The following is a 60,758-nucleotide window of genomic DNA, read 5'->3' as shown; positions in this document are numbered from 1 at the left end:
TCTCTCTTTTGTTCATAGTCTTTGAAGGGAGACTTCCTTCTGCACATGCACAGGACTGCAGTACTATTATTTTTTAATCTTTTAAGCACTTACATTATCACAGTGTAGTGATAACAGCTAGTACTACAAGAATGGCTGCAGAGATAAAGCCGGGAACAAAGCACTTTCTGATTTTATTTTACCACTGAAGAGAATAAATATGGTTCCCAGCATAACCTGCATTGAACCCGATAGCGCTTAATAAAAAAAAAGTTGTTTGATTTCCTCCATCCATTTGGAAGAGGGAAGTGGAAAAATGTAATGTAAAGTATAAAACACTGCTGGCCCCAATTCTGCCATGTGTCAACCATGTAAACTTCATTCCCATAAAAAATAAGAAGAATGGAATTGTGGATGTTCAGCCCCAGGCAACAGGTGTATCTCTCAGGCTGTTATTGCTGGTACTGCTATGAGTGTTAATTCTTGGAAATACTATCCTGTATGTGCCAGTGGTCACATTGCATCCAGGCTCCTCTCACTGCCAGGACAGGAACATAGAATTGTAGAGTCATAGAATGGCCTGGGTTGAAAAGGACCTCAGAGGTCATCGAGTTTCAACCCCCCTGCCATGGACAGGGTTGCCAAACACTAGGCCAGGCTGACCAGAGCCACATCCAGCTTTGCTTTGAATGCCTCCAGGGATGGGGCATCCACAACCTCTCTGTGTAACCTGTTCCACTATGTCATCACCCTCTGAGTGAAAAAACTTCCTCCTAACATCTAATCTATATCTCTCTGCCTTAGTTTAAAACCATACCCCTTATCCTATCACTATCAACCCATGTAAACTGTCATTCACTCTCCTCCTTATATGCTCCCTTCAAGTACCGAAGGCCACAATGCGGTCCTCCTGGAGCCCTCTCTTCTCCAAGCTAAACAAGCTCAACCTTTCTTCATTGGTGAGGTGCTTCAGCCCTCTGATCATCTTAGTGGCTCTCCTTGACCCATTCCAAGAGCTCTTTGTCTTATGCTGGGGGCCCAGGCCTGGACACAGTGCTCCACATGGGGCCTCACAAGAGTTCAGTAGAGAACAGTGAGCTCAGGGTCTTTCGTTGAGAAAATATCTAATGTGGACACCAGCTTGGAGATAAACCAAGAGACATATCTGGAGATGCACTACATGCTATGTAGCATTGTGGCACAGGACTGTAAGCCCCCGTGGAAATGCTTATCCCCAGTTATGGGTAAAAGTAGTTGGAAATTTTTGACTACCTTCTTCTGTTTGTGCTGCCGACACAAATGCTGCACACAGATACTTGTTGGGGCAGCATTCAGAGGAGGAAAAGCTGAACGCTGAGCTCAGCGCCTTAGCCTTAGCCAGACTTTTCAGACAGCTCAAACAAGTTGATCGCAAGCAGGATGAGGTTTACTACATCTCATCTCCTAGAAAAGAGGGCTCTTCTTTGAGTAGGACAGCTTTGAATCTCGTCTCCACCCTGCAAAAGAGCTTAAACTTGTGCACGCTTTAGCTCGTGTGCTAATAATCACTGTGTGAGATTTTTTTTTCTTTTTTTTTTTTCCAGGTATTTCCTGGCTGGGTTGAGGTTAACAGTGCATTTCACTGTGTTGCTTTTGTTGCTGTATTTCAAATGTATGTATAATATCTTCTCACAAGGTGCTGGCAGATAGAATGTGTGCTTGTAAGTCCTCTGTCTCGTCACCTTTGTGCTGGTATGCTGGTCTTCTGCCAAGAGGGTCTGAAAATGATTAAAATGTTTGACCTGTTTGCTTTTTTTTTTTAATGAATTACTTTCCTCCCAATATCAGCGTTACTAAAAAAATGTTAACAAGCTCCATTCAGTGTCCCAACCCTAGCTGATGAGTTTGGTCAACCCAGAACACATAAGCTCTTTACAAACCAAATAAAAACTTCATGATTCTATTCCTTCTTTTTTTTTTGTTTAAGTTACAGATAAAATATATTTTAACTCCAATCTCAAATCCTAGAACACCCATCAAACCTGTTATTCCTGGACCTGAGAGACTGTGGTAGCAGAAAAGGTGCTGATTTTGGCTACTTACATGGCCTATTGGAGTAGAAATGTGTGAATCAGTATAGCTGCTGATAGGCTCCCAATGCAGAGAACAAAGAAGCAGGAAAGTCTGCAGATCCCATCTGCTCTTCTCTGATAATAAGCCTGTTGCTTTATTCCGTAATAGCTGCAGGCTGGACCTGCCTTTCAGGCAAGCCAGTAAAGAATTAATTGCAGTAATCCAGTCTGAGCTACACAAAGGATGTATTACAATAAGGTCAGAGCACGGATGGTAACCTCCATGTCTGGTGAGGTTTTAAAGAGCAGTTCCAGTTCGAAAAATGTCTGTGAAAGTCACTTTACAGAAATTTAGCCCCTAACACAGCAGCAGCAGTCCATCTAACCAGTGACCAGTAACAAAGGCAGAGAGTAGCTGCTTAGGAAAGGTATATGAGAAACAAGAAAAATATTGAGAGGCTCTGTCCAGCTCTCTGTAGTCAGTGGACTGGGACATCTGGACCATTTCTTTTTTATAGCCACCAGTGTGTAATAATGTTACGTTTTGCTGAGACCCATTTTAAAACCATTTATATGTTAGGAACACCCCGTGGCAATTAGCACTGCAATTTAATTACGTATTGTAAGAAAAGCTACTTCCTATTATCTGCTTTAAATCTGCTGCCTAGTAATATAATTGGGTGCCTCTTAGTTCTGTTTTTCTAAGACAGAATGATTAATCACTCTCTATTCAGGTTTTCTTTATCATTCATGACTTATAAAACTCGGTCACTTCTCTTCCAAGCTGACAAGCCCTCATTTATAGAGCCTTGCCCCCACAGAAGCCAGGCTGTGCCTCCCGTTCTTTCCCTCCATAATGAAAACCGAATTTTCCAACCCATTGTTTCCTTTTTATTAGTAGTCCTTGTTTTCGTATATCGTCATAGCTTAGGGAAAGACTGAAAATTTTCTTATACATCCAAATATATTCAGTTAAAAAAAAACAAAAACAAACAAAAAAAACCCACCTTACCCAAAAACATATTATTGCCTTTAGAAACATTCATATATTCATGATCACACCTTGTCTTCAAAAAGCTGTATAGAATCTCCTCCAGTATATCATACCAGATGCTTGTGTATTCCATTATGTATTGTAATTGGTACAAATTGCCTTGATAGAAAAGTCAGATTAACTGAAATATGGTTCCACAGAGCAGCTTTCATATTTATTCAGGTCCAGTGTCACAGCTGATGTTTCCAATTCACTTGGCACCAGGCATGCTCTGAGTGGTAGGTTAAATGCCTGTGAGAAGTTCAACGTTGGTACACTTGAGCTTCAGTCTATTCCTAGAAATTTATTATTGTTAGATTTACAGATTTGCTCAAATGCACCGGAGTAGATAAACGTTTTCCTGGAATTATGGTGTGGATTCTTCTCAATCAATGTCTCTTGCAAACATTTTGCCTTTGTAGTTGTTACTTTCAATTTTCTGTTAATTGACTTTATAATTTTTATAAATTTTCTCTTTTTAAACTACTGTAATTCTTCTTGACACTGTTTTTTTTTTCCCCTATTAAATTAATATTAAGCTTAGCTACATTGAAATCACTGTTAGCATATATTTTCCATGGAATTAAGTCCAAAACTGCATCACTTTCTGTGAAACCCAGTTGCTCCAGAAAATCAGTAGTTATGGTATCTAAAATATTGTCTGTGTATCAAACATAGAGATAGTACTAGTTTATAGGTCCATCTGAATGGAACAAGATACTTGCAGTTTGAGTACTATTTTGTTTTGACTCATCAGTTCCATATGAAATCACTGTGGCTTGCAAATCCGTTAACCCTTCCCTTACCTTATCAGCCATATTCAAAAAGCATTGACCTGAGTCAGCACAGATTGTTTCTTTCTTACGAGTTTTCATCAAGAATGACAGAAATACAGCCAATCTCTAGGTGGATAAAAAAACGTGGCACACATTTTGCTAGATGAGGGAATTGAGTGTACCCTCAGTAAGTTTGCAGATGACACCAAGTTGGGAGGATGTGTCAATCTGCCTGAGGGTAGGGAGGCCCTTCAGAGGGATTTGGATAGGCTGAACAGCTGGGCTGAGCTCAATGGGATGAGGTTCAATAAGGCCAAGTGCCGGGTCCTGCACTTTGGACACAATAACCCCATGCAATGCTATAGGCTTGGGGCAGAATGGCTTGAAGAATGTAGAGAGGAAAAGGACCTGGGGGTGTTGGTTGATGCTCAGCTTAACATGAGCCGGCAGTGTGCCCAGGTGGCCAAGAAGGCCAACAGCATCCTGGCCTGTATTAGAAATAGTGTAGCCAGCAGGAGCAGGGAGGTGATCATCCCCCTGTACTCAGCTCTGGTACGGCCACACCTCGAGTACTGTGTTCAGTTTTGGGCCCCTCACTACAAGAAGGACATTGAGGCCCTGGAGCGTGTTCAGAGAAGGGCAACAAAACTGGTGAGGGGTCTGGAGCACAAGTCTTATGAGGAGCGGCTGAGGGAGCTGGGATTGTTCAGTCTGGAGAAGAGGAGGCTCAGAGGAGACCTTATTGCACTCTACCACTTCCTGAAGGGGGTTTGCTTTGAGGAGGGGGTGGGCCTCTTCTCCCTGATAAATAACGACAGGACGAGAGGGAATGGCCACAAGTTGCGCCGGGGAAGATTTAGATTAGACCTGAGGAAACATTTTTTCTCTGAAAGAGTGGTCAGGCACTGGAATGGCCTGCCTAGGGAGGTGGTTGAGGCACCATCCCTAGCGCTGTTCAAGAAGCGTTTAGATGAGGTGCTAAGGGATTTGATTTAGTAGTTGGGTAGGGATGGTGATAGGAGGATGGTTGGACTAGATGATCTTGTAGGTCCTTTCCAACCTTATGAACCTATGAACCTAACAATTCAGTTTTCAATTTGATATTTCTTCACGGAACAGCGAATGTTGGCAGAAGAAAAATGCCTTCACGATGAGACAGCCAGATAATCATGGCATTCAGAAATTATTGTTCTTTTATTTATTTTTTAATCTTTTCAGAGTATGAAGTTTTAAAATGTTTGCTGCCATTGCTTTGACCATAAAATGTTTGCTTCCATTGCTTTGACCATAACAGCTGTCTGAGAGTACTAAGCTGATACCTGATGACTACACAGCGATGCAAAGGCTGAGACAAGAGCTTTTGTCCTGGTTATACACAGATATTGATTCTAATGGGCCAACACCAAGTCTTGGCACAGGTTATATGATACTGTAGCTGTCAATTTATAACTCACATAAGGTAAGAAAGCTCTGAAAACTGGTGAATTATAGGTTGCTTGCTTGGAAAGGGAAGTGAAATCTGTTTTCCTTGACCCACATCCAGAGATGCAGCAGTACCACCCACAGGCCACTGCTATGCTGGGCACTGCATGGACAGAGGAAATTAGTTCCTGTATAGCAGAGTTCAGAGGCAAAGAATAGGAAAGATTATATGAAGGTTTAAAAGAGATCATCCTCTGAAGGCATTTCTAGTACTCTCAAATGAAACTCCCAACCTCTCATTACATCACTATCCTGTTCCAGCCAAAGCTGAGTGCAGGCAGCTCCTCTAATGATGCTAGAGAGGAGCACGACATTAACAGAGATAAGCAGAGAATCATTAAGGCTGCTTTTAATTATGAATTAGACCACTTGACTCAAAGAAATTCCAGAATGTTCTCTTTGCTTCTGGGACTTTTTCCATATTTTCTACTTAATGGCAATTCCTGAGGAGTCATTAGGCATACAGATAGCAAGTGTGCAGGCTGTCCAAATAACCTGTGGTCCATAGCCTGTATGAATTCAGCCCACACAGGTCATGGAACATGTCAAAAACATGAATGGAAACATATTTTATTTCACGCACCAGAGTCTTAAACAACCTGGTTAAAACATAGGTAATGCTGGGGAGAAATTTATCTTGTCTCTCCTACTTTCTTGGCAGTGCCCTTTTGAAAGAGAACACTCCAATATCCATGTTTTTAAAAGATGAGAGTTTTGAGGGTGTCCAATATTAGCAAATCTGCAGATTCTTCTTCCAGAATGCATGGAGTGTTTCTTAAGTCTTCATTTTACTGATGTGTGAGAGAAGAATTGAGTTGCTTAGGCCACAGCACTTTGAAGACTTTGAAGGCAAAGAAGGAAATATTAAATGGCCTTAAGACCTCTGAGATTATTCATCAGATATACAATTAAACAGAACATTTCTAGTCAACAGTTTCAGGCTTTGGCACATCAAACCTATCTAGGTGTTAAGTGTCTTTATCCACTGTCTTTATGGAGTGAAGTGTGTCTCTTCTGTTAAGCTGGGGTGAAGAAAAATTAGGTGATCTAGTGCAGAAGAAGGGAGAAAAGAAAGCTACACTTCTCCCCCGTAGTCTGATACTTGTTTGACTAGAAGCTATAACTGTCTCCTAGGGTAACAGAGGAGTTGCTATGAACAACAAATACCCATGATCTAAAAGGAAAAACAACCAGTAAAACTGGTTGTTTTCATCCTAAATAAAAGGATTATGTTAAAATACCAAGAGAGGAAAGTGTGTAACATTCTGAGGAGATACACACTGAACGTGTGAATCTTCCAACACAACATGCATTTCTGTACCAAGGAGAAATGCACAGAGCTGACCTACTGAAGAAAAGCAATGACTCTTTGCAGGTGACCACGTTTTCACAAGCTAAGAGGCTCTATGTAGTAAGAGAGACCATGTCTTGTCAAACTCATAGTGACATTTATTAAAAGAGAAAAAAGACTAGAAGACAATATTAATGTGTTTGTCACTTTGCTTCAAGCAAAGACTGAGTATTCTGTAAGAAACCATATAGGATACAGCAGAATACAGTACAATGGTGTAACAGTTCTTGTGATGCTCCTTCTACTTGTAAACATCAGTAATTTTGATGCTATCTACATTTATATGCATGAACAATCTTTTTCCCCTGTAGAGCTATACCCAAGATTTGCAAAAGAAAGTATCCATTACACGTGGAGAAAATGGGCCTGATGAATCACAAAATCCCACATAATTTAGTACATCACCTCTCAATACAGCTTTTCGGTCTAATTTGATGCATTATTGAAGATAACGCATTCATTAAAACAGCTGCCAGCAAACTGCTCATTTGGATAGTTTCATGGAAGTACCAGTCAAAGAGAAATAAAACACCACATGCTAATGATATGCAAAAAAAGGACAAAAAACAATTACGTCTTGATACATCACTATTGAGATGTTAATGTGATTTTCTTTAATGAATACTGTTATCTATGCTTTTATACAGTAAATATCAAACATCACAAAAACAGTGTTTCTTTTCAGGAAAATTACAACATGCAATAATTTTAATAAAAATAATCCACACTGCAAAATAGCCAGGGCTGTTCAGCAAGGATGAATTAATGGGCACAGAACTATTATTTATTATTTCTGCATTGCTACTTCTCTGTCAGTGAGCACTTAAGTAGCAGATACTTGGCTCCAGAGTTTTGTCCTGGTTTCTCAAACACGGGGATGTACTGGATTTTAATGTGCTCAGGTGAATATCCAACAACTTCCATTGTAATTTAGCCTTAGAAATAGCTGTTGGTCTCCAAACAGGACCACATTTGTCACCCAATATTAAAACTCCTCTATGGATTTTCTCCACAGGTTGTGTAAGTCTCATTACCCTGGTAAAGCACAAGGTTATATCAAGAATAGTTTAACAAGAGCATGTCATCAGCAATGGACACACAATAGAAAAATATTTATAATAATAAATTTTCTAAGGGCACTGCCATTAATTCATAATCATTTCTCTTACAAATAATCACCTACTCTTACATGATTCCTTTTCACATAAGAGCATGTACATGCTTTAAGCTGGCTGCATCATTATTCATTTGAGGGCCTGATGGTTTAGATCACACAGAAATTCTTACCTCCTGTCTCTACTAGAGCAGCTGCAAACAAGAAGAGGAAATCTGGCTGTGACAGACATTCAACAGTCTAACATTAATCTATGGATTTGACACTTTGCAGTTTTCTAAGCTCTGCTAAGGTCCAGGATCCTCCAAGCACTCAACACTGTCACAGTCATACCTAAGAAGTCCTTTCAGCTGTGAGGTAATGGAGGAAAATCAGTTCTCAATACTGCGGTCTAAAACACCTCAAATTATAGAATAGCAGTAGATGCTTTTGTTTTGTGCAGTAAGCCACTGAAATAATTATACTAGGTAATTAAGACAAGTAACAATTAAGTGTTGCAGAGGCATAACAGAGAATGAACTCTTCTTTCAGTTTCTGTACTTCAATAGATATACACTGTCCAAAAAAAATAAAAAATAAAGCTTTCAATGTAGGCTCAAGAGAAGGAGTTCATTTGCCCTGATGCAGATGTCCAGAAATAGGAACAATTTACCCCAGATTCCTTTGTAAACAGTGAAAAGTAAAACATCTGTTCATAACATGGTTAACCTCATAATGAAATAGATGCTTTCAATCTTACCAATCACTTCCTCAAAGTATCTACTTCCACACTTTAGATGTTTAAATTTAGAAGAGATGAATCCATCCCAGATATTTAGACAGGCAGCTTAATAGAGTAGGAAAGATAAATACATCTTAATGTCAGGCAAAGGATGTATTCTGAGATTTCTTGGCAACTATGAAGAGTGCTCTTCTTAAAAAAAAATACAACTGGTAATACAATAGTTATCAGGACTAAAGACGTGGAGTGGGATACTACTGAGATAACTCACCTAATAGTTTTTTGTTTCTAACACCTCTGTCATTAATAAAAAGAGATGTAATTTCCAGAGATATTTGTACCATCTTAAAATTTAAATTATTTGGGAAGAATCTTTCTCTTGAAATTCATGTCTGTCTCCAAAGGATGAAGAAGAACCCACCTCATTCTATATGAAACCAGTATTTTAAATTGCACAAACGACTTTGAGATGGTTAATCATAGATGAGATAAATTCCTTTTGTGCTTCACAAAGATAAGAGTTTCTCATTTCTAAGGAGATATGGTTGCAATAAAAAGAATAAACAGCCTTCAGAACTGATGTGTAAGAATGTCCTACTATTCAGAATATTTCAATAAATTATCATTAGTTTTACATACAGTTTATCAATTTCACAGATCTGATGAATATACTGAATGACCTCTAGTCTTGCCTTCTAGAATGTCTGTATGAAAAGGCATCTAAATTCTCATGGTATTCATCCCTTTGTGAACCATGCACTAGAGTATTTATTTCTAGAAATAAAAATTGTTCGTGTTCCTCAGCAGTTTGAAGTAACAGGCCAATACACTTAACTAAACACTAGTGGAACTTCTTTGCCGCACTTTCTGTATGTCAAAATTAGTAGATCCATTTTTCTGCAAGAGAAAAAAAAATGATTAGAGATGCCAAATACATAAGCATTCTCTAAATGTCACACAATTAAAATTTTCATCCTTTTTTTTTTTTCTTAGAAAAACTAATTTTTTTTTCTTAGAAAACTGATTGGAGTCTGGCTATCACATCTTATCATTTGCTGAAATATGACATATAAATTTATAACACACTATGCATACTTTTGGTATTTCTTTCTACAGTTTTGTAACAGTCACAATGCCTTAATTTTAAAGTATGATTAAATATGATTAATTGTAAAATTCACTCTTCCCATCAAGTTTTGCACTGTCTTAATAACTTAGTTCTTTAACAACACAAATTGATTAATTTCAGATTACATAATCTTTTAAAACAAACAAATTTAAAAAAGGCCCATAGGGCGACAGTATCTTATTATAACATTTCATCTAGGTTTAAGTTTCTCTTTATTTTTACAGAAGTACTAATTTATAATATTATGAATTAATAACTGCCATGAACAAAGAAGACTTAAAGTCTAACACCTTCTAGAGAAGTTAATGAAATAAAGGCTTAATTCGTTACCACTTTGCATATTTGTTAACTCACTATACTCCTCACAAGGTAAAGAATGTCAGTCACAGTGTAATATTTTCATTATAGTTTAATAGATTTTGTAATTTCTCTTTTTCTTTGCCATACTTTGAAAAGGTTTGCTTACACAGGTATAAGCAAACGCAACCATCTTGTTTTAATATACTGAAGTTATCTGAATGTTTCTTACATTTTTTGCCTCTGTTCCATATGATACATCTTACCCTTAATTTTGGAGTAGCAGAGCTCACAATGGACAGTTTGTCTGTAAATCCAAACACTGTCTCCTGCTTTCAGATCTTCCAGTGGTCTTTTGCATACTTCACACTTCAAAGCACAAGTGAAAGTAAAAATAATTAAAATAAAGCCCTTCACTACTATTCATTTCCAGCATACTCTTCCATAAAGCAGATATACTCAGTCCAGAACAGCACTTATGAGTAACATAGCATCATGAAATCCAGACTCTAAAAAAGAACTGTCATGAAATAAACTATATCTAAAAATACAACTTTTAGAACTCTAAAAGTCACATATCTGAGCCTCAGCTGGTTCCCTAGGTTCTATTTATCATCACTAACCACATCTCCCTCAGACATTTCCAGAGGGTAATTTCTATCTTAACTTAGAATTTAATTCTAAAATAAGATGATTCACAATCTCAAGATCCCTCTTTGTTTTCACTGAGTAAAGGAAGCATGATTAAACATCCAACTCAGAGTAGTTCTCAAGGACTCTAAACTTTCTTATTTTAAAAGGATTTATAATACATTATCTTAACCAGTGTATATTTCCCATTTTTGTAGAATCCAGAAATTTCTTTAACAAATATATGAAAAAGCTAATTTTGGGGATACAGACATATTTTCCTTGCTTCACACACATATGAAACTGCACAGATAAAAAAGACTGACATCCCAAGGTCACAAGGAGAGCCTACAGTGTATGAAGAAGCACTGTCATCCTACCAACAGAATAGAATTTTGACCCCCAGATCAGTTTATTTATTTATTTATTTATTTGTTTATTTATTTATTTATTGCAATTGAATAAAAGGATGGAAAATTCTGATTTCTTTGGATATCTTATCTGCTGATAAGTGAAAATGAGAGTTATTTTCACAGCTCATTTCGAGTAACTAGATTGTTAGCTGCCCCAGAAGGGCTTTCTATAATTTTCACGATGGCTGTCTGTTCAGATAAATTTCATTTAAAAATCATTATTAAAATAAAAATATAACAGTCCTATTCATAACATCTGTTTGCATCTAAATGAAGAAAGAAACTGTGTATGTTCAAGACTATGAACATAAAGACAAAGCAATCTATCAGATCCAGAATCCAGACAAAATGGAATTACCTTACTTCTCACATGCTCATTAGAGCTAAAGTGGAATTGAAACTGAGTACTAAGTATTGACCAGTGTAATGTGTTAGACCACAAAAGATCACTTTGCTCTTTTCTTTTTCTTTTTTTTTTTCCTCTTCTGCAGAACTATGTCTTTCTATATTTTTCTTATAAAATCTACTCGTATCAAGGTACTATAAAAACTTATCGGTCTCTCATTTTACATTTCCTTGTATAAATAACCAAGATAGATGATGAGAATACCTTCAAAACTTGAATAATCAAAATCAACTAGCATTTCTATACAGACGAAGCGGTCTAGAACTTGTATTATTTGCTCACAAACTTTTGGTGCATACATTTACAAAGGAAGAAAGACCTGTAAATGTCTTTCAAATGCAAATATCTAATGTACTTAGTATTTATAAGAAGATAAATGAACATTAATGATGAGGCATCGCACTACATATCTAAGTATACAACTGTAAGCATGAATTTTCTGCCAATACTTTCATAAATGTTTAGTTGAAGATATCTTAAGCTGACTTTCGCTGGCCAAACGTTGCCATTTGGGAATATGCAGCAAAAAGAATATCATCTAATCAGTAAGCTTAAATATTTTAAAAATAATTCAGTTGATAACAACAGGAGATGTTATCACTCCAAACTGCAGTAAAATATAATTCCTCTTTATGTGGGTTCATCCATCTAGAAAGAATGGAAGCAAACCACAATTTGTAATAACAACTCTGAGGAAGTATTACATAAGTGAGTGCCAGAGAAGAAATTGCATTGCTAGAGCTCACTATTGTGGTTTGGGTGACTTTTTTTGCAATAGCTGTGGAAAAGAATAGCTCTGAGAAACTATGGAAGACTGGGCAGAATGTCATCTATGCTAATGAGGTGATTTTCGTGAGTATTTTTTGTTACAACAACAAATCATAAATGGAGATGCAAGCAGAATTAAGATTATTTTATCCTACAGCAGGAACTCACCATAGCAACAAAATTTTAACTGATACTTTGATCCTGATGGGAAAGTGATTTCACCTCTGTTACTTATGTAAATTCTTCCAATTAGTGCCTTTGATATGGCTTTAACCAAGAAAATCCACAAAACTTCAAAAAAAAAAAAAAGAAGAAAAAGATTTTACAGTATGATTAAACTGTAAATAGGGTATAATTCATTTGATTGGTCTGGAAGTGTGTATAACTGAAGGCTTATTAATATGAGTAACATTCAGTATATGTTCTGCTGCGTCCTTTATCCTCATGGGTGCAAGAGAAAGAAAGGAGAGGCAAGGATAGGGAGAGGTAAAGGACTGAGGAGGAAAGAGAGAGACTAGAGGCGAGTAATTCCTAGATTAATCTTCTCCTTCAGTGTGCAAGTCTTCCTCTTCTCCCAGACCTAGGACCTAAATATTTGCTTATTTTATGTGTAACATAATGTAGGTATTACATTTAAATTTTCTTTCATAGTAGTAGGTGAAATCTTCTTACCTTGAAGCAAGTTGAATGACAGCAAATTTGCAAGGCATCTAAGATCATTTTGGCATCTATGCCCAAGGGCTTCCTGCAGTATGTACATATATCTTTTCCAATTATACTCCTGTGTATATAATATAAAATCAGCTGTCAGAAAAAGAGCTACCAAGAAATCTCAAGGAGAAAATTGATAAGCTTAGCTAATTGTGTGGGAAAGTCTGTACAGTGACCATAAATGGAAAAAAAGTCAAGTGCACATTTATCCTATTCTAGTTGGCATTAGTAATACACATGCTCTTGTGATGAGCAAATTGATGAGCATAATTACCAAATAGCAAAAATACTTAGACAGAAATAATGGTCTTCTTTGATAACTGAATGATTTCAAACAGTAAGGAGACATCAGTAAGCTGCTGAATGTCTAGGAGCACATACACTTAGTGGGGATGAAGTAGAAGGTAACAAATAGAATATTTTAACTGAAAAAGTAAATTTGTAGTCAAATTTAAATTGAGGTGCCTGGAAACATTTTTATTTACAGCACTGCAGACAAAATCTGACTTTTCAAGGCAGCTATATAGGACATATAGCATTTATAACAAAATTAATGTTTTAAAATATTTTCTCTGTTCTTTTTGCATCCTTGTAAGTCATCAGTCTATATATTATCTGCATACAACTGTTGGTGCCGCTTCTGTATTATAAAATTAACTGATCCTGCTCCTTTCCAGTCTGTCATAAAACACTGTATTCATTTCTTAATCGTCCCCAGAGTTTCTTGTACTTACATTGGAAAGGATACAAGTTTTTATGATTCTATATATTTCCAAGTACTGGAAATATCCAAATTATCTGAACTAAAATCAGTGAGCACATTTAATTTTTTTTTTCTGCCCAAGAGATAAGATATTACTGATTTGAGCAAATATTCTTCTATATTTGGGAAAACATTTACTGGTGTGAAAACATGAAATTTTTAATCAGCATTATCATGTGAACCTATTCTCTCACATCTGGGCTTAAACTTGGTCACATAGACACTATTTTCACAAAGGAATGAGAGTAAGTAGCTGGCAGAGTTGGAAATCTACAGAATCACAAATCCAACTCTACCACGTAAGTCCCTGGCTATTGTTTCTAGATGTTTTATATGCCAGCTCTAACAAGCCTACTTAATATTAGGCTGCCAAACCATGGTAATGATTTGATGACAAGATCCCATTGAAAGGGAGCTCTGTATGAAAAGCTGTCTGACTAGCGTAATGATGACTTCCACTGCTCTCTTTTGTCTGAACACCTGAAAAGCTAATGTAAAACATCTGTGTCCTTTGATACTGCATAACGTTATTAATGTGTACTTACTGATCAGAAGTAGAGTAAACAGTTTTGATAGTATTTCCAGTTATATTTTCTTCATAGGCACGAAGTGATGAATTTCTGCAAGGCAGTAAGTACATAAAAATTACTAAACGGTACTTTTTAAAGGCTTCACTACACTGATCATATGGAAATTAAACAACTGTAACATCCTTGTAAAAAATTCAACACGTTTAATGATGAGATCTTTTTTCTTTTTTTTTCTTTTCCTTTTTCTTTTCCTTTTTCTTTTCCCTTTTCTTTTTCTTTTTCTTTTTCTTTTTCTTTTTCTTTTTCTTTTTCTTTTTCTTTTTCTTTTTCTTTTTCTTTTTCTTTTTCTTTTTCTTTCTTTTTCTTTTTCTTTTTCTTTTTCTTTTTCTTTTTCTTTTTCTTTTTCTTTTTCTTTTTCTTTTTCTTTTTCTTTTTCTTTTTCTTTTTTTCTTTTTCTTTTTCTTTTTCTTTTTCTTTTTCTTTTTCCTTTTCCTTTCTCTTTCTCTTTTTCCTTTTCCTTTTTCTTTCTCTTTCTCTTTTTCTTTCTCTTTTTTCTTTTTTTTTTTTCAAAAATATACCAAATAAGAAAGTGTAACTTGGACATAAAGTGTCCCTATGCTATGTTCACTTGCTGTATGACTCTTTAGTATTTCAAAATGAAATTCACAGGACTGAGTGAAATCTACACTATGATATCAGTTTTACCTCTGCTCATACCTCAGACAAAATTATACTTATTATGAGATGGTGACATGCTGTATTTTCGCAATTTTTGCCTTCTTTCACTAGTCCTCAAATAACTGTCAAACAGCAAAAAAAAAAATACAGTATGTCTCTAGAAGTAGAATGAGAGTCTTTAAAATGCAGGATGTTTAATGTATGATTTGCATTCCTTACAATAATTGCGCTGTTCCTTATAGTCAGATTAGGAAAGAGTAGACTGAATTTAGCTGCCAGATCAGTTAATTCTTCCTTTTTTTTTTTTTTTCTTTTCTGGTTACTTAACTGTCAGTTTTGTTTGGAATGGGGACGAGCCAGTATATGACAGCTGAACAAGCCACCTTGTCATACATGTTTTGAACATTTCTGAACTGATTTAATTACCCTATTCTTTCAGAAATTCATAAGGTATATGGTAATTCATAGAATTATAGAATCACCAAGGTTGGAAAAGACCTCTAAGATCATCCAGTCCAACTGTCCACCAATCACCAATATTTCCCACTAAACCATGTCCCTCAGTACAACATCTAAATGTTTCATGAACACCTCCAGGGACAGCGACTCCAACACCTCCTTGGACAGCCCATTCCAGTGCCTGACCATTCCTTCAGAGAAGTTTCTCCTAACACCAATCTGAACCTACCCAGGTGCAACTTACCTGACTTTTTAGCATACTTTTGTTGTATTTCATTCTATGCAACACCAGAAATGCATTAAAATTACATAGCTAGTGAGAAACATGTTACAATTATTTTCTGTTTTACAGAACGTAATAATATTCTTGCCAATTAATAATAATGCAAGTCTAGTCCTGCCCACTCTATGCACTGAAGGTTTGCTTTGTGGGCTTCTATTCATTCAAGAGAAATTTGAAAGAGGCCTGGCATGATATCAGAGTCCATTGTGAGGTTTTCAAATATTCTGAAATTTCTTGCATGAAGATGGCATCTCATTATACACACACACACACACACACACACACACACATATATATATATACTTTGTTTGTTTGTTTGTTTGTTTTGCAAGAAATAACACTTTAAATGTAATGTTTCTCAATTCATTGTCCACTTTACCTGCTTTTTCTTTTGCTGTCACCGTGGCAGGTTACTTCTGGGACATTATTTGGAGCACTTGGAGGATTTTCATGTATTTGCTTAGTTATTCTAAAAAAAATAAATCAAAGTAAACAGTCTTCATAAACATCCTTTTCAACTACACAGTTTTCAGTTACACTTACAGCCATAAAATGAGAAGCTTATGTAAGTAACAACAGTTAAAGAAATCTACTGTTGTTAAACTGTTTCTTGTGGAAAACAACAGAATCACAGATCTGTAATTTATTTCTGTAATTTGCCCTCAGTTTATGCTAGTAGATAAATTTAAATCAGAAACTTCCCCTAACTTAAATGAACCCTAATTTCCTCTAAGTGCCTAGTGAGGTTTTCAGCTGTAAAAGAGTTTCAGTGGTTGATAATATTCTGCATGTTCTTAGCAATATTCCATGAGACCTTATTCTTTCTTTTACTGCATTTTAGTTCCAGATCATAAACTGAATATTTTATGTGGGTTTATATATACATATATATGTACATACATACATATATATACTAATGTTTCCATTAGTAATCATGAGCTAAACAGATATATAGACTCTTATTTCAACAAGCATGATTATTATTCAAGCAGAATAAACCTTGTCTTCTGCAATTTTAGATTCAGTAAAGATTATATGCTACCAAGAGGAATAAACCTTGTCAGATAAATTACAGGATTTAAGTAATAAGTGCTGATAATTTTCTTGACAATTTTACAAAGCAGCTCAGACAAAGGCTACTCTTGTTTGGTTCTGTCAAATGTTACATTCTGGAACAATTTGATGATTATAAGCCTTAACTCTGGATGTTTGGTCTGCATTTTGATTTATTTCAGTGAACTTGCCAAGGACTAAAGCTTTGCTAAATGAACCTCGCTCAGTGTTGGTCGTGGTTTTGTATGCACAGCATGCTGCATGAAGCAGCACCCTCTATTGTGCTCTAGTACTAATCTGGCAGGCTTCTTTTCAGAACCAGAAGAGAAACTCATTCACTTTACATATTCAGTGTTATGTTCCTCTGGTCTGTCAAGTGGAACAGCTAGGATAAAAATACTTCGATTAAAAAAAAAGCAGAAATACTTGTGTGTTCAAGTAGCTAAGATTTTCCTCATTATTTATATATACAACTAAATGGAAGACAACAAAAAAACACATGAATGGTACCTGATGACATAATACTGCCTTCACATTAGTTGACATGCTATCATCAGTGATTTTTTTTAAGCTATGAACACATTTACTTATGCTGCTTTCTTAATACGTGCAGTTATATTGCTATATATAATTAATCCAGCACATCTTATAAATAATATACATATCTTGTGTACATATCTTACACAAGTTATGAAAATTCAATTTATGTGCATTAGGAATCAGTATTTTCAGATACCACACTAAGCAACAACCACAGCTTTTGCTATGTGGTCTTTAAATTTTAGAGAGAACTATGAATTGAGTCTTACCCCTTTTTACTTTGATCATCAGTAGGCTTCACTTCTGTGTGATCACCAAGGTCCTCGTCTCTGTGAAAGTTAGAAACAACTCAGAATAAACGAGGTTATTTGATTCAATACTAATTCATATCATAATTCAATAGTTCATTCATAATTCATAATTCAATTCATACTAAATGCATTGAATTTTGTTTGTTAAAGAAGGGAAAAAAGTGCATGCATTTAACAAGGAAGGCTCCTGACTTACTGAGTGTATATGACACACAATTCCTACAAATGTTTGGTAGTGATGTAAGGGTTATCAGTTCAAACCTCAGCATTTTTCTCTTCCTCTCCACTGTGTCACTACAGAGGTATGACATGCTACTCAAAAAATCATACACAGAATCACAGAAGGGCTGAAGCTGGCAGGGACAACTAGAGGCAATCTGTTCCAACTCCCTACTCAAGCAGGGCCTCCCAGAGCAGGCAGGGAAATCTCTTGTGTCCCAGTTAGTGTCCTCTGCATCTTGTCATTGCACCACAGAAAAGAGCCTGGCTCTGCCTTCTCTGTATCCTCCTCTCAGGTATTTATAGTAGTTGATATAGTCTCCTAAGACTCCTTTTCCCCAGGTTGAGCACTCCCTGCTCTGTCAGCCTCACTTGAGGATTAATGCTCCAATCCCTGGATCATCTTGATAATCATTTGCTGGATTCTTCCCAGTGTGTCCGTGTCTCTCCCACATCATAGGAGTGTATGATAAGTCTGGTTGAAACGGTCCTCGGGCAGTCTCTAAATCTTTGAGGTCTGACCAGGTTGCTCAGGACATTTTGTAATTGACCCCTGAAAACCTCCAAGGACAGAGGTAGCACAGCTTCTTCAGCCAACCTGATCCACTGCTGGTCTGTCCTGCTTGTATCATGTCTGAATCTCTCATTTCAATTTGTGACCCTTGCATGTCATCATCATGCCATGCTACAGCTGAAGAGTCTATTTACATCTTCCAAGTGGACTAAAATTATGTCATTTTAACTTGGTAATATGATTTCATTTAGTACAGGCACCAGCACCATGGTTGCCAAAACGTGTTATTTGCTTTGTATTTATATCCAGCACCGTTTTGTCTTACTATTGTTTAGGTCTGCATATATTCTCTAGGATCATATGACCACATCTATACTACTAACTAGTAACTCACTGGCTGTGAAACAGCTGATTTGATAACCATGTTTCATATTAAATGGTCTGTAATTAAAAAACATGGCCATGCATTGACTGTTTAGGTTCAAATAAGATAAAATCAAGTACTAAGTTTCCTCCATACTGAATTATTTATATTTTCTATTCTGTATTTAATAAGGAATTTTAAGTATCTTGCTCAAATTCAAGTATTAATTTTGGCTTCCCTAATTACCTTCACAGGAAAAGGACTATTAGTATCAATATCTAACTAGAGAATTTTTAACAGCATGTAAGGAAAGGATGACAGTCTTGCCTCTTATTTTTCTGAGAAGCAGCATTTATTTCAGTAAAATCCTCAAGGTCTTTCACTCTGAAACAACAAACAAATACAATTGTTACAATATTCCCCTCAGCTAGAAAGAGGAGAAGTGTAATTAAAGAAAAAATATATAAGAAATAAAGAAGTGTGATTAAACTAGGTGTCACATTTTCCTCTCAATTTTTGTATTTTTATTATTATTATTATTATTATTATTTTAATTGACTTCATATTAGTTCACTTAACTCGAGGAAGTGATGACCTATGAAAGGCACTCTAACTCATGTAATAAATGCTAATCCTTTTAGGTAGAGGAAGAGAGCAAAAGCAAAAGGTAAGTTAGCTGTTTAAAGCTGGTTACTGAGTTGGACACTTATTGGACTTATTGATCTTAGAACTCTTCCAAAATTAAACAGTGCTTCAAAGTCTTGGACTCTGTCCTAATACATTTTCTGTAAATTATTATTATTATCTTAATTTTTAAAAAAAAAGGTCATGTTCAACTTGCACTTTAGTACTAAACTGTATACAAATTTCCATGTGTTTATATGTACAGGTAAGATTGTCTATTGTAAAACAGATAACCACATCTTGGCAACATTTATGCACTGCTTCTTGAAGTTATCTGTACAATTCTAGTGTTAGATGTGAAAAATGCTGCACAGCTCTTACTAGCACAGTACAACATAATATAGCTCTTACTAGCACTTCATGGGGCAGTTTCCTTTCTGTATGCTGAAGGACTGATTACCGACCACAATAAATTTGGCCTGAAACAAAGTGAACTGACATGCTGTTCAAAACTGAAAGTTCAAGCTGCTCTTCGTGACTCACTTCCCTTGGCTGACTGAAATCCTTTGTCACACACTGTTGGGGTGTTTATCATCCGTGATTTATGCAATATTTTGTTCAATGCACCTTCTCTAACTATATTAATACATTTCTGTAATAGTTTTATTGAGAAAGCATTTTGGGTTTGTATGGAAGCTTGCCACAGATAACATTTGTTCAGCTGATGGTGCACACACTAATTAATTCATCTGCATTTTAATATTCATGTTAATACCATTCTGTATAAAGAATGCTACTTATAAATCTAGAAACATTCTAGAGATTTGCAACATTACCTTTTCTACATTCACATTATTAAAAATAAGTCACTGCCTTAGAAAATCAGGGCCTGAAAAGCTTTGAATACTTACTCTTTGTTGCTTGTGAAAGACTGTGGATTCACTTTGTCAAGCTCATCAAGATCTTGATTGCTTTACAGACAGAACAAAAAAACAAAACAAAACAAAAAAATATATCAAATCAAAATATCCAGCTACCAATTAGCCAGTATAAGTTACTAAAAAGTAAACTGTAATTCACACATTCTTAATGAAAGTTGAAATTAAACTGATTAAAAGTTCAAAGTATACATCACTTTTGTAATTCAAATACATTCCTAGACTCAACCATATATGAGTACACACTCCTGCTAGAATAAAATCTCCGAATTAGGTTTCAGAAAGAAGTTATACCTTCATTTGTCTCAAAACGAATAATTTCTTTTTAGCACATCACAGGCAACTTCAAAATAAATAAATAAATAAATAAATAAAAAGGCATAGCAAATATCTTTACCAGAAATAAAATCGACCATATATTCCTGACATCTGCATGAATAATTTCTTACCTAAAGAAATAATTATGGACTAATTCTTTTTGGCCAAATCAATCAATGTGCACATTTAATAGTATCAAATACAAAAATGGGGGGTTGCTTGAATACTTTTACCTCTTTTCAGAGGATTTAACCAGCATCGGCATGCTTCTGCAAAATATCTTTCCATGAAAAATGCATTTTCAAACTGAAAACTCATCCACTGTAAAGCTTACAGCAACTTTACCAAGAAATTGCCATCTAGTAAACTCATGACAACAATGAATAATTCACTGAAAAAAAATGAAAAAAGATTGTCAAAAGTAGATTTACAAACCTGCAATAAATTAAGAATTATTACTTCAGAATCACAATCACAGGGGTTGGAAGGGACCTCAAGAGACCATTGAGTCCAACACCTCTGCTAAAGCAGGTTCCCTACAGTAAGTTGCACATGTAAGCATCCAGACAGGTCTTGAATATCCTGAGAAGGAGACTCCATAACCTCTCTAAGCAACCTGTTCCTGTGTTCAACTTTTAGGCAATTACTCCTATCACTACACACCACCAAGAAGAACCTGGCCTTACACATTTGCCTTCCACCTCTCTTTAGATATTTATAAACATTTATTATATTTCCCCTCAGTCTTCTTTTCTGCAGGCTGAACAGACCCAGGTTACTCAGCCTTCTTTCACATGGGAAATGCTCCAGGGCCTTTATCATCTTTGTGGTCCTCTGCTGGACTACTTCTAGGAGATATTTGTCTTTTTTGAACTGGGGACCCCAGAACCTGTCACACTATTCTGAATGTGGCCTCATCAGGGCAGAGTAGAGGGGGAAGACCACCTCCCTTTACTTGCTGGGTATGCTCTTTTTAAAGCACCACAGGATACCATTGGGGTAGAAATGGGTCTATTGTCCATATTAAACCCTAATGCTGAGTTTGTTCCATTCTGTAGACTTCAAACCATCATGACATGGCAGATGGCAGCATTTTTTACATCTTCATACATTATTTTCAATACTTTGTGTATTAGAATGCACTGACTGAATTGTGAGGAAGATTTGCTATCCAAAGGGATTATAACAAAAGTAATAAGTCTAGGCTATATGCATACACCCTGGTAAAAAGCAACCTGTTTTACAGAAGGGTAACACTGAACAGTCCTAGAAAGGGGATGGAGACAGTTGTAGCTGCAGCTTTCAGCATAAAAACACAAGCTGACTGACCTGTTCAGCTACAGTTTATGGCTCCTGTGGAACAGAAAATGTATAGAATGTGATCCTCAGAAGATACAAATGTATTGCACTGGTAAGACTCCACTAACTTTCATCTTCATGAAACATGTGTTTGACAGGACTGCAGAAAGTAATCAGGGCTGACATCTTGCAAATTCCTTGCTTTATGGTAGCTAGGAAGTGCAAAGGAGAAGTCACAGGAGAGTATCACTTCAGGCTGCTGGTTCCAGCGCAGCTCAGGTTACTAGCTACTGCAGTTAAAGAGTTATTATTTATAAAAGGATAAAATGTAGAATAGGGCAAACTACAGGATTTAATGGGTCAATCAGAATTTAACTGATTAAGTGCTGGGTAGTGTTTTCTTAATTTCTCTTGTCCTTAGCAAAATTACATTTCCTTTTATTATAGAACACTGGCAGATAAAACCACATAACCCAATGTCACATTTACTCATATTTCTAAAAGAGATGTCATGTATTATGGTGGGGAAGAGAGTAACGTATAAACTCATTTATTAAATAAGCTCCATTAATATCAGAAAATTTCATACAGTGAAAAGCCATTGTGAAGTATTTCCCATTTCAGGTACAAGTGTTATTAGAAAAATGAATTAGAGTCCAAATATGGGTGAATGTAATTCATTCTTCTTAAATTTGTCAGCAGTTTTTAAGATATAGATGACAATGGAAAATCACAGGATAAATTTTCAAAGGATTACATGCAGCAATTTAGACGAACTTGGAGCAATGTCTTTCAAATATGGTAGGTGGCTTGTGATAGATGCTGACATTTTTCATAGGTCATTCTGAAAAATGCCACCTCCAAACAGAGTATTTTCAGAGACAGCCATTACACCACTGTAAACATTTTGCCTGGGGTGAGTATTTTTAGAAATGGATGGGAAGGAAGCAGGTTAGACAGCTTGCCAGGAAAAGAATATATTGTTTGTTCATAAATTCAAGAAGATGAATACATTAATACAACCCCAGGACATGACTGGAATGTTTTTGGAGCTCAGGATAACAAATACTTTTTTTTTTTTTTTTTTTGTATTCTGAATTTAAAAAAATGATAATCATACTTGGATCAGTAGTACAGAAAGTATTGTTATCATATGTTATATAAAAGTATCTGTTCAAATCAAGTATTGACAAAATTAATAAATTTCTTAAGCTGTAGATGTGCTTGTAATCAACACAGAAGTATGGATTGCATTTCTATTGATTCATTTACTTTTCCATTATTAAGTGACCACATCCAGGAGAAAAAAGAAATCATTAAAAAAAGTCTTTTTGCTCTTAACATCTACTTAGAGAAAATCACATAAACTAGCAATTTGAGTCTACGAAAAAGCTCCATTCTGAAAGGCAGAAAAACCCATGTCCAACTGGGCAGCTGTGGGCCTCATGCTATAAACTTTTTAACCATGAATTTTGCAGGTGCTGTCTGTTTTCTTACTTCTACATCCTTGTGCAAAATAGTATTAAAAATGCGATAACTAATGAAGAGAATCCAGCAGAAAAAAAAGGCCAGTAAAGTACATTTAAAAAAGAGCTGCCAAGACAGGCTGCATGCAAAAATTATCACTTATTTAACCAGATACTTCTCTTTTTGCCATATCTTCAACATCTTCGTCTGTGTTTCTCAGACACAAATTGAAAGGGAAATTTTTCAGATATAAAGCTTTCCAGAAATTAGCTAATATTCAAAAGCATGACATATCTGTAATCAGTATCAGCAAAATCTTCTTCATTTACAGAAAAAAACTATTTATTTTGGTCTATTTAATTTTGCTAATGATAGCTATTGAATGTCTTTATTGATTTCATGCATAAAAGGCCTACAGACATAGTGGTTGAGTAAACTTTGAAGGTATTTAAATTGATATAAAATTTGACCACAAATTACAATCTTTTCTTTTAAGCTCTATATCACAAATTCAGAAATTGGGTTGCCTACATTTTGCTTTGACTTTCGCCCTGCATGTGAGTTTTAACTCAGTTCACATGAGATAAAGCTCTAATATTTTCCAGTCTTTCTGCTTTGTTAGATATGTATATGAATCTCACTTATTTCAGTGGGTAATAGTTCTGTAATTCTAGTTTGACCGGTGACAAGTCATACCATCATCAAAAAAGAAAAAGGAAAATGAATCCTATCAACAAATTCAAGCACAGCTAATAGTTTAGGTTTATTGGATTTTGTTTGTTTGTTTCTTGTTTGTCTTGAAAGCATTCAGATAAAAATCCAAATGACGCAGAAAAAGGAAATATATAAACCATGCCTACAAAAAGAGCTTTAGCATGTAATTGAGTGATAAAAGCGATGAAAACATTTATAACGTTTGCACTTGCAAATTTGGAAGGCAATGGAGGAAACAATAATCTAAAAATAGATCTAAAAATATATCTTAAAATGTTTGACTACAATACTGTGTCATTATGCTAAGGCCAAACTTAAGTTGATCCTGGATGCAAGTGGGAGAGTGGGAAGAGAAACTGTAAACAGACACTGGCCATACTCTTGAACTATGCATCCTGAGTAGAAAGAAGAAAAGTATGTGATAGCAACTCCCTACTCATTCGGTGAATGTATACTTAACCTATAAAAGTCTTGATAAGTCCTTTTCTAGTTTCAGATGTTCCCTAATTTCTGAAAGACTTCTTGCCTCATTACTTAGAGTAGTTCTTTGCTGATGCACAAACAGCTCACACAGTATGCAAGTCTTCAACACTGTAGGTGGTGTTTTAAGGACAAGACAGTAGATTACCACACAAATTTCGGAAGACTTGCTGATTGTTGGATATGGTGGAGCTGCCCATGAAACTTAGTCAAATGCCATTCAAACTGTTGGCTCCTTTGGTGAATTGCTACAGGTCATGGTGAGTCGTACTATGCAAGAAGTAAAGTCCTTTGATCTGGATAGCCGTTGCCAAAAAATAAGGATTCTGTTGATAACCATCAAGTAGCTGCCTTCTCTATACTCAGCACTGACTTTTCCAGATGCAATACAAAACAAGTATTACGTTATTCTTTCTCCAGTGATATTTCCCAGTTGGCCTACAAAGCATCTAATCCACAGTTTTTTCCTCTATCAGAACTGAATATGTAAAGGCCATGCTAATAAACTGGCTAAAAGATTAAGGGAATTTCTGACCTAGTAATTTCAGCACAGCAGACAGTATAACAAATAGTTGCCAAATGGATCTTCCAAATGTGAACTAAGAGAGTTGGTCTAGAATATATTAAGTATCTCAGGCACCTCACTGAATAAAGCTTAACACTGTGGGCCTGTCTGAATTTTTATCTGCCATGCACGGCTGCTTTACTATCCTTACATCAGACTTCTTCATGTATAAATAAGAAAGAATAAAGAAGTTCTTTGAGAAGAGAGTGACATCTATTCTGAGGCTGGCTGCATTTCCTTCCACATTACTATGCTTACTAACCAGTGCCAGGAGTCCTCATTCAGACCAGGGGCTGAGGATGATTGAACAGAAGAGTTCTGCAGTCAACTGTGAAGGCCAATTTAAACAGTGCCAAAATCAGTGTAATGCTTAACTTAAGAAGAATTCAGAGTTAAATACAAAGGAAGAAGCTGTTGATCAGAATGTTTTGTAGAAGGTAGACTGGGAAAGACCACTGAAGGAAGGACACCAGCTTATTCAGTTTTGCTTGGAGAATATGTATGACACTGCGAACACTGTATTATCTTCTCAGTTAGGAATAAAGGGCTTGGATCTCTACACTGAAGCTCTGCAACAGCAAATCACTTATATATACAGCAGAAAAGACTAATCAGCACAGAGCCAAATCTGCCAGAAAGGAGGAGCAGAAGGTCCTCATCACTGGAAAGTGAATTAATCATTTTGCCTTCTACTGAAATGCAAAAGTATATCATATAAGTAAGTGTATTTATGTACCATCAAAAACAGTTTTGAAAGTTTTAAGACATTTATCCTAACTATAAGGAATAAATTGCCATTATAGTCAAAGCCAGATAATGCTGTCTGGCTGCAGTCATGACTACTAAATTATGGCTATACTTATGTGATTCCTGTCATACTATCTTTGCTTCCAACACTTTTTGAACAACAGAGGTCTGCTGAAGCATTGTATAGACTATAAAAAGAGTGAAAATAAATAAATAATCTACTGCAATGATAAAGCCACGCAGGACAGGAATACTTGGTGTGAGATTCAGGCCTTCCTCTTTTGGTCATCCAGAAACTATTCCAACCAGTGATAATTTTCCATTGTGTTTCTGGTGGCTGTTAGAAGCTACCTTCCTTTATCCACAAAACAGATTTCTCTTTTCACGTAATAGGATGACATAATTGTTAAATGTCTTGAAATGTACTTAAATGTTCTCTTAGTTTTGTACTCATTGCATTTGTATAATAATAGAAGTCCTATCACTAAATGTTCATTTAGGTGACCTGACAGGATGGTCTTAAATCCATTGGTTTGTAAAATTCCAAACTGATACCAATTTATTTAAAATTTAAAACAGTGAAATATGAGAGAAAATCTGCATGTTACTTTTTCCTTCAAAGCTACCGTATGTAGATGGACATAGGAAAATTTGTCCTTACTACACGAGATGGTTTAAGCACAAGAACTTAATGTATTGTGCTTTCATGATAACAAAATCTTGTAACATACCTCAGGTCAAAGAGGAACACCAGCGAAGAGGAGCATAATAAAATGTATTTACAGAGCCATTAAATTTGCAGCTAAGAGGGATAATTACAGTGAATTACCTTGTACAGAACAGAAAAACCTAGTACAGTACTTTATAGAAAATATAATGCTAAAGTATCAGAAAAATATCCTAGATCCTCCCTAGGAACTACCTCTTTCACCCATATACATACAAATACACAGATAAGATATCTGTTTCAACCTATATTCACTGTAAATGGTATGTCAAAAAAGACAAACGTATGTAAAAGCTCCTATAATATGTGCTTCCACAGACTAATAGTCATTCACTGTTAGCAGTGAATATTACTTCAGATGCTTCAAGAGTTGAGATCTCTCTCTTAGCTCTTATTTAGCTCCTGCTACTACTACCAAAAGCTTCTCAGGTATCTGATATAAATATGAAAATACAATATTTCCATAGTACTACAACTAATTTCTTCTACAATTTATGAACTACTAGGCATTTGATGACACAATAGAAGGAATGAATGTCATCCAGAGGGACATGGATAGGCTTGAAAATTGTGCACTTGTGAACCTAATGAGGTTCAATGAGTGCAAGGTGCTGCACTTGAGTTGGGCTGTTCCCAGATAAGTAAAGACTGGGAGAAGAACTCATTGAGGGCAGCCCTGTGGAGAAGAATTTGTAGGTCCTGGAGCACAAAAAGCTGAACATGAACCAAAAGGATGTATTTGCAATCCAGAAGGCTAACAGTATGCTGAGCTGCATCAACAGAGGTATGGCCAGCAGGACAAGGGAGGGATTGTTTCTATCTCCTCTGTCCTTGTGAGGCCCTATCTGGAGCATGTGGGTCTGAAGTCCTCAGCACAAGGATGAGGAGCTGTTGGAGCCAGTCCAGAGAAGGGGCCACAAAGATGATCTGAGAGCTGGAACACCTCTCTTATGAGGAGGAACTGTTGAAGGAGATGGGCTCTTTCAGCTTGGAGAAGGCTTCAGGGAGATCTCACTGTGACCTTTCTGTACTTGGAGAGAACTTATAAACAGGAGGAAGCCAACTTATTGCAAGGGATGATAGTGATAGGACAAAGGGAAATGCTTTTAAAGTAAAAGAGGGGAAGTTAGATGCTATAGGAAGAAATTATTTGCTCCAAGAGTGGTGAGGCACTGGCACAGGCTGCCCAAAGAGGCTATGGATGTTCCATCTCTGGAGACATTCAAGGATGGATGGAGCTCTGGGCTGTAGTTGTTCAAGACAACTTTCAGAATAGAGGCTGAAAAACAAGTTTGACAGGGTGTGGGAGAGGACACTGAGAACAAAGGCTGTCTCCAGGAGACACGAGCAAAAGTCAAGTGGGGTGTGTAATCCCCACCTGATGATCACCCTGACTGCAGAAGAGGCTGTGAATATAAGCAGCATGTGGCTATGACTGGATGAGCACTAGACACATTTAGTTCCTAGTCATGAAGGAGACTTGTTAAGTGTTCTGTTGACATATTGGGGGGGGGGGGTGGAAAGTTACCAGAAGGAACTTGAAAAAGGTGTATGTAAGGTATGTTAGCATCTGCAATAAATGATTTGGATCATTCACAGCTGAGTTGAGCCTCAGATGCTGCACTGGGCAGCCTGATCTTGTGGGTGGCAGTCTTGACCATGGCAGTGGTTTAGAACTAAATGATCTCTAAGGTCCCTTCTAATGCAAGCTACTCTGTGATTCTATGAAATTTGGATTTCTGATTATTCCAATTCTTTTGGTGGTAATACTATTACTGTACTGGTAAATGTAGCCTACTGTCACAAATACAGTTGGTTTCTGTATAGATCATATGCAAGAAAACAGCTTAGTTGAATGCAAGTGAACTCTCTCATACATTTTTTTTCCTTTTTACCATCAATAATGAAATTTGACTAAAGTTGTGTTAACCACCCTTACAGGATGCTTAACAAGACTACCCACAGGGCATGGTTCATAGTGCAGTTGTCTGAACAACTGCATTTTATAGTTGCTGTCATTATGTAATGGAAAAAGAAAAGTGAAAATCTTGGTTTTCCACTGAAATGGAAACAAAATACAAAAAAGTACTTGATAAGCAACGTATAAAAGACTAAAAGATTCATAGTGTAAGTCATAAAAATATCTAGATACCTGATTTGAGGACAGCCTGTAATACTCAAAAGAAATACACAGCAATTATTACATACCAGTTATCTCTGCCTCTTCTGGTTCCTACCCTACTTATTTAGGTTGTCTATGCAACCTTTAGATGCCCTAAAAATGGCAAGTTGCCTATTCTAGTACGTTAGTCATACCAAAAAGGTGGCAGTCCGTAGGTTAATTATGCCTCTGTGTATTCTAAATTTATTTTTGCTTTAAGACAGATGCTACATCTAACTGTACTATTTGAAAACAACACAAAAATTGTTTTTTACTTTAATAGAGGCAGGCTCAGGCTTTTCATTGTGCAGTGCATAGTGAAACTTACATTTTCAGCCAGAAGAGGATCTCTGACATCCTTTTTAGGTAAGTCCTTTCAAAAGTTTTTATGCCACTAACAAGGTTTGATGGAAAACCACTTAGCATATTCTCTTTATTTTATAGTGAAATAATCCATTATATCATTAACATCCATATCAGAATCCTTGCCAAAGGACAAATAATCAATTAAGTATAACTTCAAATAGCATGACCGGAAAATCTTTGCATTTTGAGTAAAAATATGTTAAATCGAAGGATGTAAGATTACTTTTTATATAAGTCAGTGCTACTAGAAATATTGTTAGTGTTGCCATTTATTTCTCCTATGTGGTGCAAGCATTTTTAATGGAAGGAAGCATAGTATTGATATGTCATCTTTAAAGGAAGAAAGGCGCTTCTGCTGTCAGCTGCTTAATGCATTTTTGGTTAGCATAAATTCAGCAGAAATTTGTAGTTTTGAGAAATTGACACATGAGTAGCAGATGGTTGACATCTAAATCATCAGCCAAATGTAAAGGAATTATAGTAGGAGGAAAAAGCATAATTTTACCCGTGAAGATTGCTGGCTACTTATAGCTTACATACTGACACATACACTGTAGCTAGTGCGAGGTTACCATAGTAACTTGTAGACCAGTCAAATATTCCTCTATCTCTCTGCCAATGGAGGGACTAGAATACAAAACTCAAGATGGTAATGAGAGCCACCGGGGACGATGGATGTGGACTGATTGAGACTGGGGATTAAGTAAGGCTTTTACACGCCTTTAGGAGCAAAGAATGGCTGTGAATTCCCTCATTAATACAGTGGCATATTTAATTCTCTAAGATCTCTCACATTCCTCGACAGGAAAACATTTAACTAAAACATTGCTTTTTTTCCAAGGAATTATACCTTCACATATTTTTTGCATGTTATCCTTAACTGTTCTGTACAGTTAAGATATTACATACTGAATAGAGGGAACAAGATTCAAAATAGTATAAATTGTGACTGCAGACCACAAAACTACATATTATGAATCAAACAGAATTGAATTAGCCAAACAAGACTAATTTTAATATCTGCACACTTTAGGATTTCCAGTTGAAAACTATGAACCTGAGCTACCATAATTCTCAGTGCATATCTAGAAATCTATTTCTCATTCATTCACTTTTTAGTTGCTGACTCAGACATCTTATTGTTTGATTATTTTGACTCAAAATATCTCAACCCATGAGCTATTTTTTTTCTAGTGTATTTTCTCTCCCAGTTCTTTGGAGGAGGGGAATTGAGAGGGTAGCATGGTGGAGCTTAGCTCCCACCAGTGTAAAACCACCACCAGTGGTTACTGCTGACTGTTTTGAAAAAACGACATCTCTGTTAGTGGGGACTCTTACAGTTCACTGGAATTTCAGTAAAAAAAATAATTCTGTTTTTTCCACTGATCATTTTCATGGTATTCTTTACACTGATATATTTCTAAGATACATTACTACCTATGCCATCTAATCACAAAAACAAATGCATCTACATAAACATACTAATTTTTAATGATATGTGGTATTTTTTTCTTATTTAAAATTTAAAATTTTAAAGTTGGGATTTTTTAGATACATATTGGTGTGAGGATATTCCTGCTCCCACAATTTCTTGATGCCCCAAGAAGGTGTACTATGCAAACCATACTTTTGCAATGCATCTGCCTCTATGGTTTTTTTGTTTGTTTGTTTTTTTGCAGCAACCATCTATATATTACCCTTCGTGATGAAAGCTAGATGCACTGAAAGAGTTAAAAATGAAGACATCTGAAATAACTAATCAAGTCAGTGAGGTGGGACTCAAAGTTTATACTTCTAGGGCAATTGTTAGGAGTAGAGATATGCTACATTTATTACACACCATGTACAAAAATCTACAAATATGGATGTGAATAAAAAAAGGAGTACATAAAATGACATTTATCACATATTATAACATAATTCTGACCATGTTACCTTGCTGTAGCTTGATCATCTACATCAGTCTTTGATTTTTGTGGGGTGACATGTTCTGATGAAAAATCAGCACTGAAATAAAAATGGCACAAACATACTTAATGCATAGGATATTTGGAAAAAGATTACATATTTATCACTTATATTAGTTATTGTTGTAGATATGTTTACTTATTTCTGACAAGATCAGTCAGATGGGTCACTATTGGAATATTCTGAAAAGGTAAGAGAAGTTGGCAGATACAATTGGAAATTGTAGTCCATACATCAGTAGACAGTCTTTCTATGAAGATGGCAATTAAATTATGACAAGTTTTGCATCTCCCTTCATTAAAAGCCATGAAATTACAGGCTGGTTAAGTAATCTTTTCCTAATTTAGGCCATCTGAAATGTACTTTTCATTAATGAATTGATTTAATAAGTGTATTTTCTGAAACTAGAGTAACATTTGCAAACACTCAAATAAGTTTAGAGATACTCTACAACAATTCATCGTATATTAATGATTTCTATTACAAAACTTTGAATTTGTATAGCTCTTTCATTTATTACTTTTCCTTCTTTATTTTGCTTAATCACTATTTTTCACTCTTTAAAACATCAATTTATCATAAATTGCCACATTAACAGCATATATAATTATGACATTAGAATTTTGAAGCAATTTAAAATATTTTATGCAGCTACGTTGTTTTTTTTTTTTTTAATTTGAATAAATATCTAATGAAGTGTTCTAAACCATATGAACATAACTGTATTTCTGCAAGGAAGGATTCTTCATGCTATTCTGGGACCTTGACTATGGAGGAAACTCCCCAAATAAATCACTATATTACAATAAATATATATATGCTATATGAATAAATATAAAATAATAATTACTGTTTGTTCACAGGGGTGTGTTGCATTTCTAAACCTATTAGGAAGCAAGATAACAAGACATACCTTGCTGGATCTTTTGAGTTTTCTAATGAAGTGGTCCTGTAGAAAGAGAAGAAAAAATATTTCAGAAACTAAGAAATATAGTGCTAATATTGAAACACCCTGCAAGCTTTTAGATCAAAAATTAGCAATTAATTTTAATTCTCTTCTTTCAAGAATGTACTTGTCCTTCTTAATGTAGCACATGATTTGTTTAACCTAAGTACTATAATAATAAAATTCTAATTATACTCTTTATCTATTACTAGGGCACTATTTTTTCAGTTAATATTCTCCAGTCAATCACAGATCAAGTGTTTTGTTTACAGCACACAATTCATAGCACAGAAAACTCAATTACAGTTAGCTGCTTATTGTCTTTGTTCTTTGTGTTCTATAAAAGGTTATTAATCCATTTAGGACTGAGACAAAACACTATAAAAGTTCATGTGTCATGTGTCATCATGTTTGAGTACAGAAAACTGGAACTGAGTCTCAGAAGCAGAAAAGGTTACACATTATATACTCTACAGAAAAAAAAAATCATTCTTTGCTGAACTACCTTCCCAAAGATAGCAAAATTTGCAAAACATATGCTATTCTCATATTTAAAGAAAAGACAATGCTTTGCTCCAACTGTCCCTAAGACTGATAGCAACCTTTAAAAACTGGTTATTAGCATCTACACATCACACTTTATTTTCTGAAACTCACAAGCAAATAAAGGGATCCTCTTTGGCTATTATTAGTTAAAGTAATTTTCTCAATTTCAAATAGCTTACTCAAAGCACTTTTCAAAGATAAACAAATTAATCATTTAATGCCCATCACTATTTAACCCAGTATGCTAGATAACACTGGAAGATGATTCAAGAATGACAAGAGTTCATGAAAGCTTCATCAAGAATAGGCCTGTATTTCAGTCATCTCTGTTTGATGAGGCTAGAGAAGTAATTGGATAATTAGTGCTAAGAAGGACATAGGAATCTCAGTATTTTACTGGATGCTGGGCAGGTATCATATAAAGATACATTCCCTGTTTTCAAAATTACCATGATCATAGTGACATTTTGAAATTAAGTCAGATAAAAATTCATTGTAGTTGACAATGTATCTATTAAGCACTGGCTTTCCACTGTTTGATGAGTGATTTTAAATCTTTGAATTCTGGCCAGATACTCGAAATCCTTCTCCACGGGACCATTCTCAGTGAGTTCTCCTCTCAGTTTATAGATGTATCTGAGATTGCCCTGACCTAAGTGTGATGGATTGCACTTGACATGTTGAACTCTCTTAGGTTCATGAGGTCCCACATTTCAAGCCTGTCCAAGTTCCTCTGTATGACATCCCTTCCTTCTCTCATATCAACTGCACCACTAATCTTGGTACACTCAACCCAACTGTCTATGTCACTGATAAAGATGTTGAAGAGCACTGGTCCCAAGATGGATTCCGTAGGAGACATTATATTTCACCAGCCTCCACCTGGATATAGAGTCATTGAACACAACTCTCTGGCTGTGACCATTCAACCAAACTCTATCCAGCCTTCAAATCCATCTCTCTTCAATTTAGAGGTAATCATGTGGTGTGAGACCATGTCAAAGACCTTGCACAAGTCCAGGTGGAGGACACCATTTGCCCTTCCTTTATCCTCTGATGCCATCACCCCACCAGATTGGTCAGTTAGCCCATTTGTCTGCCTCACCAAAAGGCATTAATAGATTCCTGCCTGTATGACTAGTAACTCTAGTAAATTTGTAGAGACATAACTGGAACATTCTGAAGTAAGACCACAGAGAAGGAATACATGCACTGTAGAAATATTTAGAAGCACTTATACAACCTCAGGTCTTCAACATTTCACACACTCAGAACTCAGTTAGTCATGGGCACCAAGCTGATTAGAGCCCAGAGAAGTCTTTAGATATGGGATACTTTTTCTACCCATGCCATCTTACTTAGCCCTGTAGATTTATTTGTGAAATCAGCCCTAGGCCAGAATTACAAAAGAAAGTAACTGATGATCATTAGTACTTACCTTTTGAGTTCCACTGTTTCTGTCATGGTCTTATTACTTGAAACTGGGGGAGGCATCCAAGATTGCCTGTCAGTGTTAACAAATAAATGCTTGAATTAGCAAATAAATGCTTATTAGTGTATGTTATGGGATTGAACAGCAGCTTGAGTCTATTTCTCTTCAAATGATCATTAGAATCTCAGAAACAGTGTAGAAATGACCATAATTGTTCTTAAAATACTAATATTCTGAAAAAATGCATAATAATACTTTTTAGACCTTTTTTTTAAATCCAGACATCTGAATGGAATTGGAAATAACATAGTGAATTTAATTACTACTGTGTAAATTACATTTTCTGACTCCACATTGTCTTTTCTATCATTTGAATGATAAGTGATCATTCTCTGAAAACACAGCAAATTAGAATGCACGAAGCAAACAAAGGTATGAATACCAACTCAATAAATACTTTTGAGCTTTTATTAAAAGTCTTAAAGTACTATAAGCACTTTCATCTGCTGCTTTACATCTTTTCCTCAAACTTACTGCTCAAGCAGTTGTTTGCAAGGCAAAAATCAATTGTACCATAAACTGTGCAATTCAGTAATGACCTTCCATATCTTGAAAGGACCTGAGGGGAATGACTGGGCTGAAAACACCATAAAATTACACTGAACAAGCAGTAATTTCTACTTTTGTAGTATTACTGATCATATTGTTTGCACATAGGGATGAGGACCCAAGTGACAGCCTCCTTTAAGCTGCCAGTCAGAGATAAGAGAGTGGACAGAAGTGGGCAAATGAAGATTAATACCTGGCTACATTATTGCCAAGTCTTTGGCTTTTCTGATCACAGAATACATTTTAATGAAAACAGATTATTGAGGAAATATGGAATCCACCTCCCTAGGAAAGGACTGAGAATTTTCACTGGCAGATCGGCTGACTCAGTTAATTAAGTCTTAAACTAACAAAGCTAACAAAGCTGTGACACTTCATATACTTAGAAGCTACAAGGTGGAAGAATGCCCCTAAGGTCTCCATAAATAAGACATCAGAAACTTTAGACAGTTGAAAGTCCAGTTGAAGTGCTTATATTAATACATGTAGCATGGATAACAAGAGTAGCTTGTACATGCTGTCCAGCTAGAAATCTGTGATCTGAATGCAGTCAATAAAACATGGTGAGATGAATAACATGATTAGAGTGCTTCAGTCAGTGGCTGAAAGAAGGGACAGGCAAGAAAGCTTGCCCTCTATGCAAAAAGATGTGTGAGACAGGGGACCTGACTACAATTGATATGGTGAGGACAGAGGTATTCAACATTTTTGTCTCTGTCTTTACCAGCAATTTCTCTTGCTATGCCTCCCAGTTCAGAGAATCTCAAGGCAAGGATTGGAGGAATTAAGTCATACCCAGCAAAACAAATCAAGTATGAGATCATTTGAGGAACTTGAATGTGCACAAGTTCATGGGAACTGATGGAGGTCAGACACTCAGAGTAACACACTGAGGGAGCTGGCAGCATTTGACACTGTATCCCCCAGTATTCCCCTGGAGAAACCCATGGCTTGGACAGATATACTCCATGCTGGGTAAAAATCTGTCTGAGTGGTTGAGACCAGAGAGTGGTGGTGAATGAAGTTAAATCCAGCTGGCATCCCATTAAGAGTGATGTTCCCCAGGGATCAGTACTGCGGCTGGCCCTGTTTAATATCCTTATTGATGATTTGGATGAGGGAATTGAGTAAACCCTCAGTAAGTTTGCAAATGACACCAGCTTGGGAGGAAGTGTTGATCTGGCTGAGGGTTTGAAGACCCTTCAGAGAGACCAGTCTGGATAGCTGAGGCCAATGGGATGAAGTTCAACAAGACCAAGCGCTGAGTCCTGCACTTTGGTCACAACAACTCAACACAATGCTACGGCAGAGTGGCTGGAAAACTTCACACAGAAAAAGGATCTGGGGAAGTCGGTCAGTGCTCAGCTGAACCTGAGCCAGCATGGTGCCAGGTGGCCAAGAAGGCCAATGGCTTCCTGGCTTATGTAAAAAATAGTGTAGCCAGCAGGATCGCAGAAGTGATCATCCTGTGCTCAGCTCTTCTGAGGTCACACCTCGAGTACTGTGTTCAGTTTTGGGCTCCTCAGTACAAGAAGACATTGAGGCCCTGGAATGTGTCCAGAGGAGGGCAACAAAGATGTGAAGAGTCTGAAGCATAAGTCTTACAAGCAGCAGCTGAATCACTAAGTCATTGATCATCATATGTGGAAAGTCACAGCAGCCAAGTGAATTTCACAGTAACTAGAAAAAGGGAAAAATGTCTTTGTCTCTTAAGAGATCAAAAAATCAATATTTTGATGGGTGTGTTATTCAGTGGATAATGAATTGGATGAAGGGCCACATCTAATAGTTGTGGTCAATGTCTCAATGTCCAGGTGAAGATCTGTATTCGGTAGTGTACCTCAGTGCTTCATACTAGCACTGGAACTGTTCAGCATCTTCATTAGTGACATGAACAATAGGATCGATCTTACTCAGCAAGTTTATGGATGACAACAAGCTGTATGGCACAGCTGACACTTTAGAGGGAAGGAATGTCATCCAGAGAGATCTAGCCAGGCTTGAGAGGTCAGCCCTTGCGAATTTCAGAAAGCTTAACAAGGTCAAATGCAAGTTCCTGAACCTGGGTCAGCACAATCCCAAAGTTCAGAACAGATCAGATTATGAATGGATTGAGAGCATGCCTGTGGAGAAGGACTTGTTGGCTACAGGTGGATGAAAAACTTAACATGACTCAACTATATGTATTAGTAGCCCAGAAAGCTAGTCATACCCTGGGCTGCATCAAAGCTAGCGTAGCCAGCAGGTTAAGGGAGGTGATTGTCCCTCCTCTACTCTGTCTTTGTGTGATCTCAACTGGAGTACTGTCTTGAGCTCAGGGGCCCATAAGATAGGAGAAATGTAGACCTACTAGAGCAGATCCAGAAGAGGGCTACCAAACCATTGGGAGACTGGAGCACCTCTCCTGTGAAGAGGTGCTGAGAGAATTGGGGTTGTTCACCCTAAAAATGGATCCAGGGAGACCTTATTTCAGCCTTCCACTATTTTGAATGCGCCTATAAGAAAGATGAGGAGAGACTCATTACTGAGTTGCGTACTGATAGGACAAGGGGTAAATAGTTTTAAACTAAAAGAGAGTGTACTTAGGTTAGATATTAGGAAGACATTTTTCACTATGAGAATATTAAAGCCTAGACTGGATGAGATTTTTAGCAACCTGATCTAGTAGAAGTTGTCTCTGACAGGAAGTTTGAAACTAGATGAGTTTGTATTAAAGGTCTCTTCCAGCCTAAACCCTTCTATGACCGCATGATAAAAATATAGCTACCCTAATCTGTATATTTTGAATTAAAAAAGCAAACAAACAAACAAACAAAAAGTCGTTCTTTGTTCAAAACCCTGTTTTTTTCTCTTATTCAGACAATATTATTTGAAATCTAAATTTTTAAAGCTAGCTATGTAGCATTTCAAAGCCCTTCATGTAGCTTATATGTAATGTCAAAGCACAGGGTCAAGTTTGGCATCAGAGATTTCAGCTGGTCATGGTTAGATTGAGCTTCAGTGCTTTAAATTTATACACTGAAAAGGCATAGTTCTGCTGAGTTAGGGGCTGAAGTGAAGTGCATTTATTATTGTGTCCACCGATCTCAAACTGACAGTACAGACAACCTTGTAGCACAATATTCTCAGGGAAAGAAAGCAGAGAATTCTTATCGAAGTCAGAGTTTGCTGGAGGAAAAAGTTGATAGTGTTTTTTGATACAGTTATTAACAGGTTTAATACAGTGCTATATATCTTCTGGCAATCAAACAATGGTGGCAACAAATACCTTTTTTTCTTAATTGGAGATGTAGCAGGAGTGTTTGCAGATGATGCATTAGGAGTCCAAGATTGTCTGTAAAGAAAATATACTTCATTCATTCATTTATTCATACATCTTCAATAAGTGCATCATTTTAAATGAGATAACAAGGATAAGAGATGACATTTTCCTTATTGGAAATATACAACTGTGCAGAGTAAGTGGTCCAACTACATTTACATATGCCAAATGAAATTTTGGAAATATCTCAAATGGTATCAGATTTCAGATACCTTATTCTGATGCTTAAAGAATTTGTGTCTTTACTTGATATCCAGATTAATTTCTGACTTCTGAAATTCTGAACTTCTGTACCAACAATTCATTTCCCAACTGCTAAAATATCTTTGTTTTTTATGTTTTAAATTTTATGGGTTTTTTTGTAACTGTAATGTTGCTCTATATTATTATATGCCTGTAAAGGAAGCAGATATCCCCCGTATCCCTAATTCCATAAATTTCAAGTCAGTGATTTTTCTCATAAATTATATCAAAAAATTATTGTCTGTCTGTCTCCTCTTCAATTCTTAATGTAATTATAATAATTAAAGATTTGAGTTTTAAAAATACTTCCATTGCTGTCTGTCAGGAGAAAGTGTATAACACTGAAGTCTCATTTAAGTCCTACTTCAGAATTCATGGTAGAAATATTAAAAATTATCTCCAAACACTATAACTTAAAATCCAATTTATATAATATTTCACATCATCATCACAATGGTTTACAAAATTATGATATAAAATTATAACTTAAAAGAATGACCTCACTTGATGTTTAAATGGCTTTATTTTGCTCCTCAAATATTGGCACAATGTAAGATGACATTTAATTCCTGTGCTAAGTCCTCATGAGCAACTATATTCAGTGCAATTTTTTGTTGGTAGAACTCCACAGGCATTGATGAGGGCACTCAGCAATATATTTGTTTATTTACATTTACAAGGATGGCAACTGACCTCTTCTGAATTTTGATCTTTTAAATAAAAATTTCAAATAATAGATCTGTGCTTTCTTTATAAATTAAATTTTCAGTGTTGTGAGATTTCCAGAACACTTACCTATTGTTTTGCTTATTATTCAGAGTGGGAGATTTATTTATTTTGTCAATATCACTACTGCCAGGAATTCTGTTCAAAAAACAAAATAATAATAATAATAATAATCAGAAATTATTCATAATGCATACTCAAGATCTTTATTTAAAACCACTAAATAAAATAAAAAGATGAAGGATCCCTTTGTCCTCTGTTCAGATTACAAATTTATTTGCCCCACAAAAAAGGTACAGAAGAGAAGTAAAAATATAAATGTAGTGCATTCATATCTGAAACAGTCTAAGTAGCTCACTGAAAAAAATTTAAGACTATGTTTGCATTCTAATTGGTATATCAAACCTTATTTCTGTAACACAATTTTAGAATAGAATAAAGTAGAGTACAGTAAAATACATAGCAGTTTCTTTAAATTATAACTGAACTCTAGAAAGAAAACAGTGTTTTTCGGATAAGCAGTATGTAAGGTATACCCATTCCATCTGCTTCACCATTCCCTTAAGAGATGCAGCAGTATGGTATTCCTTATGGCCTTCAGTATGATTTGAAAATGCTCTAGTGAAAATTCCCTGATAAAGCTTAGTAGTGGCCTGTAGGAGTACCATTTATCACAGAAGTTAGCTTGTTTTAGCTTAAATTGATTTTTTTGTGCCATTACAATCTTACTTAAAATAACCATATGCCCTTTAAGGCTCTTTAAATATTTTACATTTGCTGTTCAAAACCCTGTCACACGTTCACAGAAAGCTTTATATACCTATCATAGCTGAAGCATAGATTAAACACGTAAATACTTAAATATATTTTTTATTCCATAAATGAAATCACAGAATCACGGAGTTGAGGTTGGAAAAGATCTGTGGAGGTCAATTGATCCAACCTCCCTTGAGCAGGGATACCTACAGCAGACTGCTGAGGACTATGTCTAGACAGACACTTTAGTAAATGCAGAGTCCAAAAAGATCAAAGTGAATTGCATTGAAATAAACTACAAATACTAAGTTGAGATGATTATCTTAAATATTTCTCTTAAATTAGCTGGAAATTATTTTGAGTTGCAACTTATTTATATATGGAAATTATTTAATTTCTGTTATGTATCCCATAGATACATAACTATAGATACCAAATAATTATTTCTACATCTATAATCCAACATCATGTACAAAATCTTTTGTATTCTGCCTCCAGCCAGCTATCGTGGAAGATGGTTGTATTTAAAGAGAATCCTTCAAGGACAATGTGGGACACAATCTGTTATTTTTTCAAATCTCAAATGTAATTGTTCAAATAACTACTTCATATCATGTCTGTAGTGCAACAGTGACTGGCTACAGTTACTCAAAAGATCACTAGAGGTCTCACTAATCTTGCAAACTGTGGATGCAAACGTTAAGTGTAATTTATTCACTGAACAAGCGTTTCATTAGAGATTCATTTCCTATTTTCAAAATTTAAGTGCGATACTTTAAGTGGTGATTTATTCTACCATTCTAGTTAAGACTTAAAGATTTCATCTAGCATCCATCTGTCTGCTCAGTGTAGTAACATTTTGAAAAAAAATAAAAGAAAATTAACTATTAACTTTTTCTTGTACAAATTTTCTGCTTCTGTTAAGCAGTGGTGGACGAACATGTACCGTTTGTACACACAGTGCAATATACAACAGACACATGTGGATTAGTGATGTTATTATCGATCAAACGTTTTTCTGAACCAATTTAAATATCTAACCTCCACATCATCCTGCAATAGTGGCTCCTATAGTTAATTTGTTTGTTAACAAAAACTGTTACCTAAATCTTTCGTTAAATATCTCATCATTCTTAAAGTAAAGCAGATTCCTTCTTTACACACTTTCCCTATGTTTCACTCTTTTCCAAGCTGAGAAAACATGTTTTCTTCAGACATAACATGTATGAAAGCTATTCTGCACCAATAGATCTACTTTCCGACATCTCCCTTTTCACATAAGTGGTTAATACCATGACTGAATGGTATTTTATCTTCACATCTCAATATTACAATTTTTCTCTGATATATGAAGTATAGATCTATGTGCCAGTGTATGTGCATCTACTGCAGTCAAGCTACAGATTTCTCACAACTCATCTGCCCCAATGGTGTAAACATGCTGACATCCCCAACCATTTCTTCCAGGTTTTTGATACTGAAACTGATATTTGAATTTTGTAAATACTGGGTTATCATAGGATCATACAATTTCTTGAGTTGGAAGGGATCATCTAATTCCAACCCTCTTGCAGTGTGCAAGGATGCTACCCACTAGATCAGGATGCTCAAGGCCACATCCAATCTAGCCTTGAATGGCTCTGAGGTTGGGCTTAGGATAAATTCATAACAATAATGTCCTTGAATAGGAAGATGGCAGGGGTTGGGAAGTATAGCTGTAGTTACAATGGCTTGTAGATATGTTCTCACTGTTGTATTTCTACATGCACTGAAGAACCCAAGACTACTCCTGTGCATTTCAAGCAGTGTATTTCTGATTTTTTTTAGAGTTTTGAAAACTACTTAGATGTTTTGAAAACTAACTACTGAAGACATATTAATCTATATAGAACCAAATTCTGAAAATCCATGCCCTTCAGAACATTACAGTAATGGCAACAAGAGATATAATGTGGAAATGCAGAAAGATATTCTAACATCTGGCTTAAAATTGGTAACTTCTGCACACGTTCTGCAGGACAGATTACCATTTTACAGCATCTTAGCTAGACAAAAATTTTTTCCTTCGTAAACAGCTGAGAAATCTCCAATACCAAGGTAATTTTTCTCAAACCTGCCAAGCTATGAGCAATGCTTTAAATTTTTCTTCTACATTTCAGAATCATAGAAGACATTTTTCAACTATGCATTTTAGTTTTGAGCAGGAAAAAAAAAAGTGGCAAAAAAAAAAAAAAAAAGAAAAAGATTATTTTTACACAGGAAACTAAGGAATTTTGATATTCTGAGGATTGCTATTTTCTATCCATGAGATTTCTGTAGTATTGTTAACACTTGCCAGAAATAATTTGTAAGAAAATAAGGGAAATATACCTGATGGAGAACATCCTTCACAGAGGAAGTGGAAGTACCAAATTTAACTGCAAGCTACAAAGAGGTGCTAAGAGAAAATACATGACTCAACCTTTCTATGCCTCTGGTTGCAAACTTCGGAAGGTGCAGAACACAAGGTTCATTCTCACAGAACTGCCTTCTGGCAATGGGTGTGTATGAATTAATCCTGAAATCACTATATATCACGATTTTGAGAAGAATAATGATGACTGATAAACTACTTGACAACTTACTTCCTCATTTTTATCATTTTAAGATAGAACCAACATTATTCACATAATTTCAAATCAGTTATGAGAAATGTATATTCATACATATAACCATTTCTTTATATGCTTTGTCACCTGTTGCTTATTAATTACAATTTATCTTTGATATTTGTGTGTAGGAGAATACAAGGACAGGGAGCTTACAACCTAAAATAATTCAGGCATCTTTAACATCTCATCCTAAAACAGAAAGTCCCAGATGGATAGGGATGTTCAGGACAATACTTTTCATCAACACTATAGAAAGTGGAATTACCCCATGACTTCTAAACTAGCAGTCAGAGCTTCTATTCTGAGAAATCCTTAAATTTGTTTTTGAGTCAGTGACAGTGTGGGTAAGAGTGTCATGGTAGATATAGTGTACTTGCATTTCCAAATAAATTTCTAGAAAATTCCTCATTAAAGACTGTTAAATAAATGAATTTACTAAGCGGTAATCGATTTCTTTCATGTACAAACAACTGGTTAAAAAGTCATAAATAAAAGTTTGGAATAAATGATATTTTTTTCAGATTGGAAAGAGGGATTTGTGTAAGACCTGTGTTTTTCCACATGTTCAGAAAATATCTGGAAAGGAGAAGTGAGATAATATTACTTGCCAATTACACTTAACTCATGATAGTCAAAACAAATGCTGACTGGCAAAGCTTTGAGAAGTCATCTGCTAAAATAACAGATTTCTAAAATGGCAGATGACATTCATTTTTCTTAGATGCAAAGTAATGCCTTCCAAGAAAAACAATTGATACCTGAACTAGGAAACTCAAGAAAGAGGTCTTAGAGTTATATGGATAATATTATGAAAATGACAGCTCAATTCTCATCAGTGCACAAAAGAGTGAATTCAATATTATGAAGTTTGAGGAAAGATATGACAAATGAACCAGAAACCACTGCTATCCCCTTAAACAAGTATAAGGTGTGCTCTGAGGTGGACCCTCAGATCAAAAAGACTAATATGGAAGTAGAAAAGATACAGAGAAAAGCAATAAATAAAATAAATGTATAGGCTGGCTTCTTCATAATGAAGGAACAAATACAGCAGAATTCATCAGCCCGTTGAAGATTCACAAACCACTGTAGCCCATTTTATTCCAGCTTTCCATGGACACTGTAAATTTCATGCAATAATTTGTCCTTGTTTCTTAGAACATAAAAAACATGGATCGTCAAACAAAATTACGAAGTACCAAGATCCAGCCAAACAGGTTCAAGTTTTCCAGAGTGTGCGTTTAAACTCTGGTACCGATATGTTGTGGATCTTGTTGATCCCATGTATTATTGATTGTGGAGTGAATTTTGAAGATTTCATGTAGAATGAATCTGCAAATATAGGTGTGATCGTGTCTTAAACAACTAGATAGAAGTCAGCACTGATCAGAACATTCAAATTAAGCACCTGCATGACACATATATGATACTGATATTTGTACTGATCATGGTTTGAAGTGGAAACAAAGATTTGGAAAGAACTAAGGTTTTAGAGGTGCTTTACTCTTGGAGATTGGATGCTGATTTATAGGTTGAAAATAGAAAACTGGGAAGGAGTGAATGAGTCATCTACACAGAGGTGTTTACTTTTGTGAGCACAAGAATTCAAATAAATCGATGCAAGAGAAGAGCAAGATTTAAAAAGAACCTTTTCCCAAATCACATTTCCATTTGTCTCATTTAAAATTCATGCAAAAATCATTCAAATTCTATTTAGTAAATATAAAAAAAAAGATTTACATTTATTTCATTTATGCCTTCATATTCAAGACCACTCGTATGCATGAGAATCACAAAATACAATACATATGAAAACAGCTGTACCTGTCCAAGTTAGTATCAGATCTGTATCGTCCAAGTACAGTTTTCTGATCTTCCTTTTCATTTGTGCTACTGCCATAAAAAATGTTAGAAATGACACATTTGTCACTGTGTTATTAAATAACTCATCATCTATAAAACAATATAGGAAATTAATTAAATATCATACAGAATTTAAGACCATTCAGTTGTTAACAGATCCAAACCTGTATCCACTGCAATCACCAGTTAAACAATTATGTCAGATTTAAAATGAGAACAGATTTACAATGGGAAAGTCACATTTAAAATGGATTATTAAAGAAAGCTCTTGCTATAAATAGGATATAATAGAAGGGTGTGATTTTCTGTGTCAGTATAATCATAAAGATGTTTAGATAATGTACTATACCTGTGCAGGCTATCTTGGGATTTGTATTGGTTAAGCACAGCCCTTCCATAGTTTTCATCAGCACTTCAAGAAGAATAAAAACAGTGGTTATTTTAAATTTGATTCCAAAAGTAGAAAAATGTTTTTTGGCAAAATATTTCTGTCCTCAATCAGATTTCACAGATATTTGCTATCACCAACTACAGAACTCTACACTAGATCAGACCAGACATTTTGGAATATGAATTATCTCTTCCTATGTGCTGTTCATGGACCATATAATGAGGGCTTGGTCTCTAGATGGAGTTTCTACTCTAATATAAGCACCAGTTGGCATTACTGTAAATTTCAAAAGACTCTGAGTTCACTAAGTTCCTTAGAGGAGTTTGTGAAGATTTACCGTATTTGCACCAGTGAAAAAGAGTCACATGGTATTCTTGGGACATACATACAGGAAATGTGGGATTCTTCATGTGAAGCACAAGCCTAAGATGCTCAGTACATCTCATTAAATACTGAGTGCATAGAAGTCCTACTGAAAATCAGTCACTGCAAGTCTAACAGATTAATGTTCCATAACACAATGAAGATCTCATCAAGATGAGCAAATAGTAATTATTTTCTGAAATCTATTTCATTTTTAGTAATATAATTCATGTAAAGATAGACCTTCTAAGAAAATATTTACTTAGCATGATAACCTGAAGACTGAAGAAATGTGCTTTAGATCTTTCCTACCTTTCCTCTTCAGGTCTCTTCTTAATCCAGCTGTTATCTTGCAAAAGAGTCCGTCGCTTGTTAACATCATTAACTTGCTGTCTGCTTTTAATTGCAACGGAAGGGCTCTTATTATCTACAAATGTGAAGAAACATATTGAAAATGAAGGCATGTGAAAGTTTTGGATTCTTTTACTATTAAAAAGTACTTTTAGAAAGGGTGAAATCTGTGAAAGTTCAGCTCTTTTACCATCAGAAAAGAAAAAGCACAAGGAATATGTCTGATGATCTTGTTTAGTGTAGTCTGTTTCCTTGAAAACTTTGTGGCTTAATGCCTTCAGCTTTAAAGGGAACACAAAAGGACAGTTTACCAAATTCAGTTCAGTTTCATCCTCAATATGAAGCAGCCTAAAATAGTTGTTGTTTTTTTTTTTTCTGTAAACAAAAATCATAGATTTGATAGAGGAATTATAAAATGTACATGCAGTGATTATTCCAAGAAGGCCGAACATATGATTCCTATTTCCCAGGGGGCTGTCTGCAGTTTCTGTATTTTCACATGTGGGACAGGATACAAATTTTATGTGAAAGGTAATCTAGAAATGATCACATGGTCCTTCACCCACATCCAGCCCAAAATCTCTGAATTTTCAGGTTCTTCAAAAGGCTCAGACTCTCCCTGAAGCTTTTTCCTCAGTGGTTTAATTAACATGATTCTCTTTTCTAACCAACTATCTAGTTCTGCTTAACTTATTCTAAATGTAGTATATTTATGTGTTCAAAAATTTTCAAGAGGAATAAAACAACCTACTTGCAGACTCATAGGATTCTTACTTATGTGAACAACCCATAACAACTTTGCCCAGAAATGCTGACATCCAATATATTGAGTAACTAATAATATGATGTTCATTTAATCTGTGAGAATATATGTTCTTCATTGTATCATAAAGCTATATTTATCTCTTTTGTTTTCTCTTTATGAGGAGTTTGGCCCAAGCAAAAATATTTAAACCATTATCCATTATGAGTTTATTATCCATTATCCATCCATGAGTTTCCTATCATCCTCTTCTTTGAAGTGGAATGGAATATTTTTTGGCCATTGCAACATTTCTCTTTAAAATCAAAGACTAGAAGTTGAGCCCTGATAGAAACTCCACTTTTATCCTGGTCAAAATTCTTTACCAATGGTATCCAATTAACCAACAACCTGACTGATGAAGAAGATCAAACTTTTTAGGTTTTCTTTCAGAGAACTTAATGATTTTCTCTATGAAGTCATAATTTCCTGATCATTCAAGCAAAAGCAGTTACACAACACCAGATTTTAGGAAACATTTTTACCTGATATTCATTACAACTTACAATTTTAAGGAAGAACACACTTTACAGTCCATATTGTATAATTTTTCAGTACTGTATTTTGACATTTTTCTGGGATTTATAAGAACAGGTAGCTCTTGCTTTTGATCCAAGAGAGTCAGCTGTAGTAGTAACATGAAAAATGACAACTACAGCGAGTGGTACATAGAATCATAACACCACAAAATTTATGTTAAGTGACAGTGGCCAAGATTTATCTTTCAGATACATTTTCTTTATGAAAACAAAACAACAAGCACACTACAGTACCACGAAAAATGTCAGTCTAAAAATCTATAGCTAACTGCTAACCAAACTGTGTCTGCTTTTATCTGTTCCTTTAACTGCAGATATGTCCAACCACCAAATTAAAGAAGGCCAGTGAAGGAACTGAAGGATTGGATTCCTCATCATTAGTATTTGCTTAGCTGTAGGCATGTTATCTGACTCTGTTGAGCTAGCTCTCTCCAAGACTAAGAGCTAGAGACGGGACAAAGATTTAAGAAGCATGGATGTGACAGTACAGATGTGTGTTGCTGTCTCTTGGCCTTGATCTCAAAGTTTGATTTTATTTTTAGAGCAACAAAGATGCAGCAATTTGTGACTATTACAAAATGAATGTGCACATCAAAAATAGATTTGTAAGAATGCGTTGACAATCACAAATTAAGAACAAAACATCATCTGCCCTTATTGTATAATTTCTGTATCAGCCTGTTTTCTTACACTTAAACTAGGTTTTCTCTTGAAAATATTTAATGAAACCTGTGCTAAAGACTTCAAAAAAATGTAAATATTGCTAAAATATGTACTAAAAACCACTTCATTTCTTGCAAACAGAAGAGAGGAAGAAACTTCATTGGTTTAAACAATGTCATTGTCTCATAGTCACTGTCAAGAATGGAGATGTACTTGGGAAACAAAACTGTATTAAGGGCATTTGCTCAAAATATTTATTGTTTTGAATATACTGACGCTATTAGTGATGACTCAAATGTACTAGGATCTTGGATGAAGATACGTAGAAATGAAATAGGCAACAATCACAAATCAAGGACTTGGATGAAAATGCAATAGCAAGAACTGTGGCTTCCTATTCTCATAAATATGTAGATATTTTTAATTTGGTGCAATCATTTCCATTGGAAAAAAAGAAACAATTTTACTCATGAAAGTAGGGAAAACGTGAGTTCAAGTACATGCATTCCAGAGATAAAATTTCTCTTTGGCAAGGAATGGAGGTAACTCAAGCATTCCTTTCATACTAATAGTTTTTGCCAGAGAAGCTTTCAACTGTGGAATAAATCTAAATCCGTGCTGTGCTGTCAGCCATAACCTCCTCTAAATCTTGAAGAAAAGATAGGGACGTAACGTAAGCTATGTTCAAGAAGTACTCAATACAAAACCAGCTATTAAAGTTAACTTGTTTTGTGCAGTCTTTTTCTATTCCACTGGCATTTATGAAAACTCAATATCTACCCAAAAATCTTTTGGATTTCAGAAAAAAACATGGCTTTTTTAATTGCTTAGTGCAAATATGGCTTCAGGAAGTCTCCTATAAAGGCAATAGACAAAGGATATAATATGCTTTCTTTTAAAGAAACATTAGAAATAATTTGCTAGTGAATGAGGCCTATGGTTTGCTGAACAGTGCTCGTTTCTGATCTAATCAAATACCTCCCAGGTTTATACAGTTCTGATGCAACTGTGTAGGTCACGTGAACACATGTAGACAGAGCTTACTCCCTTCTTATTTTGGCAATAGTTTATGTCCTTATCACTGTACAGATCTGAATACAGACGCTTCTAGTCACTTTTTCATTTACCATTTCTTCACTATTTCAGCCTTAATCTTTTCAGCAGGGCTTGAACAGAGGAGCAGAGGAATTACCTCCCAAGCCCAAGTGAATTCAGCCAGAGTAGATGAACATTTGGAAAAATATAAAATGCTGATTTTCAGCATGCTCAAGGGCATGGTTGATACGGCCTGTTTCAGGGTGCATGCCACCAGCATGTTTCCAGAAGCCATTTCCAGTTTTACTGCTTCTAGGAAGCCCTCATCAGAGGGCAGAATGCTCAATCCCTTCCTGTCCTCTGCCACTCTACAGCAGCACTGCCTTACTCTGAGCACTGCCTATAGAAAATGGCAACATCAGCACAAATTCTTGAAAGGTGTAAATAGGTAAATGCACAAATAATAAAGTTTTTTGCTGACAGTCCACCAGGAAGGCTGCACAATGCTCATACTTGTGGCCAAGCTGCCTTCAGCCCTGGTCAGCACTGAAAACATGATTGTGGCCATCCTGTGCTAAGGCATCTAGCGCCACACCAAAACCAGGCCCTCAGGCACCACAAAACAGTAAGACTTTAGAAATAGTATACCCCATCTTACAATGATTAAACAACTTTTCTCCCTCCTCCCTTCAATTATAATTTTCAACAGTTTCTCGTTTCCCCCAATGAAGTCAAAGGGCAATGAATGGCCCATCCACCATGCTCCCATGGGGTTTCCATGTCAACCAGGATACCATGGGGAATTACCATCTTGCACCACACTGCCAGTGTTGCTACCAAAGAGTGGTGAGGTGTCTTGGAAGGGAGCTGTTCAATGGGCACAGCAGCACTTGCAAATGGGAATGAAGAGAGGCCCCAGGAGAGAACAAAGGATACTCAGCATTACCACTTGGATTAGGAGACTGCTTTCGTATGCTGAAGGCCGACATTTTCTTCAGTGGGGTGTCCTTCTGTGGGAATCTAAAATAAAACACGAAAAAAGAAAAGATGGCAGTGAGATTAGGAATCAGCCTTGAAGCCAGCGTAAGTACTTTTGCCACTTTGATCAGCTTCTAGGACAAGTTCAGTAAAATAGAATGGATTAGAGATAGCTGCAGTGTTCTTTGAACTGAAGCTCAGGCATGGCATTCACTTTTCCATCTCTCGTTAAGACAGTATATAATCCTGCCCTGCATCTGTGTTTGTCTTTCTCTTCTTGTCTGGAGCTTCTTACCTGAGAACATGTGGGGTGATGAGAGCCTTCAGAGGAGAAAACTCAGGTGGAAAGATGGTACCAGTCTGTGGCTCAGAGTGCTGCCTGGAGCACACGTGGGCTCACCCAGCCCTGCTGACAGGTCTCACAGCTTCAGTGGCCTGCAGCTAACAGCAGGGCCCTGAGGGGTGGGAGGTGGTGAGGAGGAAGAGCTGGTTCTTCTGCCCTGCAGCAGTTTTCAGTTCACTGACTTATTTCCCTGTCCATAACGAGGTTAAAAAACAAACCTGCAAATACGCTGATTTAAAAATTTACATGGGAGTTGAGTCATGCAGAAATTTCATGAGGTGCTTTGAAACTTTGATTATCAGTTTCATACAGAAAACATCAAGTAGAACTTAATGATGTTCTAATAACCAAAAAATTCCCTTAAAGAAAAAATAAAACAACAAAACAATGCAATACTAACTTAAGCATGTGAACATGATCTTCTTTAGCAAATGGTTTTCTGTTTGAAAAGCAGGAAAACAATCCAAGAAAACAATGTTAAGCTGGAATTCTCTCAACCCTCTCCACTGATCAGGTTGCTAAGATTTAGAAAAGGACAAGAAAACAGTTTTTGTAGCAGAAACATTCATTAAAAAGTCACATTCCTGGTTCTCTGGGTGACACTGTTGTCCCTTGCAGATGTGAATAGCAGACAGACGGATCAGAGCCTGTGGCTGTTTCTTTATTGATGGAAGGTGATGATGCTGTATTTTGGTAAAAGCTTAGCAAAGGTACTAGAAATAAGGCTGAAATGAAGGTATGGAACTAAAAAAAAACAAGTGGATGCCACAGTTATTTGCACTTAGAGCAGATTTTCCCTTTCTATGTTTCTACTGCCAAACAATTGCTAAAAGAGCTTATGATGACCAAAAAAAGAAAGCATTAAAACAGAATTTGGATATTAAAAAGTAAAACAAAAAACAAAAAACACAAAAAAAGCAACCACAAATCTTATTATAAAGTAAATCTATACAGATTTAAAAATAGTACTGAATTACAGAAGTCCTCATCTGTCCTATCGAGCTGTGAAATTCCAGATGTTTATAAGAGTTTAAAATTCTTACAAGCTGATGTCAAGCTGATGGCTCTGAGCCACACTCCTTTTTTTTAGCATTAGTTATTAGTACCAAGCATGTGCTGGCAAAGTGAATGCAGAAAACATGTGACTGCTGGATCTGGTTCCCACCCAATGAAAATATGCTCAGGGCTATAGTGAGCCTTATTTATTTTGCAGTAGGTTACAAAATACCTTTCAAAATTACTGGTACAAGGTTTTAAGTAGATATGTTCTGAATTTCCTGGAAAATGTTCAGGCAATCCATTTTAAATAATGAATATTTTTGCTATATATTTTCCTGAACTGTTAGTCATATGAGAAAAAAGATGATAGAAAGGGTCCTGATTTATTTATATTTTCAGCTATCATTTCCAGCTTAGCAACAGCTGGACATCTGATACCACTCTTTATTTCAGTCAGTCTCTGGATAATAAGAAGCTTGACAGTATTTTTCACAAGCAATGAGTGCTGGCACTTCTTCATCTGGAGAAAAAGAAGTAGTTTGTGTAGAAGGAACTTCCATTTATTTTCTATTAAATATTTTAAAATATCTTTTCTGAAGGGAGAGTATCATCAAACTTCAAAAAGTCTTTTGTCAGGATTTGATCAAATATGAACATTCTAAGGCTTAGAATTTCTTGTTAAAAAATCACACTTTGCACTTGAAATATTTCTCATTAAAACAGCAGGAAATTGCTAACTTCACAGAACACTGTCACCTTTTTTTCCCATAGATTCATGATGGGAACTGAAATTTTTCACAGAACTGACAAGGAAATATGCTTTCTTAAAAATAAGAAAGAAAGCCACAGATATTAGTTCAGAAAAATAAACTATCTCCAAAGCAAAAATATCATATGTTTTGAGACTTTAAAATCTACAGAATAACTAAAAATGCACTGAGGATACTGAGACGCTGAAAACAACTGAAAAACAGGTTTGCTACTCTGACTTGTATGACAAAACAAAGTCCAACAGAGAATTAAGAACAGTCCACAGCAACAGTGCTCCTTTCATCTTTTGTTTTAATTGAAACTGTGTGTTGTCTTGTCCTATATTCAGTTTTTCATGTTCCTAGGCCAAATATATATATATATATATTTCTGTTGCAAATGCATATAGAATCCAAAATCAACTACTACCTAATCTTCAAGCCCCAATGTAGAATGTATCCATGAGTGTAAGAAACAGCTCACCACCTTTTACAGCCAGCACTGAAAATGTGTCAGGTATTCAGAAATTTGAAATCCAGGCATTTTAGTCCTACAGCAGATTAAAAACCCATCCAATTTGGTCTCTAGCACAGATGAACAAGAGTCATCGGAGGAAGAATTTGATTTCAGGATCTTAAAAATGAAAAGAATCTTGCATAAAGAGGCAGGCTAAAACTCATCAAAGCATTTTTTTTCTTCACTACTTAAGTAAAAGGTGTGTGAATATGCAGATGTGAAAAGAGGAATGGACAGAAAACTGTGAGAATCATATTAATTTGAAAACTTCGACTTATAAACATCTAGAACCATTGCATTAATCACACGGATCAGTGAAGAGTTTATCATCATCCCATTGCTATGAAGAGATTTTTTTTTTTTTTACCTTCTAAAACCAAATTGTGAGAAAGGTAAGTTCTAGTCCTCTATAGTAATGTAGTAAATTATGTTCAGGTTTTCTTAATGAGAGATGAGCCACTGAAGCAAAACAACTCTGCTGGAATGCAAAACAAAAACAAACAGGAATGCTGCTTCAGTGAAATTTGAATTTAAAATAGCGTCGGGAAACTTTAGAAGAAAATGAAAACTGCCCAAGCCAGTCCAGTGAGCTGCTCCCAAAAAGTTTTAGGGCATAGCAGTCCTTTATTCAGAATTCCCCACATTTTTGGGGAAATTTAAATACAGTTTAACCCAGAAAAAAATCTTCAAACATGACTTCAGGTGTAGTTGAAGACTCTTCAGCTAGCAGAATAATCATAATAGAATCACAGAATCCTTAGAAATTGGAGGATGACTTTTAAAGACCATCTAGTCCAGTTCCCTGGCAATGAACACCTACAGTTACATCAGATTGTCCAGTCTGACCTTGAATGCCTCCAGCAACAGGGCCTCCACCACCTCTCTAGGCAACATTTTCCAGTGCCTCACCACCGTTGCTGTAAAAGATGTTTTCCTTATATCTAACCTAAATCTCCCCTCTTTAAGCTTGATACCATTTTCCCTTGTTCTATCACCACAAACCCTGCTGAGGAGTCTATCTCCTTCTTTCCTGTAGCTCCTGTAATAAGTTATTCAGAAAGCAGCAGCAGACTCTGATTCTTTTTTCACCACATATAAGCATGTTCACAATTCTACATCTCATTTCCACACCTTGATCAGCAGAAGACCTCAGGCTGACATAAATGTTTATAGCTAGACCTTCTAGTTTTCTTCTAGTCTGAATACTCCTGTTCTTCAGAATCCTCCTGCTTTCCTTGATTTGGTCTGGGCTGCAGCTTTCTATATGATTACATCTCACATATATGCATTTTGAAAAAAAACCAAACTCAAACAAGAATAATACAAGCATTTTGCATAAGAATCATTTTTTCCACATTAGAATGAATTAATTATAGCCAAAAATGTTTCTGTTCCATAGCTTCTAGCTATGTGAATGATTAAGACCTTATTTATAAATATTTATATTACATATATTTCACTTTTATTAAACATTATTTCCTTCCCCAGTTTAAAGGCACTGCATATTATGACAGTGTGTAAGTTGTCCATTATAGTAGATCTAAAAATGTAAAGGCAGGTACATCCTCTCTTCTGAAAAGTCAGAAAATTGATTACAGTTTTCAAGCATATATGCACTGTATCCTTACAGTTTCAGCTTTTCAGAAACACCAGATCCCTCCCATATGAAAGTTCACAGACACTTTGTTCTTTCTTTATCCCAAATACAAAACTTTTCACCAAAATCTCATCTTAAAGTACTATGCTGCTCTAAAGACAAAAATTTTGCATTTTTTGAGTAATTAGAGCTCAAATTTTTAGAACCATTCAAATATAAATTTACCAAATTAGGTAGGAAACATTAAGTAGGAAACTAATGTTCTACATCCTTAGTGTTTTTAACTGTTTACTTCCTTTCACTTAAACCAGTGAGAAATTCTGAGTAGAATAACTACACTTGTGATTTAATAAAATGCAGGTTTACTTTAGTTTAATCTTTTTTATATTCTTTCTCCATCAGAAATGTTAATGTTCTAACTCCCAACTTATCCTCCATTTATATATAATGAGTGTCAAAGATATGACATATTAAACAAAATCACATCTGATCCTGTTTAATCACAGTACCACATCAGAAAACATTGTTATTTGGTTCATCATTTCTCTTGAATATAGTAGGACCTGGATGTGTGAGCAGCAACTGTATGAAGTAACTTTGTCTTGATAAAGGATAAAGATTGCTACACTTCAAAATAAGGTACTGGGATACACATCATTACAATTCTAGATAGATGACCATAGATGTGAGATGCAATCTGGATGGTCTGCAAGTCAGCACCAATGTTGCCGTTGTCTACATCCATCATTTCTCCCCTCAAGTGATGTCTGTCACGATCCTATGAAATATTGTGATTCTTCTGTCAGACTTGACTAATCATACGTAAGTAGGAATTTGTATTTCTACAGACAGGGTCACTTTCTGCTCATGGATGAAAGCTGTTTTTCAAGTCTCCATCACAGTAAGAGGCAGCCAAAGTTGTACCGTCCTTCACATGGCCAACCTTGCCTTATTAAGTATATCACTCTGTCCACTATCAGGTGTAGATCTGTATGTGCAATGAATGCTGTGTTCTCCTCCCTCCAAAATTGCCACCAGCACCCACTACCACAGTTCAAGATTGTAGATCAGGACATGAAATAGAAAGGATAATTCTGTTGTTAACTCAGTGTTGTGGTTTAACCCCACAGGTGTTTCAGCAGCACTGCACAGTCATTCGCTCCCTCCCACCCTTCCCAGTGGAACAGGGGAGAGAATAAAAGAAAATAAAGTAGAATTTGTGAGTTAAAAGAAGACTATTGAAAGATATAATAGGAAAAGGGTAATAATTATTATATATATACATACATACAAATGCATATGACAAATGATGCGCAAGAAGCTGCTCACCATGCCCCAACCAATGCCCAGCTAGTCCCCTAAGCAGCAGAACAGAGGCCGATGAACTCACACCCACATCAAAACTCATTCCATATGATGTCATGTGGTTTGGAATACCGCTTTGGCTAGTTTAAGTCAGCTGTCCTAATTCTGTTCCCTCCCAGCTCTTTGGGCCTTTCGCTGAGAACAGCCTTGGCTCTGTAAAACACTGCTTATCTGCAGCTATAAACACCGGTGTGTTACCAGCTTTGCTTTTCTCCTATTACCAAAACAAAGCATCATTCCAGACACTCTGAAGAAAACAATTCCATCCCAGCCGAAACTGAGACACTCAGCTTAGTACCACGTGAACAGTCAAAGCCTAACACTGAACATGTGAATATCAAAACTGTAAGTAAAATGTTTATCTGTCAATTCATTAACCTTTCTGTACTTCTGCTGAAAACCACGTGTAAAAGCAACTACATCTATTATATAGTCATTGAAGAACAACAAAAACACATCCCAAGAATGATTTTTTTTTCTTAAGTTTCATATCAGATCAAAAGCAGTATAGTAGATTTTAAACTTCTGGAAATAATACACTGTGTATAAATTAATATTTTACTATGTAGTTTAGGCCAGAGAATTCATAACAATCCAAGCAAAGAGAAGGAATAATGTATGCATGTACATAAACTTGGCAAGGTTAGAACAAGCAAGGTTGGACCAGAGAACACACGAACGTAAGACAGCAATCATTCATCTATTTGTAGCAGAAAGAGCTCTCAAAACTGGTTTTTCTGGACGTGGGTGGAGGAGACTCTGTTTTGAAAGAAATTAAGCTTTTGAATTGTCCCTAATGTATGCCAAAAATCAGCTGCAAAGTCATAACCCAAACTTGAGTATGCACTGTAATTAGAAATATATGATCAATTCTAAATGTGCTTTTTTTTTTTTAATGGGGTGTAGAAGGAGAGAATTTATTTTAGGTGTTAGTCTATTTCCTTTAATTTTGCAACATTTCTAATAAAAAACTTTTCCTGTTTATACATGAGTTCACATCACAGTGCTGATAAGTCACTTTATCAGAGCAGAACAAGTATTTTGCTATACCTTATGCAAAAGCAAAAATGAATTCTGAATATTTTACAAGTAGTTTGTTCTTAAAAACAAAAACAAAAAACGATTACTATTTTATTTTTAAAAATCACATAACAAAAGCAAATCTGAGTAAATTATATTTTAATAGACTTTACTTCTTTTTTGATAAAAAATTCCAGAGAAATAGTAAAGAAACGATAAACCAAGCCACAGAGTAAAAATGACAAAATGACATTAAAAACAGCCATTCATGAAAAGGGGTTTGAACAGTGAGAAGAACTACAATTAGTAATAAAATGTAACTAAGCATGTAATTAAGATAGTATGGGCAAGAGAAGATTCAAAAAGGTGAAGGGAATTTGAGACACACGAGTTTTCATAGTACATTCTCAGCATTTCTTAAAGTCCTTAAAGTTGGACACTCAGAAATCATAGGGATTCTGAAAATGGAGGACTTTAAATACTTGGTATATATAAGCAAAAAAACCAAAATGTTCTTACCTAGATATGGTAGAAGTTAATGTCCTAATGTGGCTCAGTATGGTAAGTCAACCTGGAGATACCTGGAAGTGTGGTACAATCAAAGCAGACTGAGAGCCGAACTGTTGTTCTCCATCCAACTGTCTTAAAAGTCAAGAGACTTCTACTTCAGAGGCTGAGTCACTTAAGGAGGAGGCAGGAGGTGTGGAAAAGGGTGGCACCTTGTAGAAATACCAGATCGATTAAAAGTACTGGGAAGCTGTTATACTTCTGTGCTTGCTGTACTTTTCAAGTGTGATAGGGCTGGGTTTCACAAAATAAAGTGTTTGCACACACCTTGAAACAGAAAACCAAGCAATTACTATCTGAAGCATTATACCAGTCTCATTTGGATTTTCCCCAGATATATATACTGCAGAGCTTTAGCACTGTCTCTCAGGTAAAGGGTTTCAAGTATTTACACAGTCAAACATAAAGAAGCGCTGTATTTCATCACAAGAAAATTCTACAGAAGTGGAGAAGGCATTGTATACTAATAAACATCAGGTATTTGCTCTGTTAGAATATGTGGGCAGAGGCAAAACATCTGTGGGGAAAACCCTCCCACATGAGACCTTGTTGCAAGTCTCTCTTATCTCTTCACATTTGCATTCTCCTCCAGTACAGCCAACAATAGACAGAAGGAAGAAAAGAGACTGCCTCTACTTTATTTTATTATATTTTTATTTACTGAAGGCTAAAACTTACTCATGGTTAATAAATACAATATTAGGGAACAATCAGTTTGTTATATGAATGCTTTGTGAGATGCTATAGTTCAGTTTGGTGCACAAAGTCTGTTATAGATACATGTATATGTACATATATATATAAGTCCATGCTTATTTTATATTTGGAGAGCTTTTATAACAAAACATATGAGATATAATTATACAAGATGCTCCTTTAGTCCCATCATTTTTCATTAAACTTAAGACTGTCTTTTAGTATTAAAAATGCAAACACTGGCACAAACCAACTTAATAAATGTCTCTTGAGCCATGTTTCAAGTCCTTCTTTTTGCTGATGTTTATCTCTTCACAGGCTTGGTAGTTAGTAACATGAAGTTATAGTCCAAACATTGGTTATGTCTGATGAAACGCAGCTCATGAAGCAAAACAGCAACCAGAAAGCACCCAGTATGAGTTACAAACAACCACAAGGTTCAGAGTTAATGAGTACAAGTATGCCTTCCCAAACTTTGTACATCTCAGCTTCCAGGTTTCTGAAAGTGAAAAATATTTACAGCAGTCATGGCGTTTTCAAATATGTTGTACTGTATCTTCAGATTTTTACAATCAAGAAGAAACTTTTGCAAATGCATTTTTTTTTACATACACATTGTAGTTTTACAGTTTTAACATTTTAACATTTTTCCTCCCAAACTAAGTAGAAGCCCAACTTCATAAGCAACACATAATGGAAATCAGGATAAAACAGGATTCTGCATATTATATTCCCCAATTTAAGAAAATGACTCACTGCTAATCAATCTGTCTGATTTTCTCTATAGCAATTGTACAAGTATTGTATATGGTGAATAAGGAATATACTATGCAATACCACATATCAGGAATTGAACATTTCCTGCATAAGCATACAGTGGAAGTGACTTATATGTACCTCCCATGAACCACCTCCTCATCTTTTGAAGAAATTTAGCTTTTAGAACTTCAAGAGAACTCAAATTTTGCCTCTCAATCTCAAGTATATTCCACAGATTGTGTGAACTGTTCTACAGTCAGCATGAGAGAACACTTCTGTTCACAGACCCTAGTTTCCTAGTTTAAAGTACTTATTTAAGTGAAGAAGGGACAGAAATACAGATAGAGTGAAACAATTGCACAGACTATGTTAAAATTTGAATTATCTCCTTCATTCCCTTCCTTCTCTACAGTAGAATTCCCCAGTTATAGCACAGGCTATATGGAATCAGATTTTTGAGTGGTGTCAGAAAATGAGAATGAAAAAATTAAATGCAAGTATGTGGTTCTACACTGTCCACCAATGTCTTTCAGTCTAAGGATGCAATTTACCTGATCCACCCAGCTAATAACACGGCTCCATGCTGTTCCTCTGATTTATCAGAGCTGAAGGAATTCTTGATGGGTTTAAATTAATGTAGATTTGCTGATGGCAGTAATTAATTTCATAACTGCCTGTTTGACATAACTTCTGTACTTCTATATACTCTTTCTTGCAATTCTCTCAAAAAAGATAAGATTTTTAATAGGATATACACAGATAGCCACATCCTCAACTGATGCGAAGGAATGTAAGTCCACCAAAATAATTCTGATGATTTCCATTAGCAAACTATCTGGTCTGACATGGTTTATGAGGGAAAGCAAGAAATGACTTAGAACTCCTCCTTACCTTAAGTCCTCTCTTAACTTATTAATAAAAACAAATAGGGACACATTAGTGATTAGCAGGGTTTATTGTCTCTTGTTGATCAGGCTGATAGAGGGCATTTCCAACAAGCTCATTTTAAATACCTCATCATCAAATAAGAATTAGGCTTATTACTCATTCAAAGAATTCTTAAAATGCCAGTTTCCAGTAGAGAATGTTTACTTTAAAAACTGTCCAAAACTAGTTCAGAAAGACTGTCTTAAATTTGAATGGCTAATTCAGTGTTACCAAAGTCAAATGCATGTAGTACCCAATAGTGGTAACACATTATTTTACTTCCTAATTACCACTTCTTTCTGAACATGATAGTTGTGTTCTACATAATTAACTTGAGTTTATACTTTTCTACAGAGTCCATCATAGACTGTTTCTAAGATGAATTTTCTCTACATAATTTTCTATCCAATTTTTATTGAGTTTCTGTTTTTTACGTACAAAATGTACTGCTAAGTATTGTTCTTCTTCCATATTCTTATTAAGGTTTGTAGAATGTCTGTCATGCAAAAATAGTGTATGGCAGCCTAGCCCTGTTAAGATATTACCTAGACAAACAATGAAGAGAGGAATGAGTGATGACTCAGCAGGCAAATTTTTGGGCAAATACCATTCTGTTACTCCTCCCAAAACGGAAGGAATACCTTACTGCATACATTTTTGTTCATAGACAGTCTTTCAAAATAGAAGTCCTTATATATAGTAAACCTTCAAGTTCGAATTGGTAAACTAATGTCTTTTGGAATATCAGATGCGTTTGTTGTTAACTACTGTGTCCAAAAGACCTTCAAGAAAGCAGTTTTCTAATTTTTGAGTTTCAAAATACAAAAAGAACAAAAAGATACATTTCTCCTACTAAGTTAAACATGCCAAGCTCAGCCTGTGGCTGGAGGACAAGAGGTACAGCAGCAGAGTTTGCATCCACAGGGCTAAACTTGCTTGCCAAAACAAGTTGTTTACCTTCATCCTTATTCCTATCAGAGCATGGAGCTTGTACTAGAGACAACCAGGACTAAGTTTTGTTTCATAGAGAATTAATTGGCAAAGACAAAACTGTAGCAAGGAGTGTCCTGATAGGAAGGTATGGACAACTGGGAAATTTTGCACAAGTCTAACCCCTCTTAATTAACTGGCATGGTCCTACTCATACAGTATGAGTTTTCCAAAGTGAACTGTGCTTGATATAACTTGAGTCAAAAGGAGAGTAAAACTTCAGCATACAGAGAAGTGTCAGCAGTAGATGATGGCTAGCTGACAGCCACCATAGCTTAACAGGCAGAAACAGTGACTGTATTTGGTGGAACTGTTGCACATCTGTACTACCAGAACATTTTTCTTGCTAAGTTGTCATCTAGATCACCTGTTATGTAGGTAGCAGTTTTGATAAGTAACTCCAAAGGATATAGGGAAGAAAGAACCAGCCCAGCAAACGCAAAACTCCCAAGGTAAGGAACTGGTGCTCATGCATAGGGTGACATCTTCATCTTAAAGGTGACTATCAGAAGAACCACTCCTACTTTCATTTCCACTCCAGTGCAATCTTATAAAATAAGATGCTTGTGATTTTTGCTACTTCTATGAACAGGGGTACTTTTCAACAGTTCGGGGCTCCCCAGTATAAAATAGACAGGGATCTCTTGGAAAGAATCCAGCAGAGGGCCGCAAAGATGGTGAAGGGCCTGGAGGATCTTCCCTATGAAGAAAGGCTGAGTGAACTGGGACTATTTAGCCTTGAGAAAAGAAGACTGAGAGGAGACCTGATCCAGGTTTATAAATATCTGAGGTGTGGGGAACAAAATGGCGAGGCCAGACTCTTTTCAGCAGTGTGTGGAGACAGAACAAGGGGGAACGGACAGAAACTGCAGCACAGGAGGTTCTGCACGAGTGTGCGCAAGAACTTCTTTATGGTGAGGGTGACAGAGCAGTGGCACAGCTGCACAGGGGGGTTGTGGAGTCTCCTTCTCTGGAGATATTCAAGACCCGCCTGGACGCCTACCTGTGTGACCTGGTGTAGGGAACCTGCTTTGGCAGGGGGTTGGACTTGAGGATGTCATGAG

At 35.9% G+C, this 60,758-nt stretch overlaps 1 protein-coding gene across 1 annotated transcript; it reads right to left on the bottom strand.

The window, feature by feature from the left end:
* Positions 1–7,324: 7,324 nt before the first annotated feature.
* Positions 7,325–56,388, bottom strand: SCEL (sciellin). Its single transcript, XM_065743969.1, has 18 exons — positions 56,275–56,388; positions 49,134–49,207; positions 45,110–45,224; positions 44,393–44,455; positions 44,005–44,070; positions 38,843–38,911; positions 37,751–37,816; positions 33,880–33,945; positions 31,863–31,898; positions 30,917–30,988; positions 20,111–20,170; positions 18,903–18,959; positions 17,437–17,496; positions 15,954–16,043; positions 14,170–14,244; positions 12,823–12,931; positions 10,200–10,302; positions 7,325–9,404 (listed from the first exon to the last, which is right to left on the bottom strand). The coding sequence occupies exons 2-18, from the start codon at positions 49,174–49,176 to the stop codon at positions 9,388–9,390; spliced, it is 1,167 nt and encodes a 388-aa protein (XP_065600041.1). The 5' UTR covers positions 49,177–49,207; positions 56,275–56,388; the 3' UTR covers positions 7,325–9,387.
* Positions 56,389–60,758: the final 4,370 nt, after the last annotated feature.

This window comes from Cyrtonyx montezumae, unplaced genomic scaffold, assembly GCF_038088225.1.
Source record: "Cyrtonyx montezumae isolate F1298 unplaced genomic scaffold, pur_monq_1.0 scaffold_3, whole genome shotgun sequence".
Lineage (NCBI taxonomy): Eukaryota > Metazoa > Chordata > Aves > Galliformes > Odontophoridae > Cyrtonyx > Cyrtonyx montezumae.
This window is presented reverse-complemented; position numbering and strand designations above follow the sequence as displayed.

Coding starts and splice junctions, on each gene's coding strand:
- SCEL (XM_065743969.1), bottom strand. CDS start 49,176: ATGTCGGCCTTCAGCATACGAAAGCAGTCTCCTAATCCAAGTG. Junction 20,171..30,916: donor GATGATCAAGCTACAGCAAG/GTAACATGGTCA, acceptor CTGTCTGTAAAG/CAATCAAGATCTTGATGAGC. Junction 18,960..20,110: donor TCTTTCACAAGCAACAAAGA/GTAAGTATTCAA, acceptor TTGTTGTTTCAG/AGTGAAAGACCTTGAGGATT.